Here is a 72,089-nt window from a genome sequence, read left to right as displayed (position 1 = left end):
GCATCGACAGACACACATGCAGATCGGTACCTCTACTTGAGTGCATTCTGCAATAATGTATAATTGAGTGAAATATATATGCTGTTTGTATTTCTAACTATCATTAGAAAGAACAGCAAACAACTCATTGCAAATATTCGTTTTCGATTATTTACTTAGCTATGCTTACGGCCAACGAAAGCAGAGAAAGAATTAACAAACGCGAAAAAAGATAACAAACGCGAAAAAAGATACAGTGGACACCGATCAACATGCAACAATGTAAATAGTAATAATTTTGACGATTTTAATAATTACAATTGATAAATTAAGTATAAATTACATGAATTGATGACAATAAATATGCGTTGACCTAACCCATCGACCACCACCCATTAAAAAGGTGGAGAAAAAAAAAATAGGAAAGTCCTTCAAATGAATTTGAAAGAACTTAATAGGAATACGTTGCCATGCCAATTGAACTGAGTAATCATTTGAACGATCACTGAACTGAACTAGATTGCCCAGGACTAGTTTTAATGAGTTGTTTTGGTCAACAATTCGCACCAAGCAAATCCTGAACCCACTCTAATATATAAATGTCTGTGTACTTATATACATATATTTACACGTGTATAAATTTGGATAATTTTATGTATACCTCCATGATCTGGCCTTGCATGATTGTTTGCTCACTCACAGATCCAATCATTCGCTTGAAGGCTTTCAACTTTGTTTTAGGTTGCTTGGTCAACAGGAATGACTTGGTGTGTGTGTGTCGGCAATCTGTCCTTCCTTTTTTGTTTATGAAAACCAAAAACAAAAGAAGAAAAAACGGAATCACGATAACAAACGAACACTATTGCGAACATCGAACCTTTTTGGCCAAGCCTTGATCTTGACCTTTTGCGTTATAATGAACACACCCACATGCTCAGTTGTCCGAGTTGAAATAATGCACGAATGTCAGAAACATAATTGGAGGGGATAATTTGGTATGGGCCTCTTTCGCTTTAGGATACCGGGGGCTAAGTGCGTTTTGTTATTCCACTTAATGATTGTAATGAATATCTTTGCGGTAATATATTACAGGAGAATGTAACAGAATGTATTACAGTATTTTTCGGTTAATTGAACCTGCGGTTAATTGGTTTCCACGTTTAATTGAACCACATGATGGGGCAACAAATATTTCATAGGAAAATACATGTAAATTTTCTCGGATAATTAAACCCTGTTAATTGATTTTCCCGCTTAATTGTTTCAAAATTCATGCAATCAAAAATAAATTTCCTTTCATTTTTCACCGGTTAATTGCATAATAATAATTGAAAAATAATCTGCCATTTTTTTACATACATATTTGAGATAATTTGTGAAAAAGACTAGGTGGCATCTCTACTAATTCAAAACATATGTTTATTGCTAAGGAAAAACTGCGAGAAAGCGTAATTTGTATTTGACATTGGATTTTTTTTAAATCATTAGTAGTTCCAATTATACGTGATTACTGTAATTGAACAAACTATTCAATTAAGCGGGTTCGGATAATTGGTTCCTCGGTTAATTGAACAAAAATTTGTGCAAATTTTGATGTGCAATTAACCGAAAAATACTGTATATAAATTATATATATTCTGAATACATACAAAATGTGTTTTTGAGTTGTATTTAATATAATTAAGAATTAATTATTTTTTTGCATAAATTGTTGGGGAGCCTGTAATTTGTAAGGCCTACATTCGTCCAATTCTGTCATACATAAAATATTTTTCGTCGGTTTTCCTGATGTTCATAAAAAGTAAGAAAGAAAAGTAATATTTTTTGTGAAACATGACAGAGAAGTATATCATTGCATAAGCCTATGGTTACAATGTTATTAGCTTGCCATAGATTTTCTGGAATATATACATGCATATGTATATATGCATTTACACATAATAAAATAGTAATATTCACATGCAATCTTTAAATGAATCTTTAAAAAGTCGTACGGTCCATCATATTGGAGGATTAGTCGACAGCTGTACAATGACCGTCAGCAACAGCTGAAAAAAACGGAATGTCCTGGCATATACTGACAACACTTTTCGCAATATCGTTGACGCCCCCGCAACAGGAATTGGAAGCAATGGACTTTTGGTGGATTGGGCCCTATATTCGGTGTCTTCCTAACTGCATCAATACACAAATTATTGAAAAAAATTACTGATGTTTAGATTAGAACAGTTAATTTTGGCAATCATGGATTCCGCCAGTGGGTTGAATGTATGATGCCAGAAGTACAATTCAAGGATCAGTTCTGTATTGTATACAGTCGAATACGGATAAGCGAACGCTGGTTTATCGAAAAAATCGGTTAATTGCAACTAAAAATTATAATTTTGAATGAATTTTCAAACACTTAACTTCGCTTAAAAGAAAATCCGGTTAATTGAAAATTCTTATAAGAGAAAGACTTTTTTTACAAAAAACGAAACGAGTACCGTTTAAGAGAAAAATATAATTTTTGTATGTGCATCTCTAAGATTATTGTGCACATTTTTCCAACAATTATAAGCAATATGTATACAGCAGCGTTGGAAAATAAACATTATGGTACCGTTCCATAGAGTTCTGTACCGACAGCGGTACGCTACAAAATCGTAGTGTACCGTACACTAAGAGATTACTTGCCGGAACACAAAAATCGGTACTGGTTTGAACAATACCAATCGTAGCGTTCCACTTGCTTGAACTGTACTGGTAATGTACCATACATGCATTTTTTTGTTTTTTTTGGGAAAAATTACATAAAAAAATAAAATATTGAATTGGTAATACAATTTTATTTGTAATTACAAATAACAAAAAGTCCATTAGAAACAGGTATTTTGACCAGTCTTTGTGACAACATTATACCGCTTTGGATAAAATGTTCATTAATTTACTAAACTAATGTGATTTTCCCATAATATTGGGAGATCTCCTTGTAAAATGTTAGTATGAAAAATGTTTTTCTTAAAGGGTAAAATGCAGGAATTATAAATAAAAAACTGTTATATAATAAACGTCAAAATTATACATGCATCCATCTATGATTCATACCTTGGTGACTGTTACACAACCAACATAATTATTACAATGAAGTGTACAAATTACGCGGATATTCGAAACAAATAGTTTTATGATTATGGGATAAATATTACAAAACCACATACAAGTACCAAATAAAATAATGATTTCATATATCCATTATTTGAATATTCTTCCTTTTTATGATTTTTGTACAAGTAGTCTTATGGAATACATTCTTTTCCGATCAGAGCAATCGATTATCAGCCAAAATGCAATCCAATGGAATTTTCAGTTATTTCAGTCAGATTGCAACATGCAAAAATAAACAAGATAGACATAGGTTTCCTTTTGAGAATATGCATGTACAGTTGATATTGGATATAAGAAACTTAAAAAAGTCGGAGATTTCTTTCTTTTATGCGTTTTTTTATATGGATGGATGTAAAAAGGCTCAGTGTTTTTGATAATCTTTCTTATGTCCGATTGTTTCTTATATGAGATGTGCTTATATCCGATATCTACTGTAAGTACTTTCTGAGTAGATTTTTGCATGTCCGCCCGTCTGTCTTCCCACGTTAAATTGTAAAATTTGACACAGCTCATTTATTTGGCCTTAGGACGATCACAATTTAAAATGGGGAAAATCGGTTCAGATTTAGATATATATAGTATATAGTTTCGTCCGATTTTTGGTAAATAGTCCACCAAAGACCCAGAGTTAAGCCGATTGGGACAAAATTGTCCACAACGTACTCCAGTTACTAACATAACTTGTGAAAAGTTTTGTTGAAATCTGTTCAGATTCGGATATATATTATCGTCTGATATTATGTTAATGATGCACCAAGGACCCAAAATATGACAGGTAGGAACAAAACATACTAACATTAGTATAACATATCAAGTTTAGTTGAAATCGATTCATATTTGGATATATTTTACATATATTTTAATCACCACCAAACTCCTCATGTTTGTCAAATTGACCTGCAACTTTGCACAACGTACAAAATTGAGCAGTGAATGACGTAGAAGTGCAGACATAGCTCAACGGATGTCCGACTGATTTTTGTTTGAAATTGATTGATCTAAGTTGGTTCACATTTAGATAAAGATAACATATTTTAGCTCATCCAATTTCATGTTAATTATCCTTCATAAATGCGATGTCTGTTAGGATGCATCTGTTTTATATACCCTTAGTGGTGAAGGGTATTATACAATCGGATAAATGGTATAAACTAACAACTTCGAGTACAGGATATCCCTCATACAGTGGTGGAATACGGATATATGGAGGCCACACCAAAACCCGGAACAAATCAGTTAACTATTTTATGGTGTTATATGGGGAGTACCCCTTAAAGGGGGTGAATAATAATATATTTTTTGTAGGGGAATTTGTTACCATATACGACTACAAAATACCAAATTTCAGTGAATTCGGTTGAAAAACGCGCTCAAGAACCACAAAATGCCGAAATTTGCGGGTACCCTTATATGGGGTCTACCAGAAAAAATGTACTTATATTTATAATTTTTAGTGGAGATATTTGATATCCAATAAAAACCCATGGGAGCTATGCCTAAACGTGGACCGACAAAGCCCATCTTCGAATTTGACCTGCCTGCACACAAAAGACTATGCAAAATTTTGGCGATCTATCTCAATTTCTTTTAGAGGCTAGAGTGATCACAACATACAGACAGACGGACATGGCTAGATCGTCATAGAATTTTACGCTGATCCAGAATATATATATATATATATATATATACTTTATAGGGTCGGAAATGATTATTCCGATGCGTTACAAACGGAAAAACAGAACTAATATACCTTTCATACTATGGTGGTAGGTATAAAAATGGGGTTATATGGGGACGACGCCAAAAAAAGGGCGAATATTAAACATTTAGTGGTAGAGAGATTTGTTACCATATACGACTACAAAATACCAAATTGCTGCGAATTCACTTGAAAAGCGCGCTAGAGAACCCCAAAATACCGAAAATTGGGGTGTACCCTTATATGGGCGATATCCGAAAAAATTAATTATATTTATAATTTTTTGCCGATAGATTTGGTACCTATTAAGAACTCAAAATACTAAATTACAGTCAATTCGGTGGAAAAATACGAAAAAACCCCCGAAATACTGTTATATGGGAGCTATGTCTAAACGTGGACCGATATCTTCGAACTTGACCTGCCTGCAGACAAAAGACAAACTTATGCAAAATTTCAGCACCCTATCTCAATTCCTTCAGAAGATAGCGTGATTACAACAGACGGACGAACGGACAGAGGGACGTATCGTCTAAGAATTTTGCCCTGATAATGGCGGGTACGTAGGTTCTTCTCCTGGCTTTCCTTTTCATTGGGTACGTAGGTTCTTCTCCTGGCTTTCCTTTTCATTGCAAAAACTTAGATCTTCAAGCTCGACTCGAAAGAGTATAAATAATCACTGATCAAGAATATATATACTATACTTTATAGGGTCGAAAATGAATATTTCGATGAGTTACAAACGGAATGACAACATTAATATACGCTCCATAACGAAATAACGTTTTGGTTGTCAAAACCAACAAAAATGCAATTTATAGAAAAGTCATGACTGTGTAATTTAATATAATATGAAGAGCATGACATGTCTCCTTCTACAAATGAACAGAAACTCGTCACAAAATATATCTGCCCGCTAGTTCTTCTAAGATAACATAAAAACACAACAACAATTTAGAATAACAAAATTTAATTGGGAACACACACAGAGAAGTTGGCAGAACTCGAAGAGTGTCAGATGCATTTTTTCTTCCTGCAATAATGATAATGCATTTATTATTTTTTATTTCTATTTACAGTTTAAGGTGAACAAATAACCATCATTCGTAACTGACACCGGAGCATAGTAGTGGGACATAGTCTGTGCAATTACATCAAACATGATATGTTGTTCCCGGATGAGACATACGAAGATTATTATCGACGCATAAGTTTGTCAAAAACTCATACAGATTTAACGTTTGAAGGAAACGTTAAGAAAGTAGATAATACCCGTAAAACCACATCAAGTGGTAGCAGTGGCCATGAGAGCAGCTGCACAAACAGCAATAGTGGCAGCTATAAAAGGACCAATGATTTCTTTGACAATATACCAGAGATCGAGGAGGAAACTGCTGAACTCTTTGATCGCAACCAAGAGAAAAATCATAAAGATGACACAGCCAAACAGTTCCAAAATAATATTAATGAAGATGATTCTCCGGATTTATCTACAAATCCACACTTTTTACGATACTGTGAAGCGATTATACAACAATATCGTATACGGCCAGATTTCTTTTGTCAGTATTATAAAGCAATTAGGTAAATAAGAAATAGACTTTGGATAATTTTGAGAGTAATATTTCAAAAACTTTTCAATTTTTAGTAACTCACAATCGGCGTCATCTTCGAGTGGAAATTCCCCATCACGAAATAAGCAAAAGAAACAAATTTCGAATTCATCTAGGGAACACTCGTTGTCTCGCTCCCCTGGGAATCCTATAACAGTAAAGACAACATCGTCATCAGAAGAAATGGTCCAAAGATTCACCAAACGTTCGGCAATATACACTTTACCCATGACCAAACGAAAATCCGAAGTTCTCAATAAGACATTAAACAATGGAACACCAGGTAATTTATCCAGTGGACATTTTGTATTGTTATTATTATTGCATATATATTTATATAAGTTAATTTTCCACTTCATACAAAAATAAAAAAAGTTTTGGCATTTACAACTAGCCGAATTAGTTTGAAGATAAACGGGTCTTCGAACGAACAAATACAGATATAAGGTTTTTAATGTTATTTTGAATTTAAGAATTTTTATATCTGTTTAATGATTAACCCTATGCAACAAGATTTTTTGGAACATTTTATTCTTCTAATTCGACTCCGTACGTGCCATTTTTGTCTTGATTTTCATAAACCATAAACTTTTTGAAAGTCAAAAATATTTCTACTCACATGGAGTAGACTGTCTACATAATAGGTACAGTAAGTCAGAGTCAGATGTATCCACTTAGTTTTTTATACCCTTCACCATACTGTGGTACAGGGTGGTATAATGCCTTTGTGCATATGTTAGTAACAGCCACATGGTTCCTTTTGAGAATATTCATAGAATCGCTTTTTGACTTGATTTATGCATGCCCATCTGTCCGTCTGTTCATGTATACTTGTAACAAACTACAGGTCGCATTTATGATCCGATTTGGATGAAATTTGGCACAAGTCACTTATTTGGCCTAAGGACGGAACTGGGAAAAAACGCTTCAGGTTTAGATATAGCTCCCGATTCTATGTAAATGGAGCACCATATTGCCAATATTGGTCCGATAGAGACAAAATTTTGCATAGCGTATTAAAGTTACTGCAGGTTGGCGTCCGCGAAGTATGATTGATGTATGCGAAGTTTTGTTGGAATCTGTTCATATTTAGATATAGCTCCCATATGTAGTTTCCTCCGATTTTATGTAAATGGAGCACCGAGGAGTCTAAGTGTTTTCACGAAATTTAGCAACGAGTGTGGCATTTTGTCTAGAATGCTTTTTGTTATGTTTGAAATCGGCTCAGGGTACCAAATCAAACCTAAAATGACATGTATTGGTATGTGTATGGGTTGTTTTAATTTAGTTCAAATATCTATGTGCTTCAAGCTGTTAATTTCGTCCGATTCCATTTCAATGGTCCTCCATAGATGCTATGTCTATTTTACCTAAAGGAAATTGTACATATGAGCATCTCTTGTATGTACCCAAAGTGGTGAGGGGTCCGACTTTTGAACTTTCCTTACTGGTTATATCTGAAAATCGTAACTTAAAATTAATGCAATAAAATAACAATATTTATGTGCATTCAATATAAAAAAATAATGATTGTTCATAGTCTTGTCGTGTTTTTCACGTGTGAGAGATTATTTGTTTCATTGTGTTTTTTGAGTAAACGACTGTAATATTGGAGGGTTACAAAATTTTTTCCCAAATATTTTAGTTAAATAGTGAGACATTACAATCATGATGGCTATGAATTCCTTGCAGGAGAGCAAACCATCCTGATCGAAAATGGCAAAAACGATATCAATTAAGTGACGTGAATACACTTTCACGACGGTGCAGATATTGACAGCACTAGAAAATTCATCTTTGGCAATGGCACCATCAGCCAGGTGTACATACGCATGGCAATGGAAAAATCATCCAAATTATTAAGGAAACGACGAAAACCACAGAACTCATCAAATGTTATGCCTTCTTCATTCTTGACATGATCCAAAAAACTATAATATTTTTCGGCATCCAAATATGTATAACGTAAACGAATTTTAGAAAAATCAACTTCAGTTATGGCTTTATTTCCTAAAACTTCAGTTTGCAGGTTGTCCATATATTTATAGAATCGTTCATAGTATAGATCCTTATCACATAGCCCCCATATGTGTGTATTAGACAAATTCTACGATCAGATTGGCTGTAATTTGTCACAGAGAGTTCTCTATGGGTACCAAATATCCATGCAGAAATGTATCGATACAGGTCCACGTTTTCTGGTACCGTAGGGTACTTTGGTGTGTATTAGACACATTTAACGATCAAATTGTCTGTAATTTGGCACAGAGAGTTCTCTTTGGGCACCAAATATCCATTCAAAAATTTATTGATGTTGGTCCACGTTTTTTGGCAGCCCTTATGCAAAGGTATCCCTATTTTAGTACTTACCCAAAAATTGAGTATAAACTCATTAACTGGCGAACCACTTGACATAGGCGGCCAAAATCTGCATCACATTGTTTTCATATCAATACAACTAATTGTATGAAAAATGGGGTCTTTGGGTCCAAGTTTTGATTTAATGTATTTCCACACCAATATTCGCTTTGACATTAAAAACACGTCAGCCGAATTTTGGCCGCCTATGTTAAGTGGTTCGCCAGTTAATGTGATTATATCAAATTTTAATGTAAATAATCGGGTATATACCCAAGTATTTAGCCACGTCTTTAAAGTATTGTAAAACTCTCCATTTTAAATCGATTTGATAACATGAACCCGAAAATAGGGTGTACGATATTGTATTACAGATACCAAAATAAATACCAAAATTTTACTGGATATTTACCCAATTCACCGGGTATTTACCCACTGCCCTTCTCTAATTATTAAGATTGCGTAAAATTATAATTTTGTATTCTTTCTTTAATGCGTTTTTCTGCAGATGACGGCGAATCATATAATGCGATGTTTATGACGACAAACCTCCGGGTTGATTTTGTAATGGAGTCATCAGCTAAAGGCTCAAGGGATAAACGCAATATACTATTTTTTAATACTATAACATTTTTAAATACAATCAATTTGGAACAGGTGTATATTTCAAGATCCAAATTATTCACATCCGTGCATATTCGAATAATACTAATGTTGTCCTTTGAATTATTATTAATCTTTGTAAAAAAGAACCTAAAGAATAATTTGAATTAATTTTCATGTCGATATAGTGCTTGCTTTTTTGATATTAGACTTTTAATTTTCAGAAAGAATGTAGGGGAGGCTTGGGCACATTCATATTTCTATGGTCCCGGAAAAATTTCGGGGCTTAATAAGGTTCGAGCACAAAAAGTAACATTTGCATATTTATTGTAAGGTATCCAATTTGATTGACATAGATCTCTTGCCCCAACTTTACCATTATGCATGTTACATTATCATAAACAATGATATGAATTGTTTTATTGTTGTCTACATTTTTAATAGGTCAAGAAACACCCCAGTTCGTATAATTTGCAAAATGTTCCATTTAATTTTGAAAATGTTCGTTTAATAGGGTTTTCATTTAATCTGGAAAAGCTATACAGTAGCGTGCAAATTAACAGCAGTTCAACACAACTTCTTTAAATAATAAAAAAAAAAAATAATTGCTGATTTCTTTCTACATTTTATATGGTATTGCCATTTAAAGTATTAAAATAATCTGAAAAAGATACAGTTGTTTCTGTAAGCCTTTCTTTTATTTTCGTTTGCAAATAATTGCAGTGGTGTAAGAAAAAGTATAAAAAATGCGTTATATTCAGATTTTTAATTTGCTTTTGTGATAAGCTTATTTTAGTTTTTAAATAATTTATAAAAAAAACCATGTGCGTTTTTTATACCCTTCACCACACTGTGGTACAGGGTATTATGTCTTTGTGCATATGTTTGTAACAGGCAAAAGGAAACGAGATAGACCCATGGTTCCTTTAGAGAATATGCATAGAATCACTTTTTAAGTCTATTTAAGTAAGTCCGTCCGTCGGTCTGTCTGTATTTTTGTGAGCAAAGTACAGGTCGCATTTATGATCCGAATTGGATGAAATTTAGCACAGCTCATTTGTTTGGCCCAAGGACGAACCCTATTAAAATTGGAAAAAATCGGTTCAGATTTAGATATAGCTCCCATATATATATTCGTCCGATTTAATGTAAATGGTGTACCAAAGTCCCTATATATCTTTCGATTTGCACGAAATTTGGTATAACGTACTGAATTGGGCCTAGAGTGATGTCTGCCAAATTTCGTGAAAATTGGTCCAAATTTATATATAGCTCTCATATATAGTTTCGTCCGATTTCATGTAAATGGTGCACCAAAATCCCTATATATCTTTTGATTTGCACGAAATTTGGCACAACGCACTGAATTGAACCTAGAGTGATGTCTGCCAAGTTTCATGAAAATCGGTCCATATTTAGATATAGCTCCCATATATAGTTTCGTCCGATTTCATGTAAATTGTGCACCAAAGCCCCAATATATCTTTCGATTTGCACGAAATTTGGCATAACGTACTGAATTGAGCCTAGAGTGATGTCTGCCAAGTTTCGTGAAAATCGGTCCAGATTTAGATATAGCTCCCATATATAGTTTCGTCCGATTTCATGTAAATGGTGCACCAAAGTCCCTATATATCTTTCGATTTGCACGAAATTTGGAATAACGTACTGAATTGAGCCTAGAATGATGTCTGGTATGTTTCGTGAAAATCGGTCCAGATTTAGATATAGCTCCCATATATAGTTTCGTCCGATTTCATGTAAATGGTGCACCAAAGTCCCTATATATCTTTCGATTTGCACGAAATTTGGAATAACGTACTGAATTGAGCCTAGAATGATGTCTGGTATGTTTGGTGAAAATCGGTCCAGATTTAGATATAGCTCCCATATATAGTTTCGTCCGATTTCATGTAAATGGTGCACCAAAGTCCCATATATCTTTCGATTTGCACGAAATCTGGCATAACGTACTGAATTGATGCTGGAATGATGTGTGCTAAGTTTCGTGAAAATCGATTCAGATTTAGATATATATATATTTTCGTCCGATTTAATCTAAATAATGTACCAAGTTCTTATGTTGCATAGCGTTTTGAATTTAATCCAGAATAATGTGTGTCATGTTTAGTGAAAATCGGTTGAGATTTAGATATAGCTCCCTTATATTATAGATTGATTTTAAGTAACTGACGCACCGAGGAACCAATATATGGCTGATAGTAACAAAACGTACTGAAATCAGTATAACCTAACCTGTGACAAGTTTCGTTGAAATCGGTTCATATTTGGATATAACATCCATATATAAGTAAATTGTGTATCAAACTCCTCATATTTGTTAGATTGACATCACAACGTACAAAAGTGAGCATAGAATAACGTAGTTGGGTTTTCTAGAAGTACAGACCTAGCCCAACGGATGACCTTTTGATATTTGTTTGAAGTCGATTTACATACTTTTGTTCCATTGTAACAAACGAATGACATGTTTATGGATAGATCTAGGTCGTTTGACCTTTAGATAAATATCACATATTTTATTTCATACAATTTCATGATAATAGTCCTGTTTAATAAACCCATAGTGGTGAAAGGCATCATATAGTCGGCCCCGTCCGACTTTACTACTTTCCTTACTGGTTTTTTATTGGGCCTTGGAAAACATTGTACAAAAGAAAAACGAGAACTCATAAAAAGTTTATTTCTGATGGAAAAACATACAAATATTTACAAGTGATCATTTTCGCAGATCAAAGTGGTTCTTTTTGGATCTCAAGGCCGTTGTCAATATGTTATCAGAGAAACAAAAAAAAAAAATATATATATTATATATATTTTAAATATATATATTATATATATATATATATATATAAATATTTTTATAATTCAAGGGCACCTAAATTGTAAGATCAATATAAGAACTGTTTTTTTAATGTGCAAACATTTCGACATGGTATAGACTCTTTTCTTTATAATTTAAAATGAGAGCATACTTTACGGCGCAATCTTATTAACGACAATTTATCTATTTAGTCGGCAATTCCACTGTGTTAAGATAAATCTCAATACTAAATTCCCAGACATAAAAGATAAATTCCAATTCATGCAGTTTCTTCGAAAGACTTAAGACAGGTGAGTCGTGTTTTGATTGAACGAACAACAACAGAGAGAACGGAAGGAACTTAAAGAGCCATGTGTGTGTGTATGTAATACAACATAAAAGCCGGTTATTATTGACTCTCCAGAAACTTAAAGTTGGGGTTTGCAGATTTCTCATATAAAAGAGCAAGAGAGAGTGAGAGATTGTGTCTACAAATGCAATGGTGAAGTGCTTGGTGTGTATAAATTTTAGCCACGGTCGTTAGTTCCAAAAGAACCCTAAGAGTGAATTGACTTAAAAACGGAAACCAAGAAATTTAAATAAAGAAAGAAGAAAAAAACAACAATAAATAATCAAAATATGTATAGTAATTAAGTGGTTTTGTCTACTGAATGTTTATTTGCTAACAAATAGAAATGGTCAATAAAATTACATGGAAAAATTAAATAAAGTTACACAAAGAAAATTAGAATTTCCAAAAAAAATCGCCATTTGAAAAATTTATCATCAAAGATTTTCAGCAAACCAAGTAAACCTCATTTTTGAAAAAAAAATCTCGTTTTGTGTGTGGATACCTTAAAGGTACAAATATCGCGAAGTGTGTGTTTTTTGGTGTCGTTGTTGTTGTTTGAATTTGTATGTATCTGACGGTTACTTTCAAAGTACCAGACCCAGGCAAGCGCGAGTCAGACCTATCAAGAAACAATTCAAACCGTTTACATGGACGCGGGGAGTCACTGTATGTGAGACTTGTCTTGATTTGATGGAGTAAGTTCGCGTGACCATGTGTTGGTTGGTGGTTAGACAGAAGAGGTACAGAGGCATACATACATACATATGTGTGCTTATGGAAAAAGTCTGACTTAAATGGTGTTGAAGTGTGAGTGCAAAAGAGGTACACAGTCAGTCAGTTAGCCAGGCAGGCAGACAACAAAACCATCAACAATAAAAGCAACAAACACCAACGATTCAACATAAGAGATCATTAAGACTGGATGTTGTTATTGTTGGGTCCAGTGCTGGTGGTATATGGTAATGATATTAATGACACCAACAACAGCAACAAAAACAACGACAAAGCAAATGAAATGGAATGGAATAAATATACAACGCGATCATGTGGACTTGGATAATGTTGGCGGTATTTTCTTATTGTTATTGGTGGCAACAAGTTTTTCGTACAGTAAAAAGAAAAATAATAACAATATACCGAAAATTGTAAACGAAAAGAAAATGAAAGACACAAAACAAATAGGAGGAGAAGAAGAAGATAAAGAAAATACGCAACAAAACAAAGTATCCGACAATTAACATTTCTAACGTGAATATCACAGTGGGAGTTATGAAAATATGCAGATTGCAAATTACCCACTTAGGAATTATAACATCTCTATAGTGAATGTCAATAAATAGAAAATAAGATAGAATGGACATTGATTTTCGAAGCATATGCATTTCTGTACGACTGATTGTATATGTCTTACTGACTTTACTTACTTACTTAGCTGGCTTGTGACAGAACTTTCGTTCCATAAGCCAAGCTTAGAAAAGATTTCCAGGCTCGTCGGTCTTTTGCACAGTTTTTCCAATGTTGTCTTTGACTTGATCTTCCCATAGTATTCTTGGCCTTCCCCTTCTGCGTGAACCATCAGCTGGTTCGCTTTGATCTTCATCCATTCTCACAACATGACCTAGCCAACGTAGTCACTGCAGTTCAATATGTCTAACAATGTCGATGTCCGAGAATAGCTGATACAACTCATGTTTCATTCGACTGCGATATTTACCGTCAACGCAGATCGGCCCATAGATCTTTCGGAGAATTTTTCTCTCAAACACTCCAAGAGGTGCCTCATCTGCTTGCGTAAGTACCCTTGCTTCAGATCCATATAACAGCACGGGTAGTATCAGCGTCTTGTAGAGTGTGAGTTTGGTCTGGCGGGATATGGCCTTGCTTTTGAGTTGTTTGCTCAGACCATAGTAGCACTGGTTGGCCATCACTATCCTTCTCCGAATTTCAAAACTGATGTCATTCGTTTTATTTATGGCGGTACCAAAGTATATAAAATCTTTGACTACCTCGAAGCTGTAGTTCTTAAGTTTCACAGTTGGCCCGAGTCCGATATGTCTTGCCGAGCAAGCATTTATTTGAATAAGCCATTTTACTCGAATTCGTCCTCAACTTTTCGATTGGAAAATGCGGCTATGCCCTCAAAATATACAAAATTGGTCAGTACCTTTATATGGGAGCTATACTAAAACTTTGACCACCATTACTCCATTAGCAATATCCTAAGAATAATAGCGATGTCAGTGCAAAATCTATTGGGGATATACTGTAGTAGTAGTGTTAGATCGACAGTAGAAATATTGTAAAATCGATAGAGAATATTACATCCACCAAGAATATTAAGTTAATGAGGTCTTCATTTCGGGACGACATATTTAATATGGATTGAAATCTAAAAAGTCCAGGCATTTTAGTATGTTACACATCGATAAAGCTACATTGTCTTCCACTGTGGATGTTGTTCACATTTAAGTCGCAGATGCTCACACACATACCTTCTCAAATCATCAGGCCCAAATCTGTGAATGCAGAAGAAGAACAAGAATCTGTGAAGTGACACAGAATAACCGAAACAAAAATAAGAAATTTTGCACACCAAAAATACAAATGTGTGGCATAGTAGAAGCGAACAGTAATTTTTAACAAAAGAAAGAAAATAAACAAAACCAACCAAACAACAAATGAAATGTTTAAGCTCAGACAGACAGAATGTTGAAAAAGAAAAAAAAACGCTGGATGGCAGTTGCAATGAAGCTCGCTGAATTTGAAAACTTGTTGCATGCCTTTAACTTCTTAGCCTTTCAACACGATGGCAACAAAACAAAAAACTATCGTACATGAGACTACAACAAATACATAATCTATATGTACGTATGTACATGTATATGTATGTTTATCGATGTGATTACTGGTATATGAAATGAGTTTCATTTGTCACCAACTTACTAACTGTTACTACAATGTTATTTAATTCCGATTTTCGGTTATAGGACGGGGGTTACAATTTTATTCAGATCAGACTGTATTCAAAATATTTTATTTTGGCCTGGAAAATCCAATTTTCTTTCAACTTATACTACAAATTAAGAAAATGCGAAAAAATCTTAAAAATACCGAATATAGTTCGGTACCGATGTATGGGCACTAACCCCAAAACGTAAACCGATATTTATATTTTTAAGGATGAAGATTTGACAACTCATTAAAAACTAAAATATCAAATTAGAGCCAATTCGGTTGAAAACGTGTCCAAATGTTTCCAAATACCGTTGTATGGGGGTTACCTAAAAGTGGAACAATATTAATAATCTTTATGGGATCTCAGTATAATATTTCGAGGTTTTACATACGGATTTGTAGGGAGACTATGTAAAAATATTGAAAAATTTCGTGGAAGAAGTTTTGTATTCTACAAGAAAATTCGAACCACTACGGTTGAAAATTGCCGAAAATTGGGCTGGGTCTTTGATATCAAACGTTTTTTGCAAAGATGTTCTTCATCTTCAAGGTATGCCAACTTACAACCACTTCGGTGTGGAAATGCGTCAAAAAATGTATCCCATCATAGGACTTTTATCTTAAATTTATGGAACCTCCAACGTATATTTCGAGGTGTTGCAAACAGAATTGCAAATTTAATATTCACTTAACGCGAAGGTGGAACAATATACAAATATCTCTTCATCGCAGACAGCCATCGAAATGGACTTATTTTTTTTACCAATACATTAAAAACTACAAAAGTGTAGATGTGCCTAATATACTTTTGGCTCCCTCTGTAGTGACCATGTGCAACTAGCTACTCCACTAATCAACCAGTCAGTTTTCATGTGCAAATAGCAAAATTAAAAAAAAACAACAACAACAGAAAAGAAAAACAAAACTTTGTAAAAAGTGTCTGGTATCTACACCACAACAACAAATACATACTAATATAAATTCGTGTATCCCAAAAACCAAATCTTGGAAACCAGTTTGACAAAACAACAAGAATAGCAACAAAAACAACGAAGACAATTTCAAATAACAACAAATAGAAGTGGCCCCAAACGCGTTTCTGTACCAAATCTTCGGAAAAAAGAGTATCTTCGGAACCATAACAAAAAACAAAACCCAAACCGATGAAGAAGTGCTATTTAAAAATTCCTAACGAAATATTAGCCAGTGAAGAAAGAATTCCTTAGCGAATTCTTAGAAAATGAACAAAACCGTTTGTTTTTTTATTTTGCCATATTGATGGGCAGATTATTACATTTTTTGTTCATTCATTATAAATAATTAAGTGTTGCTATTCGTTTTTATTTCTCGAAATTAAAGATATTAGAAAAAGTGAAATAATTTGTGAATCGCTGAGAAATATACTATTGTCACAAATGTCTTCAACAACAATTTTATTTAATGTTATTTCATTGAAATACAAATGTTGATCAACGATGGCCACATTAGGCCTTTCAAAAGTCTTCATACTGGATAAATACTTTACGGAATTGCAAAAATTTTGGGAGACGGAGAAGAAGTTGCAGGGTAAGTGTATTCAATTGCTTAGATTCAAATTAAATTAGAAGGTGTGTTGTTTTCTACTTTAAAAACTCCTTGTTAATATATTTTAATGTTTCAGAACTTTTTCTAATTATAGTTAAATTGACAATATATAATATTATGTTTTTAATAAAAACATAATCGTCGTTTTTGTTTTTGTACTACATAATATTTCATGCTACAACATTTTAAAAAAAAATTCTAGACATTAAATCTGTTTTGCGATTCAATTAGTTTTATGTTCCCAAATTTTTCGAATTATGTTATCTCTGGTTTCGAGGATATATCAAATGATTAAATGCTCTGAAAACTGTCAATAAATGTTTCAATTAACAGTCACATAGTAAGCATATACGCAAAAAGCACTAGGCGACATAAATTAGAATACAATAATATGTAATGTGATTTTAGAATCGGAAAAAAATAATTTTTGCAATATTTCATTCAAAAATCTATACCAGTAGGCCTATTCACTAATAACTTTTACAATTGTGGATATTGTTTAAGGGAACCCCACCCATTCTCGATTTTAATTTTTCAAGGTTTTCAATGGGCTGGTCAATCAATACCTATGCTTGTTAAGGTTTGTAACTTTGCACATATATAATTGAAGATTTAAAAGAGAAGAAAAATAATTTACAAAAAAATGTTGTTATTGTTTTGTTGTTCTTTTTTGTAATTAAAGAAAAGTCCTTTTTTTTGATGGCGGGCATGAAAACTCCTCGCTGGAACATCGGAATCCGAAAATTCCAACGGTGTTAGAAAGAGTACATGTCTGGCTCTCGTATGAACTAGGATTATTGACTTCCCTCTAAAATTAACAAAATGGTGGACCTTTGAAAAAATATTTTTGGAAAATCGCCGATTTTTGACCAAAAACTAAGTTAAAAAATAAGGAAGATCTTCACCGATTGGCTTTATCCTAGTTCATACGAGAGCTATACACTCCCAGAGAAACGTTGCAAAATTTGGAACCGATTGGATTATTAGTTTTTGAGTTATCGTGCCCGCCATTCGCAAAAAAATGTTTAGAGAAAAACGCGTTAAAAGTTTGAGAAGCCCTTCAGCCGTCACCTGATGCTGACACAATAAATCGGATATATCTTCAAGAGTTCTTGAGATTTTCACTTGAAATTTTGTAGAGACATTCTATAATCAGTGTAGATTCGAATTATATCAACAAAAATTTTGACCCCGAGAATGGGGGGGTCCCCTTAAATTTCTTTTGTTATTGTAAAAACAGTAAAAAAAGCAAATGAAATCGTTATATGCCCTCAGGAAATTACTAAAATGTATAACATAATTTAAGATAACTCAATCCAAAATACTGTTATGTTTATGAATTCATGTTTCCCGAGTAAAAATGGTAAGCAGGAATGTCTATTTCTGATTGACTGTTATGTTGATTTTGAAGAATCGCCATCTCATTTCTAAATTTTTCTTAAAATCTGTAAACACCAAAACGTGGGCTTATACTGATAACGCATTGTAGAGTATAAAATCCTCAAACGGCTAGTTAATGACCGATATATGTCAATTTCGAACCCAATATTTTAGTTTTGTATCTCAATTCTTTCCTTTAGAAGGTATTATATTGGGGAGATGCCAGATCTTACTCCGCAATTCTTTCGAACAGAAACGTTTATGGTTTTATCCTACTAAATCGAGTAAAACTCACTTATATTTTCTGAAAGTGTAATATTTTCTCGACCCTCCCGAAGGACCAATGGAAATAGTACCATAATACGTTTTTTATTTTTTTTTCCTTTCTGTAATACTATGTCAAATACTAATGGCAAATTATGTAGTACTTGTGTAACTTGATAGTTCGAATTTGCAATATTGTAATTTGCACAGTACATCAGTTAGTATACGGAGACCTGCTTTTATAGGAAGATTTCCATTAAAATTGCAAAAATTTAGAAAATAATTTACGTGTTACAAAATCCACATTGGAAAAAATTGTCGTGCTACATTTGGGTGAGCTTCCATCCGAGCAATTCTTTTGTAGTAATTTTAACCATTCAGCCTAAAGCTTCAGTTATTACTGTTAAACACGACTGAACAGCAACCTGAACTGAACAGCAATATATACATGTAACTATTCCATTCAAATATAATATTTAGTACTTTTTAGTACCTCTTAGTACTAAATTCCAAATTTTTTTCACACATACCAATTCGCTTATCGTAGGCAAAGCTGCATACCAAATTCCAGAGTTCCACATCTGGAATTTGGTATACGATCAAACCTGAACTAAAACTTAACATTATGAATATCAACTGTTGCTGTCGATAATACTGTCTGACACTTCAGCAACTAGAAATATTGTAAAGAAACAAAAAATTGAATAGAATAATTCAGAAAAACTAATTAAGTGATGTGCAAGGCGTATTAGAAGGCATTTAAGAGATAGACCCAATCCATTAGAACTACCATCCGTACTGTGAGTAAATGTTTATGTTTAGAGAAATGTTCAATCAACTGCTCATTTTAGCTTTAAGGCGTATTTTCGGCTACCAAAAGATGCCGTTGTGTACTTAGTTGAAGCATTAAGCCCGGGTTTCCGAAAAGCCCGACGGTCAACACCAATTCCTCCTCTCTTAAAAGTATATGCAGCTCTGAGGTTTTTTGCGGAGGCAATGACTTAAACCTTGCCATGGCTCAATCCACAATGTCGGTGGTTTTGACCGATGTTGTCCGTCTAATAAAGGGAAACTGTGTAAAATTTGGATTGTTTTGAAATTAACAGATTAATTTTTTTTATTGGAAAACAAAGTTCCCGGGTGTTGTCGGATGTATAGATGGCGTACACGTATCATAGTCCTAAAAGGAGATGTTCGCAATTTTGTAGTAATTTTAACCATTATTCCAAACAAATTTTAGTTCTTATTCTTATATTAAACACGACTAAACTGCAGAAGTAAATGGTTGCCTAAAAATGTTATTTGAAGCAACTGAAGTTGACAAAAGTTGCCACCTTAATTCAAATTTGGCAACTGGCAACGCCACTCTTCTATGGTTACCATCCGTAATCGACCTATAAGTGTGATGTATATATATATATATTTAAGGAGTTATTCACGCCTACGGGCTTAAACAAGTACAAAATGGCGCTGTGTTAAGCTTTGCCACGTAGGGTTCGTACTTAAAAATAATGTCTTTAGTTTTTTTATACCCTACACAACTATGTTGTCAGGGTATTATAGCTTTGTGCAGACCCTATTGTTTTTGGAAAAGATCGGTTAATATTTAGGGGATGAAATGGACCAAATACTAAATTTTTGTCGGTTTTTCTGGTCGCTCCAGAGGCCGCAATTATGGCCCAAACACCGCGAATTTTTGCATGGAGAAGGGGATCGGGCCAGAGAATAAGCATGCATGTTTTGATAAAGATCGGTCAATATTTAGCGGGTCAAATGGACCCTGACTTTTGTGTGAAAAATGACAAAATTTGTATTCTATGGCATATATATTTACTCCTGGAGGATGTAGACCCCAGGAGTTGATAGCACATCCAAGAGGAGTGGTTGGCCTTTAAATTGATACCAAATATAGTGATGTATCTACTCAGATGTGGGAGTTACAGTCAAATATTTACAGGTGCTTACGTATTCAGATATTATTCAGTAACCCATTACCACATTAGAGGGAGAAATATCGCGCTGATGGCTTTGAAATTTTTCATGAAGTTCCAGTTATGGTCAAGAACAACGCCTATAATTTTCGGTGATGATCAGATTACAATTTTGGGATGAAATGTACCGAAAACATAATTTTTTGTGTGTTTTCGAGTAGAGTATAATCCGAAAATCACAACACAACCCACCGTGAAGGTAATCAGGACAAGTAATTAGAAGGACTGTACTGAATATTCGAAAAAAGTAAGGAAGAGGTGTTGTTAACCTCTAATCGGACAAGAGGGGGCAAATATCACGAAATATTACTCAGACTCGGAATAAACATCCTCAGAAAGTTAGAGTTCGTGGTAGTTGTGTAGGGTATCGCATGGTCGGCCCCGTCCGACTATACTGCTCCGCTCACTGGTTTTAGTTATAACATGCGTACAAATTATCTATATTAAATAATAATTAAACAAATAAAACATTTTTTAAAACTTAGTCATCTGCTCATATAATATTTATGGGAAAAAATCCTTTTTCCATTTCACACCATCGGACCACACCGATGGCAAACGTTGTCTTGCCTAGCAATATAACGGTATCCCTTAATATTCTTTATTTGGGTGTAATTTTATATACGCCCAAGCTTCCAAATATCCCCCATCTTATAGTACCCCACATTTTTATGATGTGGGGGATTTGGACACGTTTTTAAATCTAATCGGCTGTAATTTGGCATTTGGCTCTTATTTGGAAGAATGAATCGCACTAAAATTATCTATATTGGCCCACTCTTTGAGGTAGCTCCCATATAACGGTACTCAAAATATTCGGCATTTTGGTGTTTCAACCATAGTGGTTGTAATGTTTTATTTTGGATGATCAAAACCTCTTTACCAAAAATTAGCAATATTGGTAAAATTTTCAGTGTAACCCCATAAAATGGTATCCCCCATTGTTTGGAATTTTATCATGTGGTGTTTTGGAAGGAAGATTTCCTTCCAAAAAAATAATATATACCCATTCCCATTGTAGTAGCTATAATATACCACAACGGGATATTGAAGGGTAACACACATTTATGAGGGAACATTTCTATTTTGGCCCAAGCTCCTACATACAGGTCCCACTCCATTTTCGGAATTGTGAAGACTTTGACCGAATTTTCTCATATAGTATGCCATACATATTTCCCCTTTAATTTTCGGTACGTTGAAGTTCTTTCCCCCTTTTCCAACCTGAGTGTCTATAATTTTGCACATTATTGTTAAAGATCATGGACAACCTACTACCTAATAGTGTTATAACATTGTACCAATATAAATGTCTCGATAGATTTAAGGAATATACATATGAGAAGATATCGATCGAACTGTTCGATCTTAACAACATGTTTACATGTTATTAGATCTCCTGACATATTGAGGTATTTGTAATTTTATAATCACAGGTTCAATACGAATAGGATGTTACCTTTTTTTTGATATGAGTTATGCCTGTCTTGCAGCAAATGAGTGGTATATTAGTTTTCTCTGAGATACATATTATTAGTATCGGAAAATGTGATATTGAGTTTATAAGTTCAAAGATACTAATCAACGATTAGGCAAATAACCACCATATAATGGTGCTGATTTCCCGTACCATCTGATTTCCCGTACCATCTGATTTCCCGTGGCATAGCAACATTTTAGGTATGTTAAGAAATAAATTGTCCTTATGGAACTAGTATTATTATTATTATTTTAATAAAATAATCTTGGGCATGGATCTTAGAATCAGAACTCTATTCGGCATGTCTTCTGATTTTCATCCTTGCATTTCTCCCAAATGTACGGGCATTCTATGGAAAACGTGTACATTCAATGATACTTCAATACAATGTCAATCCAATTGAAAAAAAATATTTTCAAAATTTTCAATAATTGACAAATAAAAGCTTAAAGGAATGATACGCTACAAATTTTCTACCAAAATATCTCAAAATAACAACTACGACGTGGTGCAATAAAAATAGCTCGATAATAAATTCGTGGAAATGCAAATTCGCTTCAAAACTTTTTTTTTTGGAAATTTTTCGCGAACATTTCAAGACTAAGAAAAATCCGTTCAGCCGTTCTCGAGTTTTAGTGAGACTAACGAACAGCAATTCATTTATATATATATGTATATATATATATATAGAGTTTGTAAAGCTGCGAAATATTGATCCTAGACCCACCTTTAAGTATACCGATCGTCATATCTCGACTAGCTGAGTCGATCTAGACATGTGTGTCCCTCCGTTTGTACATTATAATTTGTAAACACGATACAGACTACAGTTATGGACAAATTTTCGCTAAATTTTATATGTAGGATGGGTTCTGGTCAATGAAGACCCCTATTGGTTTAGGTAAATATCGGTTAATGAATTTTCAAAAACTTTATTTTTGTCAGATTTTCTGGTCACTCCAAAGGCCGCAATTATGATCCGAAAATCACGAAATTGTATACAGGGAAAGAGGTCCTACCATAGAAAAAGCATAACTGTTTTGATTAAGATCGGTCAATATTTATTGGGTCATGTAGACCCAGACCTGTCTGAAAAACGACAATATTTGTATTTTATGGCAAACTAGCGGGACCCGTGGCGCTTCGCTACCCCTGCTGAAGTTATTAAATTAAAATTTAGATATGATCAATTAGTAAGCAGCTGCTATATTTACTAAATTAAATTTTAAAATTAGGTAAACCATGGTATTTTTATATGCTCGCAATAACACTACAGAGAAGTGTGAAATGTCCATATTGTAGTAGCGGTATAGTAGTTATTAAATAATTCGCTGTTTTCTGTAATGGTGGTAATTTTTGTTTCCTTAAAACACATTTTTTCGCACAGTAACAACAATTCAAAAATTATAATATCAATACTTTTTATCAATTTTACACAATCGATCACCTCCATCTGTTACCTCTTCCACAAAATGGTATTTTTTAAAAAAATTAGTGGTGTATCTGAATTTATCTAATCCCAGTCTCTTATTTTTCCAGATGATAAAACGATTTATAATTATAATGCACACTACTCACTTCAATGTTTTTTTTTTAGATCCAAATAACATTTTGTTTGATTTTGTTCAAACTGACAAAAATGAAAAAATGTCAACCATTTTTTTTAAGTTTACAAAATTTTTGTTTCAATATACATACAAACATACATACATATGTATGTATTTCAATATACATATATCCTCATCGTTCGAAAATATATCCTCATCGGATGATGAGTATTTGTATCCATGATACTCAACCATATTTTCAAGCCACAACCTTAAGATATACACATTGAGTATTCTTTCAGATAGATGTTTTTGATGCTATTACTCTTCAGTTCTATCTAAACTATGTTACTTCCATGGGATCGCTTGACTTACTATGAATATTTAAGTAAAATCTGTTTAGTGGTTTTTGAGTCCCTAAACAATATGTTTTCTATTTTCTACGTATAGATTTAAATGTAATGAGGTGTGCATTTCCCCTTGTCCCCGGTCATGTTGTGCGTATGATGCGTATTTACACTCTCGTTACTCAGGAATAGTTTGAAGTCGGTATCTGTAACCGTACTTAAGATATACTCAATTTACATGTTCACAATTTTTGAGGTATGATTACGTTCGTGCATCTTCGCATCTTCGGGAAATCATTGAAGTTTATATAGCATATGTTATTCCCAGGGTGTGAAAATCTCAGTAAAATCTTTTCAGCATTTTTGGAGTATACAAACGAAATATTTTCAATTTTCAATATGCAGATTTTTAAAATGCAGTAAAAAGTGCATTTCCGTTGATCGTACCATGCTCATTTTTGTATGGATGGTGTGTATTCACACCTTCGTTATTCAGGCAAATTTTGAAAACGGTGTCTCTAGCCGTTCTTAAGATAAACGCATATTACATGATTAGAAATTTTGAGGTATGTTTACTATTGATGCTATAACTCCGCATCCAAGCGAAATTTTAAAAATTTATATAGCCTATGTTACTTTCAGGGCATGCCCCGACATACAGTGTAAATATCTTTAAGATCTGTTCAGCGGTTTGGGCGTCTATCGGTAACATACAAAGAAACAAACAAACAATATTTTTCTATTTTATATATATAGATATATTTACTCCCGAAGGATATAGACCCGAGAACTCGATAGTATATTCAAGAGGAGTGGTTAACCTTTAAATTGATACCAATTATCTTGTTGTATGTACTCGTATGTGGCAGTTATACGTAAATATTTACAGAGATCTACCGATTCTGATTACCATTACCACACAATAGGAAATATATTTCGCACCGATCGATTTGAAATTTTACACGAAATTCCGGTTATGGTCAAGGGGAAGACGCCTATAATTTTCGGATATGATCATGTTTTTTTTTTTTGTGTTTTTTAAGTCGTTCCAAAGCTCACAATAATAAGCGGTACATCACAACACATCACATGGAAAAGGAAATCTGGCCAACTATTTAGAAGGTCTGATAATGATCGGTGAATATTCAGCGAGAAAAATCTACCAAGACCAAGGAAAATCAACAAAGACCTTTCTGTATAAAATTAAAAAATTTCCACGTTATGTTGTTCACCACAGGAAAAACAATTTTTTGGAAAATATGCCAGGGTAAGGAGGAGCAGCTGTTAATCGGTCAATTGGGTGAAAATAACACGAACTATTGTCCGCAGAAATTTGGCGTTCCGTGGTAGTTGTGTAGGGTATCATATCGCTCATTTGCTGCAAGAGAGGCATAACTCAAAAACCCTTATTTTCGAGTTAATGATACATGCTTTTAATCAATATAACAAACAGCGTAATTTAAGATTTGTTATGTCCAAAATTAAAACCTCCAAAACGAAACGAACAAAAATTTGACCGCGACATGTGCCAAAAATCATTGATGTAGAACAAAAACCAAAAATTTAATTTTTTTGAATAAAGAATATTAAAAATATTGGCAATATTGCTTATACATATATTTGGTAACGTGGAATATTAAAAATATTGTCAATATTGCTAATACATATATTTGGTAACGTGCACACACATAATATTGGTCGAAACACAAATACCAGAAACAATTTTGACAAAGAATGTTCCTGGCTCATTATAATCGCCAGTACGAAATTTGAAAGGTTTAGCTATTTACTATGATTTATTGTCATAAAACCCTTTATTTTCGAAAACCCAAACATTTGATTTGAATAAAAAATTGTATGGACATCTCATAAATATACCAAAGAAAACAAAACATAGTAAAATTCTTAAAATAAAGAAATAAAAATAACCGAAAATGGTCATTAAATCGAATTAGTAAAAATGACTGGCCCATAGCTAAAACCTGTTCCCGTGGTAGTCATTTATTCTTTCAACAAAAAAGAAACATTTTACTTCATACATATATTTTCCAATGACACACACACCAACACACACACAAATACTTACTAATAGCAGCATTCATGACCAGACGTCGAATCTGGTCTGTAATCTTTATATTCATTGGTATATCATCAACAAGTTAGGCACAGTGGAAGAAAATGAAATATTAAATTTAATATTGCAGTGACACGGCTTTCAACGACATATTGGTTATAAAGACGGTGTCCACAAATGTTCTACCCTTTATTTGATATCGCTTTTAAACAGTGTTGCCAAAACTTCATTTAGACAAAATTTTACATTTTCTTTAAAAAATGCTAAATAGTACTAACAATTTTAGAAATCTATCAAAAAATCCAAAAATATTTATTATACAAAATTTCGGTACATAATGAGATCTATATTTTTATACCATGTTTTCAGGATATTGCAGCTTTGTGCAGCCCCAAGTTTATGTATCGCCGTGAAATATTGGTCCTAGACCCACCTTTAAGTATACCGGTCATATCTCGACTAGATGACTAGCATGTGTGTCCGTCCGTTCGTCTGTATATTTTAATTTTTAAACAGGATACAAGCCACAGTTATGACAAAAAAAAAAATGAAAAATGTCGGCGGATGACGAAATGTGGGTGGGAATGTCGCATTGATCGTTTTGAAATTGTACATTAAGTTCCGGTTAGGGTCAAGGACGACGCCTAAAATTTTCAGTGATATTGAGATAATGAACCGAAAACTTTAATTTTGTCAGATTTTCTAGTCGCCCATATTGTATGCAGAAGGTCACATATTTTACACGGTGAAGGGAGTTATGACCAAATTCTTAGAACGGCTGTTTAGATAATGATCGGTCAATATTCCGAGGGTCAAATCAACCAAAACCTAGTGTCCACTTTTTTATTTTATAGCTAACAATTCAACCCGAGAAAACCACATTTGGACATTGTGGCAGGTTAAAAAATTGTGTTTTTTCACCTATAATCCGTCAAGAGGGCGCAAATATCGAGAAAAATGTTTGGTATCAGCATTATCACATATATGTCGTGTTGATAGATATAAAATTATGGATAAAGTTTCGGTTATGGACAAGTGTGATATCTATATCTTTCAGTGGATAGCCAACGTTATTTTTGCCGTTTTTTTTTACTTGATATAGAGACCATATTTATAACCAGAACACCAATAAATTGTATACGGGGAAGGGAAATTTGGCCAACGAAAAAGCATTGATATTATTTTCTGATAATCTTCGGTCTATATATAGCGCGTCAAATGATTCGAGATTAATCCCACAATGTAATCCATGAGTACTCTGAACTTTTATTTGAATATTCATGCAGTAATGTTATGCCGATCGCTGGGAGTTGGTCTGTCTGCAAAAGATTTGAAATTTCAGTCCATTTCGGATTGCAAGTGAACGTCTTGAGCATAGTCATGTGGATTTCCAATATAAGTAGTTGGATGGATGGGTAAACAACCGACGTTGGACGCATTTCCTCCTGTAGCGATAGTGGGAGCATTATACTGTCTTGCATGGCCCCCAGCGGGTCTTTTTTCTGGCCCAATAATGAGTTTGTGGTCGCTCATGCAGACATTTTTGCAATTGTTAGATTATTTCCCGTTTAGTGGCAGTGAGCCAATGGAGGCAATTTTAACTTGAAACCAGCACAGCATAAGCCGGGGGTTTCGCATTGGATTTTCAATACATTACAATGCTGGCATATCACATATAATGTATCGGTATCAACGCAGTGAACGTCTTTTTAGATGATTGTTGACTGGTATTAAAATGCTGCGCGACTCAAGTCCATATTTACTACTGGTCTTCTTCTATACATATTCGGTTGGATTTGATCTGGTGATTGTGCAGCATGAACCCTTGCAATATTGGCACGTCTCCAATGATTTCTTTCTGCACGAAGTGAATAATTTTTATTTGTTTGAATTTTTTACTCATATAGATAGACCAAAATCAAGTTCTTTTCTAAATATTCCGCAATTTTCCGTTATAAGTTTCAATGTGTCCATTCGAAAAGCCGTTGCGGAACAACTGAACTTAAACTTACATATAAAAGAACAACATTCGATTTTTTACAGTTCCGCGACTTTTCCGCGGATTGTTCTTAAAATTTTCTATCATAAAAACCAATTACTGATAACCTAAAGAAAGTTTGAGTCAAATCGGTCCAGCCGTTCTCAATTGATGCGTTACTATAGATTTTCAAACTAAATAAATCTTGATTTTATGGAAAACGTGAGCAAATAATGATAGCGATTAATCATACTCTCTCTTTTCGGTTTCTTATTATTAAATTTAACTCTAATGAAAATATATGCAAATTTATTTTCATATACAATAGTTTGTTTTCAAGGCAATGAGAATCCAATTGCTTGTATAAAATTAGCATACATATATATTTTGAGAATTTTCTATAATTGACAATTATTTAAAGGTATTATACCCTGCCAATTTTCGCCCAAAATATGTCCAAAAAGAACTACGAAGAGATTAAATCATAAATGTTCGATATACAACGTGTGAAAATGCTAATATCTTTCAAAATATATTTTGCAACATTTTTCGCGGATTTTACTCAAAAATTTCTTTCATTAAAACCTTTCCACTTCAATTACAGGCTACTAACTGAAACTTTAAGTAAAATCGGTCCAGCCATTTCTTTAAAATAATTTTTGCTAGATTTTCGGGGATTTTTCTCAAAATTTTCTTTCACAAAAACCTTCCCACCGCAATTACCGACAACTGAAAGAAATTTTGAGTCAAATCGGCAGTTCTCAATTGATGAGTTAGTATACATTTTTTTGGCACCATTTTTATATATATAGATTTACATTGGAAAATCAAACCCAACGTGTGAAGCATACTGAAATTTGGAAAATCCTATTTTTTGGAGTAATGATTGAAGATTTTGCTACACACTAGCCAATCTCACACACTATACATACATTTATATGAGTGTAGTCGACTAAGTTAACATTTTATAGCACACAATTTTAAGATCTGCTATAATACAAACCTAACAGTTTATGATCTTAGTAATAGTATTATTAAAAAAAACTTTGCCGAATTAAATTGAATGTTATTAACATTGTGTACATTTCATTGAGGGTATAATATAATTATTTTTGGACTCGGATCATAATGTTTCATATGCAATCGATTGAAGAATAACTAAGTTAGATTTAAGGATATATAAAACACTCGTCAATCGCCATTGTTAAATGAAATATATGTTAGCTTAAAACATAACTTATTCGATAGTATGATAATGCATGTATTATAAATTGAATTTTTCTGATTTTATTTATCTTACAGACGCCTCATCTTCAAATGAGGCGGTGCATCTACAGCAACGACTTAAAAGTCTCAGTACGGAATTAGTCACACTGCGTAATCGTTTGCATGTGGGCCAAGGCCCGGGTACAATTGCCAATGGCAATAATGTACAAAATAGCAACAATGCTAACAGTCTGTCATTGCAACAACAGCAGCAACAACTGGGTCCTTTAACATCGGTCTTGGAATTGAGCGCTTCAAGTCCAAATTTGAATAGTACGAACATCGGTAGCACCAACAACAACAGCAATAGCCATAATAACAACAGCAACGCTAGTTTTAATAATTTCGCCAACGCAAATGGCAACAACGTAGTACAAGCACAACAACAACAGCAACCGCCATCATTGCATCAATCGCAACATGGTTCACTATTTACAACAATAAACAATAACATCACTAATAATAATAATAATCACAGCAACAACAACAACATTACCACCACCACCACAACCAGTAATTGTAGTAATAATAATGCTAATCTAACAACAACACAAACTAATACCGCCCATCATCATCAGCAACAACAACAACCACAATCATCACAACTACAGCATCATAACAACAATCATCACTCAGCAACAACAACACCACCATCATCATCAACAACAACGCCATCAACAACCATTATTAACTGTAACAACAACAACACCAACAGCAGCAATAATAAAGTAAGTAGAGTTGCCACATCACAATAAATCATTGCTTTAGCTTATATGAAATTCATTCACTACTAATAAGTATTTCGTTTGATTTTTGTTTTGTATTTTCGTAGAATTTGCACACATTCAGTCATACATTGCCACATAATTCAACATCTGGTGGATCGGGTATTGTTTCATCACGAAATACGTCCATTCCACATCCATTGCCACATCAGATCAATGACAAAGGTAAACAATTGTTGTACTGGTATTTCGTTTAAAAAAAATTATCTAAATTTTTAAGAAAATTATATGTCAACATAATTGAGACTTATCAAAATATAAGGCTTGATTATGGTGGTTGTCTTCGATTTGTTATTAAGGTCCAATGTTATAAACTATTATTCAGAATTTAACAAGTACAAATTTCATTCTGTTTATCTGGGCCGAACATTTTTATATCGTCTACCATTATATAAAATATAATTGTATTCAATGGGAATATTCAAATTAGTCCCAATTCGGATCAATAAACACGTTATATTGGCGCTATTCTAAAATTGGGTGAATATTGACCATTTTAGATAGGAATTTTCTGTCTACTGAGATTTTAAAATACTAAATTATAGCCAATGTGGTTGCCCCAACTCGCATGGAAGATATTTGGAATTTACCGTTATATGAAGGCTACCGTAAAATGTGGACTAATATTGATACATTTTTGTATGAAGATTTGCTAATTAGAATTAAAACCAGTGAGCGGAGCAGTATAGTCGGACGGGGCCGACCATACGATACCCTACACAACTTCCATGAAAATCTAATTTTCTGTGGTACTATATTCTGAGAATGGGAATGAATTAACTTTTCGTTCCACTTCATCCGAAAAATTATTATCTGATCATCACCTAACATTTTAGGCGTTTTCCTTGACTAACTGGAACCTCATGGAACATCTCAAAGCGATCAGCGCTCCAATGCCCGCCCTCCAATGTGGTAATAGGTTACTAAATAATATATGAATACGTAAGCACCTGTAAATATTTAAGTGTAACTCCCGCATCCGAGTACCTACGACAATGTAATTGGTATAAGTTTAAAGGTCAGCCACTCCTCTTGGAGATACTATCCACTTCTCGCGTCTATGTCCTTCAGTGGTAAATAAATACGCTATAGAATATAAATTTTGTCATTTTTCACACAAAAGTTAGGGTCCATTTGAACCGCTAAATATTGACCGATCTTTATCAAAACATGTATGCTTGTTCTTCGGCCCGATCCCCTTCAACATGCAAAAATTCGCGGTGTTTGGGCCATAATTTCGGTCTCTGGAGCGACCAGAAAAACCGACAAAAATAAAGTTTTTGGTCCATTTCATCGCCTAAATATTAACCGATCTTTTCCAAAAACAATAGGGGTCTTCATTGGCCAGAACCCAACCTACATGCAAAATTTCGTGAAGATTGGTCCATAACTGTGGCCTGTATCGTGTTTACAAATTATAATGGACAGACGGACGGACGGACGGACACACATGTCTAGATCGACTCAGCTAGTCGAGATATGACGATCGGTATACTTAAAGATAGGTCTAGGACCAATATTTCGCGGCGTTACAAACTTTTGGGGCTGCACAAAGCTATTATACCCTGACAACATAGTTGTGTAGGGTATAAATATTAAATTATAGTAAACTAGAATATACCCGCTACTTCGTTAGCGAATGTGGGATGTATTTAAAACCCTATACCGACCATTATTAAAATATTAGAACCATTTAGTACATATGTTCTCATTAGTACGTTTTTCAAATCTACCTCTATATCTCAACCCTACACACCCATTTCGACTGCAACAGAAATCTACCTCTATATCAAATTTTGTGTCATTTTTTACCCTTTGTACTCAAATCAAATATAGCTTCAAATTGAGTGTCAATTAGTGTACAATAATATAAATTTCCATAACTATCTACGTTAACAATCATAAGTACGAATTCTACGTTAACAATCAGAAGTACGAATTGGATTTAACAACATACCTCAATCTTAATTTCAAATTAGTACAAATTTCTAAAACTTTCCCAACCCTACACCCCCGCAGTGATCCCAAATCCAAGTTTCAGGATTCCAACCATATCGGTTTACTCACAATTCAAATTGTACCAAATTTAGTACACATTAGTACAGATTTCTAAAACTTCCTACATAAATCAATCTTTCATGATGCAAGCTCGATTGATTCACCTAAAATTCAAATTGTACCAAATTTAGTACCATTTAGTACCCATAAGTATAATTTCTTAAACTGAATCCTGACCCCAATCCTACACCCCTACAGTGATCCTGACTTCAAATTTTATTGTTCCGGCTCTATCGGTTCACCCAAATCCAAATTGTACCAATTATAGTACGATTTAGTACTTTTCGTACACATAAATAACAAATTGCCAAAACTACGTACATATCCCAATCCTATATTCCGACGGTAATGTTAATATCAATATTCAGGATTCCAGCTCGATTTGTACCTCTAAATTAAATTTGTACCAAATATAGTACTTTTCGAACACATGAGTATACGGTTTCAAACCATCTCCTTATATCGACCCTACGTCCCAACCCTAATTTGCATTCCAAATTTCAAGTTTTTGGTTCTATCCGTTCACATGCTACAGAATTTTACCAAATTTAGTACATTTTCGTACTTTTCGGATAGTTACACTTTGGTACATCTATCCTACACTCCATCAACGACCACCAAACCAAATTTCAGAGTTCTAGCTCCACCGGTTCGCCAAATACAAATGGTATCACATTTAGTACTTTTCGTACCGTTCTAGTACGAATTCCCCAAACCCCAGCCTAATCTGTCACATTTGGACCAAGAGTGACCCTCACACAAAATTTCAAGATTCTATCATCAGCCGTTTCGTCTGGGCGTGGTTGAATCGTTAAATCAGTCAGTCGACCACTTTACTCCTTTATTAGTATAGATGGTAGAAACAAGTGCACAAAATGCCGAATACATGGGTTATCGTCATATGGGGACAATTCACAAATGTGGAGCGATACATGCCATTTCAATACCAAACATCCTAGAAGTTATAGCAATATCAGTGCAAAATTTCAAAACTATTATAAATATTGCGATCCCTATTGTGATTTTAATAGGCTAAATGGCAAGAAATGTATTCTGATCAAGAATATATACCTTATGGTGACCCCGTTGAATGAGAAATTAAAGTTGACCTATGCCGATTCTGTTATAATGGATTCTTAATAGCCGCTCTATTTTTTCACAATGTAATATATAACGAATATTTACAATTATTTTCCTTTTGCTACGATATTGAAAATAAAATTGATTTAAAATGGCGAAGAAAAACAAGAAAAATCGGGAAATTTGTGAGTACTGTTATATGGTAGGAAGATTTGGACATATTCTGGAATATATCAAGGAGTCGAGTGATGATATAACCATTAAAATATACTTTGGCACTTCTTTGGACTAAATTTTAAACATAAAGTTGCACTTGCCCGACTTTCGGAATCAAAATAAAATTACAAAACCTCACCAGAATTCAAATATTGGATTCCTGGCCCATAGTGCGTATGGTTAATAAAAATAGTTGGGGAGACTGGGGCTCATTTGGTAATCGCGTTTTCGATATGAATCTCTCACCGTACATCACTAGCTTCGATACATAGGTATCGAATAACAAAATAAATAACTTTCGCAAAGTTTGAAATGTCTAGCTAATAAAATTATTTAGATGCACCGTTTTTGTATTTTTACAGATGTTTTTGTAAAATTTCCATTCCATTTCGTAAGCATTCCGCGTATAAAACTGTTCAAAATTTGAGGCAGTGTTATTTTTATAATTATAATTATAAAACTAATGAGAAATATAATGGAAAGAAATTAATAAAAACTATAGAGAGTATCTTAAGTATTACACTCGGCATTTTAAAGTGGGGTTGTCTTTTTTTGGGTTTGTCTTTAAAAATAATTCTTTAATATGGATCGAATTTGCATGTATAAGACACAACGTTCTTGTATTGACGATAATGCGATAAAAAAACTATTTCTGATGGTGACCTTGAGATGTCAATGTCCGCCGCTAGAAAATAGAGCCTTAAAAGTCAAACTTTGAGTCGCATATTAAAAAAATAGAACCTTTAGAGAATCTGAATTTCAACCAGACTGATAGCGGTGTTCCCCATCAAATGCTGAAGCTACCCCGGGTAGGGGCAAGTTCGGCGAATTTGATTTTTTTATATGTTTTTGGTACTAGTTTTTATAATTACGTATCAGAGGACAATAATAAGCCATAAAGTTTTTGTATCTGTTTATTAAGTATAAATACCGAAAGGTCCCCGGTCTCCCCTACATATAAATACAATCATTTTCAACAGACTGACAAATGAACACTCATCATTTTGAAAACTTCAAAAAGAAGAAAATAATTTGATATATATTTGTTGTTTTTTGGGTTTTTTTATTATACCCCACACAAGTATGTTGCCATTATATCCTACACATCTATGTTGTCATTATATCCTATCCAAGTATACCAATCGTCATATCTCGACTGGAGAACGAGATCGGGCTAAATAATAAGCATGCCTATTTTGATAAGGACCGGTCAATATTTAGCGGGTTAAATGGACCCTAACTTTTGTGTGAAAAATTACAAAATTTTTATTCTATGGCGTATATATTTGTCCCTGAAGATAGTATATCCAAGAGGAGTGGTTGACCATTAAATTGATACCAATTATATGGTCTTATATGTGGGAGTTACACTTAAATATTTACAGGTGCTTACATACTGAGATAATATTTAGTAACCCATTACCACACTAGAGGGCAGAAATATAGCGCTGATCGCTTTGAAATTTTCCATGAGAAATAAAGAAAAATTCTTCTTTTCGAATGCGGCCATGGTTACAGCTCACTGTAAAAAAACTACGGACCTATGAAAACATTTTTTCGGAAAATCGACTATTTTCAACTGATATCTTAGTTTAAAAAAAAATTTCACCAATTGGGATTATTGCAGTTTCAGCTTTCGCTCTCACATAGCACTTTCAGAATAAATCGGCTATATCTTCAAAAGCTTTTTTTCAATTATTACTAAAAATTTTTAAGTATGTAGTTAAAGTTTCAATCATTTAAAAAGGGGTCCCTTAAATATTATCATAAAAAATAATATGTAGGGGAGAGGGGGGCACCTTCGAACAGCGCTCATAAAATCTTGGTTTAAATTTTTTCCGACCCGTTACCACATTTTTGTATATGGCAATCTTGTTCTTTATCTGCGTAAACCACTTTGGCTAGCTTTTTCAGTTGCCGACAAATTGTACATGGGTGACCATGTTTTCGCAGTGTAATTGTAAACTTTTATTCTTTTGGTTGTAAGGGCGCAGGAAGAAAAGTTATTATACATTTCCGTAAAATGCCACGGGTGGGGTACCTTTGAACATGCCCATTCAATTCGAGTAAAAAGCGGAGTTTTTAACTTTTGGCTTCGATTTCTCAAAATTTCAAATGGGATAATAAGACTACGAAATTAACTGTATTTTTCACCATATTCATATTCATTTTTGTTTTTATGTTATTTTATGTTTTAATGAATTTTGATCTGAATTTTTTAATTTTCGAAAATTTTTGTATATTGTCAGCTAAAATGCAAAAAGGCGTAACTAACAAAAAATTAAATATTGGCTTTTTGAATGAATATTGTGAATGTCAATAAACTACATGTGCTGACAAAGTTTTACACGTCTGCGGTCAAAAAAGGAGCTTCTATTAACAAAAAAAAAAAAAAAACAAAAAGTCGTAACTACAAGTGGGTTTATTTGATAAATGCAAAAAGGCGTAACTAACAAAAAATTCACGTTTTACTTAATTGTTATGACTGCCATTAAACTAAATAACTAAATTTGTTAATGATTATAGTCTATTATTCGTCATATGCAATATCACCCTGCCGGGCATACTTTTTCATTTCACATGACATGTTTATAGTTTTCATTCAAAACAGTTTGTTGCTTCTCCTACACAATTACGCTTTTGTTAGTTACGCATTTTTGCATTTTAGATAAAGATATATTTTTAATAAATAAATGCATTTCTGATATGTTTGAATAAAATACATTTATATTTTAACATAAACACCGTAAAAAACCAAGCCGTTCAAAAATGTCAAGCCTTGTTCAAAGGTGCCCCCCTGGGGTGGCAGTTTTGAACACTTTGACTTCCTCCCTTAAAACAGCAATAAAATATTTATATCATATGTATATTCATTGTAAAGGTTATATATGTACCTATTAATTAAAATTTATAAGAAACCAAAAATTATAATATACAAAATTTTATGAGGCTTGAAAGAAAAAAGTGTTCAAAGGTGCCCCTCTCTCCCCTACTTTTTTATTTTTTTTTTTCGAATAACTTAAGTTTTATCATATAAACTATTGAATTGCAGATTATGATTAATTAATTTTTTGTTGTTGTTTTTCTTTAGCGCCTTCCTCTTCATCGGCCCAAAATTTTATGGATTCCATTGTAATGCCAGTTTTATCCACCTCGCTCAACACAACATCACTAAATTACAACTCAAACACTCTACCAATGCGATCATCCAGCTCGCATGCATCACAACTGCAGCATCAGAGCCAACATAATTTACAACATTCGCACCTGCATCATCACCAGCCATCATCACACCATTCCAACGGCACCAATCAACATCAACAACAGTTTCAGCAACAGACAGCACAGCACTCGTCACATCATCAACAGTTGCAGAATCATCATCAGCAGCAGCAACAACTGCCCTTCATACCCATACAAAAACATTTGAATCCTTGCAGTGGTATCAACACTCTACCCATCTCATTCGCAAATTGCCATGCTCGACCTAACGGTAACGCCCATCAAAATATTAATTATCGATCGAACCAATATGCCAATCAACTACACCCTACTATAAATACCAATGGTAGCTTTGGTGGAAACATTCCTGGCGTGATTGAGAGCTTTCCATCTGGAGGTCAGACAAAACAGCCGCATGAGTTGGATGATCTAATTCATCTCTCGGGGCCATTAACTGAGGATGCTGTAATGCGAACATTGCAGGCTCGTTTTCATGACAATTGCTATTTTGTAAGTATTTATAATATTTATGTATATTTTACTAAAATGATAAATTTACATAGCCAGACAAATGTACAGATTTGTAATAGGGAGTGAGATACAAAGGGAAAATGTCTTCGTACCAAGATACACATACATATGTGGCCCCTACATTTTGAAGAACCATAAATCACAATCACATACCATATCAATGGATATATTCTCCAATTTTTAGTTTGTTTAATTTAAGTTTTAGAAGAACTCACGGAGAGGAAGATTTTGGATATCGTACTCCACTTATAAATATATCCTCGAATAATTCGGATTAGTGCCAACCATAATTTCTAATATAGCATAATAAAATTTATTTTCGTTATGATAATTAAAACCTATATTATGAATAGGTGGTTTATTGTATCCAAATATCAAAATAATTTTATGTAGAAAAACAAAAAATGTTCTCGCTCAGTTATCATAGACTCAACATCCAAAGTTCAGGCGTAAATTACCCAAGATAGACGACATCATTACGAGAAATGATAACTTTATTTCAGGTGGCAGGGAACAGAAGATTTTTCATGAACTCACACACTGTGAAGTGGGAATCGAACCCACTAACTTCTGATTGTAAAGTCGGCATGCTACCATCCGACCTACTCGCCACATTTTAGCAGCCTCACAACAGCTTTTATGAATTTGTGGCTATAAATAGAACAAAACATGGTGAATACGAACAAATTTATTTTATACGAAACATTTTCACGGTGATCATCTTATATACCGATATCAACATTGTAGAGTTTGATATGGAGAGTTTTTTTATTCTACTTGAGTTAATTTCACCAATGTCCCACAACGATTGCACTATGTATTATGTCTCGACTAAATACAATAACAGGGTGTGATTCGTGCGCATTTTGAACTGTGTAAATTCAGAAACCTCAATTAATGTTGGGTAACGTATGTTTTTCTTACAAGAATATAAAGTTGAACATTTTCAACAATGACAGAAAGCTTGTATAGTATTATAATATTGAACCGAGACCCCATAAAGATTAAAAATTCTTGATCGGAATAAAATTCCATGCCGATTTAGTCATGTCAGTCTGCTCGTATTTTTAAATCAGTATAGAGCTCACAATATTTAAGTAGAGCATTGAAATTTTGTACATTGCCACTACTCCTGATGTTTGGTATTGAGAATGGATTTTTAGGATAGCTCCCATATAACGATACCTTCATATTTGGTATTTTCAAGGTTTTAGGCAAATGTGTTCAATAGTGAACCCAGTTTACTTTCATCGGCAAAAATAACAGATTTTCAAAATGAAAAATCCCTTTTGCGTGCTCCTGAATAAACTTCAATCGGATTTTCCTGTTTTTGGGGTTTATGAATGGATAATATTGAGTATTTCCCCTATTTTCCGATGAATTTTGCTAGCTCAGCATGATAAAGGACTAATTTTCTCACGGCAATCGTTGTGTGACGTTCCATTCTAACAATAGCTATCCAATAATTATTTTTATACCCTCCACGATAGTATGGAAGGTACCATATAACGGTACCTCCCAATTTTCGGTATTTTAGCGTTCTTGAGCGGGTTTTCAACCCAATACGTTGAAATCTGGTACATTGGGTTTTTATTGGGTCTCCACAAAAGATTATAAATATAGGTCCAATTTTTCTGGTAGCCCCCATATAACGGTACCTCCTAATTTTCAGTATTTTGGGAGTTTTGATCGTATTTTTCCACCGAATTGGCTGTATTTTAGTATTTTGACTTCTTAATAGGTACCAAATCTCTTCACAAAAGGGTACCCCCAATTTTCGGTATTTTAGGATTCTTTAGCGCATTTTACAACCGAATTTGGTATTTCGTTGTCGTATATGGTAACACATATCCCTATCAAAAATTTTTAATATTCGCCCCCTTTTTGAGGTCGTCCCCATATAACCCCCTTTTATATTAAAATTGTTATATGACTTCTTCCGTGTTTGGGTTTGGTTCTAAGACTCTGTTGTAATCATTTCATCTGCGGAAGATACGAAAAAAACTAGAACATAAGGTTCGATAATTATCCTTATATATATATATATATATTCATATACATGAAAAGTAACCCGCATTTAGGCCTAGCCCCTTTATATATATATATATATATATATATATATATATTCATATACATGAAAAGTAACCCGCATTTAGGCCTAGCCCCTTTGTGGGAGGTACCAGAAGAAGTGGACCGATTCCCCATGTTCGAACTTGAACTAATTTTGGAAGAAATAAAGTTTGGAAGAAATCAAAATTATTTGAAACAAATGTGCTCCAAAGAAATATGGGGTCTATGACCAATATTTAGAACCATAATCGGTTTTGTAGAAATGCCGGTATAGGTACATTTTGGTATGTTCCCTATATTTTTATTTCAATTACCTGTCAGTATATCTATGGTGGAGGGTATCCAAAGTTCGGCCCGGCCGAACTTAACGCTTTTTCACTTGTTTATATTGAATTTATATAAAAGTTGCCAATTTTATTTCATTAATTTAAAGTTAGGGTATTCATGTTTACATATTGCTCCTTCGCTGCAAGACAGGCGTAACTCATAAAACGTGGTTTTCGAGTTAATGATGTACGATTGTTCGCTATAATAGACCTCATATTGTGTAAAAAATTCATATAAATATCTCTTACACACTCTAAATGAGAAACTGTATAAGTTCCTCTGTCCCATATCTTTTTTTTTTTTTTTTTTTTTGAGTTATGCCTATCTTGCAGCAAATGAGCGATATGAAAAAGAATATTCATTAATTAACACGAACTTATGCCAAAACCAAGTGAATATTTTTGATTGTGAGTCACTGTACATATACAGAAAATAATCCATATAGGTCCATGTTTTCACATAGCCCCCTATAAGCGTAGCGTTCCTTTGTCAGTATTTTGAAGAATTTAGCTACATTTTCCGATTGTTGTGGCTGTAGTTTTCCTGGATATTGAAGGGTAAAAGAAATTTTGTTTCGGAAAATAGTGTATTTAAGTTTTGACATAGTCCCCACATAAAAGTTGTGCTCCATTTTCGGTATTAATAAGTTTTCGACCGAATTTCAAATCGAGTTAGCATTAATTTGACATATCGGATTCCTAATAAATAATGAACATCATCCCAAAAACTAATTAAAAATAGGCAATATTAAAGATGTTCCTATGAAATTTTTCATATACTTTGTTACTTCTCCTAACCGTATTGATTATTCGAAAATTTTTTTTTTAATATAAGTCCATATTCTTACATAGCCCATATACAGGTATCTCCCTATTTTACATATGCCGATGGTCCAAGCTACATTTTAATACCGAAGCGGCTGTATCCATATTAAAGGAATGTTATGGTCCGTTCGAACTTTACAAAACTCAAAAATTTCGTAATATGGATAAGGAAATCAAATTCGAAAAAGTATCCCGAATTTAGAATTTTCGATGAACAAGAACCTTAAAAACACCAAAATTGGGTTTATGGTGATGACTCGGAATTCTGTGGCTATTGTATCATATTTACGGTTTCCGTTTATTAAAAAGTAATGTTAGAATATTCAGAACTTTGTAAATAGTCCAAATTCAAGAAACCACAAGACATAAGTACAATAAACATTTTTAAATTACTTTTATTTTTGACTTTTTGAAAAAAAAAATAAATCCAAACAGACATTTTTTCTTCATGAGCTCGTCTATACTATAATTGCAATAACAAAATATTAAAAAACATTAACTATTTAATTTAATATTGTGTGTTTTAGACAAATGTCGGCCCAATATTGCTGTCCATAAATCCATATCTTCATGTCGGCAATCCCTTGACACTTACATCCACCCGAGCATTCCCGTTGGCACCCCAACTGCGTAAAATTGTCCAGGAAGCCGTACGTCAACAGGCCGAAACAGGTTATCCACAAGCCATTATTTTATCCGGAACATCGGGTGCTGGTAAAACACATTGTTCTATGCTATTACTTCGTCAACTATTTGCCGTCGCCGGTGGTGGACCAGAAACGGATGCCTTTAAACATTTGGCAGCCGCATTTACAGTATTACGTTCCTTAGGCTCAGCCAAGACCACAACAAATTCCGAATCCAGTCGCATTGGTCAATTTATTGAAGTACAAGTAACCGATGGTGCTCTGTATCGGACTAAAATTCATTGTTACTTTTTAGACCAGACACGAGTGATACGACCACTGCCAAAAGAGAAAAACTATCATATTTTTTATCAAATGCTTGCCGGCCTCAGTCGGGAAGAACGTGTGAAATTAAATTTGGAGGGATATTCACCGTTAAATTTGCGTTACTTACAAAACGGTGATGTGGTACAAAACGAACAAGAAGATTCGATACGCTTTCAAGCATGGAAGACTTGTTTGGGTATATTGGGTATACCATTTTTGGATGTGGTTCGTGTGTTGGCCGCTGTTCTACTATTGGGAAATGTACAATTTATCGATGGTCAGGTAAGTGTTAAAACTATTTCATAAATTTAATTTGTGTATTGGAATTCCATACGGCATTTGAAAAATGAAATCTGTAAAATTACAATACTAATAAATTGGTGATTCTGTATTTGTGGTGCAAATATGTACTAAAAATGCTATTATTTTTTTATTCACAGAGTCTAGAGGTTGATGTCAAGGGTGAAACTGAATTAAATGCCGTGGCCAGTTTACTGGGTGTTCCACCAGCGGCCCTGTTTCGTGGTCTAACAGTGAGGTGAGTTCAATTATAACACTTTACCATTGTGTGGTTCTTGTCATGGATTTCGTTTCATAATTGAATTATAACACATTAGTATTTGGTGAATCTGTTGTGGTGGGATATTAAAAGACATCACGGTTGTCCATTTGACGTGAATGTTGTGTAGTGTGAAATTTTTGGTGAATTTGAGGTGAATGTTGTGTGGCGAGAAATTTTATGACACCTTATTTCACTTATAGATGCAATTATTTGTTTAAATAAAATAAATTTATAATTTTAGTTCCTTTGGCTAGATTTTTATTTGGTAATTTTTTTATTGGTTAAGTTTTTGAGAAACTAATAATGGCAACTCATTTTGATTTGTCAAATAAAATAAAAAATAATTTCCATACAATTTTTATACCCTACACAATTATGTTGTCAGGGTATTATAGCTTTGTGCAGCCCCAAGAGTTTGTAACGCCGCGAAATATTGGTCCTAGACCCACCTTTAAGTATGCCGATCGTCATATCTCGACTAGCTGAGTTGATCTAGACATGTGTGTCCTCCGTCTGTCCATTATAATTTGTAAACACGATACAGGCCACAGTTATAGACCAATCTTCAAGAAAATTTGCATGTAGGATGGGTTCAGGCCAATTTAGGTTAATATTTAGGGGATGAAATGGACCAAAACCGTTATTTTTGTCTGATTTTCTGGTCGCTTCAGAGGTCGCATTTATGGCCCAAACATCGCAAAATTTTTCATGGAGGAGCTGATCGGGCCAAAGAATAAGCATGCCTCTTTTCATAAAGATCGGTCAATATTTAGGCGGTCAAATGGACCCTGACTTTTGTGTGAAAAATTACAAAATTTGTATTCTATGGCGTATATAGTTACTCCCGAAGGACATAGACCCGAGAAGTTGATAGTATGTCCAAGAGGAGTGGTTGACCTTCAAATTGATACCAATTATATCGTCGTATGTACTCTGATATAGGAGTTACACTGAAATATTTACAGGTGCTAACGTATTCAGATATTATTTAGTAACCCATTACCACACATTACCAATATGGCGCTGATCGCTTTGCAATTTTCCATGAGGATTCAGATATGGTCAAGGGAAACGCCTATCATTTTCGATGATGATCATATAATAATATTGGTATGAAGTGGACCGAAAACTTATTGCCCTAGTTCAGAATATAGGACCACGCAAAATTAGTTTTTCGTGGAAGTTGTGTAAGTTATAATATGGTCGGTCCCGTCCGCCTATACTGCTCCGCTCACTGGTTAAATTTGTTTTTGTCATGTCATTGACATATCTTTTGGCATACATCAGATTCGACACCGCTACAAGCTATCTTATAAACTACATTGCGCTAAACTACTACTGAACATTTTCACTACAAAATTTTGTACAGAATCTCTCCGGAGATCAAGGGATATATGTTAAAAATTTATACGATTTTTTATTTTCCCCTCTAATTCTAAGATTTTTATTCCGTTTTGTATGTTTTAATAGGTCGTCGATTGTTTTTTGTGGGAAATCATTGTTTTTAATAATTGTTTTTGTGGAATTGTTGGTCACTTGTATTGAAATCTCTATGTATAAAATTTATTGCCTTATTTATCTTCACTCTTTGGGGATGATTAGAATAAAAGTTTATTAGTCGTCCAGATGCTGTTGGTATTTGGTACCAATCTAGTTTAAGTGTCTTTTCTGATTATTGCAGCTAGTCATTATTCTCAAATTTATGTTTAAACTGTATGTTTTCGATTTAAATTAATACCCTTATTTTCGACTCCCGTTTTCTTCACTATACTAAATATATCGTACAAATACTCTGTTAGCATCCTTGGTTTTATAGTCATATTTTCTATAGAATCGTCCAATAATTGCACCGATATTACGTCAGTTATGGTTGGTGAACCCTTTCCGTTGTTCATACACCTTGTCTTAAAATATAAAATATTTGGAGTCTATATACAAAGATTCAGTATGTATATAAATAAAAATGTTTTGGTATTCTGGTATAATCTTTCAATATATTAAATTTAATGTTAGATTTTTTTAAGGTTATTATTTCCATTTTCTGGTTAAGTAATTCACCTTTATGAATTTTTTAGGACTCACAATGCACGCGGACAACTGATAAAATCAGTTTGTGACGCCAACATGTCTAACATGACGCGTGATTCCTTGGCAAAGGCTCTCTATTGCCGTACTGTTGCCACAATTGTCAGGAGAGCAAATAGCCTGAAGCGTTTGGGTTCAACATTGGGCACACTAAGTTCAGATTCCAATGAATCGGTACACAATCAAGGCGATATTGCATCACAACATGCTTCCACTATTGGCGGAAATTCCGGCTCCAAATCAATGGCTGCCCTTAACAATGCAGTACGCCATGCCACGGATGGATTCATTGGCATCCTAGATATGTTCGGATTTGAGGAACCCTCACCACATGCTCAACTGGAACATCTGTGTATCAATTTGTGTGCCGAAACAATGCAACATTTTTATAATACTCACATCTTTAAGAGCTCCGTTGAATCATGTCGGGATGAGGGAATCGTTTGCGATACCGAAGTGGATTATGTGGATAATGTTCCATGCATCGATTTGATATCTTCGTTGCGCACTGGACTGCTGAGTATGTTGGATGCGGAATGTGCCGCCCGCGGTACTGCTGAGAGTTATGTGTGTAAAATAAAGGTGCAACATCGTAATTCACCTAGATTGGAAATCAAGCACACCACTGAACCTCATGATCCACGAATGTTCATGATACGTCATTTTGCCGGTCGAGTGGAATACGATGCAACAGATTTTCTGGATACAAATCGTGATGTAGTACCCGACGATTTGGTTGCGGTATTTTATAAGCATACGTGTAACTTTGGTTTTGCCACACATCTTTTTGGATCCGAACTGAAGGCGCTGTATGCCTTGCAAAGTGTCCCCCGTGGTTTAAGTTTCCGCATAGCTCCAACATCACACACAGATCTACTGAATGGTGACGAACCGGTATCAACCTTAACTCAAGACTTCCACACACGTTTGGACAACCTTTTACGTACTCTGGTACATGCCCGCCCACATTTTGTACGATGCATCCGCAGCAATTCGATGGAAGCAGTTGGTTGTTTTGAACGCATGACAGTTGTCAAACAAATACGCTCTCTACAAGTCCTTGAAACGGTCAACCTTATGGCTTCGGGATTTCCCCATCGTATGCGCTTTAAACAGTTCAATGCACGCTACCGTATGTTGGCGCCATTCCATTTGATACGTCGAAACGAGGATAAAATGGAAGAATGTTGCAATATAATATTGCAACATGCTATGGAAAATCCTCCCGTTGTTGAGGGTTCCGTTACATTGGGCTGGGCACCGGGAAAACGTCATGTCTTCTTAAGCGAAGGAATTCGCCAACATTTGGAACATTTACGTACGGAAATACGTAACAAGAGTGCAACACTGATTCAGGCCACATGGCGTGGTTGGCAGTGGCGGAAGAAAATGGGTGGTGTTAATCATCGAGTAATCAATAATGGAACTGGTGGGCTTATGACATCTCCATCGGCTAAGCTTAATAAATTGCATGGACACAATGGTATAAATAGTGGAGGTAAGAAATATTATGGTAACTTACTTTAATGGTGGTATATTACATTTGTTATTTGAGTTCAATCAATTGAGGACCCAATATAATTTTTAAGGATTTAGGATGTCCAGGTCAAAGCATGGCCTATAATCAAGGCCTACCGGGGGCCAAGTAATGTCTAAGTCTTCTTTTGCTGTCATTTTAGTCTTTAAATTAGTATTTATGCTAAGAACAAGAAGAAAAAATGACAAACGTAGTCTTTCAAATTCTATGACTTTGGTTTACTCTTTTCCGGAAATGCCCATATGTATCTGTGGTATATAATAGAAAATAAAATCAATCAGTTTTTTGATGCAGCGAGTTTTGTCGCGTCTTGTTGATTACGTTGTCTAGAGTCACAATTGCAGAAAACATATCGTCATCCGTTTCTTTGCCTGCAATAGTGACATTGTCGTCAAAGGGAACGTATTCGTCGAAGCTGATATGATTTTCTCCATCTTGAGGTACGCGTTTCCATTCGGCTACTTTGGGTTCAATACATGGTTCTTCACTTACTAATATGGTCCTTTGTCGAAAACAGGTCTGAATCGTGGATTGGCTAACATTTTTCCAGGCTTTGTTCATCGCGTGCAAGATTGTAATTTTGTGTTCATTTTTATCTTCAATGCAGTCTAAGAGTTGCATTAAGACTTCATTGTGATAGAAAGATTTAATTGTTTATGAGTGGCTGAAGCAGAGATTTAGGCTGACTATTTTGTTATTTACCATATTACCAAACAAAATGCCTGTCATCCACGAATATTTGTTCGGACGATAGTCCATAGGAAATTAATTAATATTTTTAAAGAATCTTGGGTTCGCTGACTTTCCGATCATTAAAGGTTTCCACTTTTCAGTGCCATCCATATTAGCAGCAAACAAAAATGTGATTCTGTCCTTACTTGTTTTACCATTATGGCACGTATCATACTTGAAACACATTGTTCTGTCACGAAGGCATTTAAAAAACAGCCCCGTAAAATATTTTAGGGTTCATAGTTTTTAATCAAGTCCCTAGCGCTTTTACGAATTATCGAAGGGGACCGAAATATATGGGATTTTTAAGAATTATCACGATATTTCCTAGGGACCGGTATTTTGTTACGCATAAGCACTGTACATGCTAAACAAACGATATTGAAATGACACAGAGATTCTAATATAACTCTATATCCTGAATTTATAATAACTCCATTTTTTGTTTTCAAATATTTTTACATAAAGCGTTTCCAAATAATATATGTTTTCTTATTAGAATATGTTTTCACTTCATTAAGACGTCATCACTTGATGCGTACATGGCATCTGCAAATGTATGGAATTTTTCTCCCATAAATAACTTCAATTTGTCATTATTTATAGTGATTTTTAATGTTATTTTCTGTTCTTCCTCTATTATCTGCAAGTTTTAGCCACAATGCCAACACGAGGAACAACATCGACAACAATTACAGCGAATGCTTCGATTGGCGTCAATGCATTATCAGCATCGTTGCCGCGCTTATCGGCCAAAACCACAAATCCTGCAGGAACAGGAGGAAGCAATGTCACGAGACCAAGACCACAGCCAATTGCTGGTACTCCGCCACCAGATCCAAATGAAAAATGTGACACAAAGATAATACAACAAACATGTAGCCTTTTCGGATTAGATTTGGTAAGTAACGAGGACGTGTATATTGTTACTGGTCATGACATAAAATGACCTCTTTCCCTTAAGAATGAATACATTGGTAAATATTGACTGGTGTGGACAATGCATCGCACAACAATAGATTGAAGTCGCATTGAGGTTGTATTTTAAATTATTTTATTTATAGATTAAGTTTATGGAACTTACAAAAAAATGTCTCAAGAATATTTACTATATGTTTTAAATCTATATTAAAGTGGCATTTAATGTCACATAGATTCTGTATTCCCTTTTACATAAAATATCTAAAAAAAAACTATTCGACATTAAAATGTGCTAAATGAAGCCGAAGTTATCCCGTTAAATAATTTTGGAATAAATTGCAATGTACCAACAAATCTATCAATTTGTGACTGAACATGTTACGCATTCTGATAAAAGTTAATACTCTGTTGGATATCGTTTTTGTTTTTATTAGCCTCTACTACATCGTTTTAAATCGTGTGGTCGAAAAAGTAGTATCTTTGAGATTATCCAATTATTTGAATACCAATTCCGGATAAAAGTTCTGTATTGCGTGCTACAAACGAATGCAAAAACATTACCACATATATTTCCTAATACGAGACTTAAAGTCATGGGTGGTCACTTAGAACTTAATTTTGCTCCAAAAAATGCTCACGCCAATCTTGGTTGGTCAGCAGGTAATATGTACATTGTATCATATTTTTGAGGATGATCGAACAGCATACGTAATGCACCCTTTGGTACACGTATTCCCTTCTGGAAAAATTCTAAACTTTTTTATATGACACAATTTGTTTGGACATAATTTCATCCATTCTGTCCAATATAGTCATCAGGGGTTTCTGTGTCCTTTACTGTTGGTTGATTATATGGATTAATTTAAATACATATATTGTAAAATGACAGATTGACATAAAATGCCAGAGCATTTTCTTGACTATCAATATGAGACTTGTTCCTGTTTTGCTTTACTCTTTCGATTATTCTTGCCCCTGTTGGCATCTTTTATCACGAGGCAATCTACTTTGTAACTGGTGCATCGGGCAGATAATCCAATACTTTTCTTGACAGGACCTGTTATTGGGCCAGTGCTGATATATTCTTCATTATCAATATCTTTTTACATATAATGATTATATAGGTTTTTCCTCTTTTGGAGTATAAGTATAGAAGGTATATTTTAATTCTTTCAATACTTTCTTATTTTTAATTATGTTATTGTATTGTGTTGTATCCAGGGTTTGCTCTCCAGTCGTATCTTTGATGCCTTCTGTGATAAAACATGAGGCGGTTATCGTCATACAAAAGACCCTCATCGCGTAGCTTTAATAAAGCTGCAGGAGGCAAGTACCTCCTGGGGAGAAGGTCTAATAGGTCCCCGTTTAATTGAAGGATATCATTAACTAGCATATTATCGATGAATTCACACGATTGCAGGAACTTAAGAGCTCCTTGCATCATATATGGATCGATGCGTTTGAATTTAACGTCTCCTTTCCATCTGGGTTACTATCGGCCTAACTACCTGCTGATAAATTAGTAATTTTACCTCGTTTGAGAGAGCTCCTCTCAAGGCGAACGTTTTCGTGTACCCATGGAACACTTTTTTGGCCTTGGACAGGATGAAGTCCACATGGCGACAAAACTCAATTTTTTTGTCAAACATTACACCCAGGTATTTCATCCCGTTCGAGACCGGAATAGTGTTAGTCCCTATTTGTATACTGGGTATATGTCTACTCAGGTTGGTGAGAGAGGCTTTGGGTTTGCCATTAAAGCAAACACAAACACACCTTTCAGGGTTGAGCTTAAAACCTTATTTATCGAAATAAACAAAGTGGCCATATAGTCATTCGATGGTGTTAGCTCTTTTCCCCCTAAGAGCCAACAATATGTCATCAGCATATACAAGTGCCAGTCCTCATTCAGGTGGTCCAGGAATATCGCTGATGAAAAGGTTGAATAACACAGGCCCCTGAAGAGAACCTTGCCCCTGCTATGATCTGTCTTTGTTTAGAGACCCTTCACCGACTTTCATCTTGAATACTCTGCCTTCCAAAAAACTAGCTACCATCCTACGCATCTGAGCGTCGAAACCGAATGACTGCATTTTATATAAAATGCCGTTGTGCTAAACAGAATCGAAGACTTTGGAGAAGTCAAGGCTGACAGCAATTGAGCCTTGAAATAGCTTAAGACCCTCAGATTATTCTTGCCCTTGTTGGCATCTTTTATCACGAGGCAATCTACTTTGTAACTGGTGCATCGGGCAGATAATCCAATACTTTTCTCGACAGGACCTGTTATTGGGCCAGTGCTGATATATTCTTCGTTATCTATATCTTTTTACATATAATGATATAGGTTTTTCCTCTTTTGGAGTATAAGTATAGAAGGTATATTATAATTCTTTCTTATTTTTAATGGGGTTATTGTATTGTGTTGTATCCAGGGTTTGCTCTCCAGTCGTATCTTTGGTGCCTTCTGTGATAAAACATGAAGCGGTTATCGTCATACAAAAGGCCATCATCGCGTAGCTTTAATAAAGCTGCAGGAGGCAAGTACCTCCTGGCGAGAAGGTCTAATAGGTCCCCGTTTAATTGGAGGATATCATTAACTAGCCTATTGTCGATGAATTCACACGATTGCAGAAACTTAAGAGCTCCTTGCATCATATATGCATCGATGCGTTTGAATTTAACGTCTCCTTTCCATCTGGGAAGAGGATAAATTGAACTAAGCAGCGAACGAATAGGTTACTATCGGCCTAACTACCTGCTGATAAATTAGTAATTTTACCTCGTTTGAGAGAGCTCCTCTCAATGCGAACTTTTTCGTGTACCCATGGAACACTTTTTTGGCCTTGGACAGGATGAAGTCCACATGGCGACAAAACTCAATTTTTTGTCAAACATTACACCCAGGTATTTCATCCCGTCCGAGACCGGAATAGTGTTAATCCCTATTTGTATACTGGGTATATGTCTCCTCAGGTTGGTGAGAGAGGCTTTGGGTTTGCCATTGAAGCAAACACAAACACACTTTTCAGGGTTGAGCTTATACCCCTATTTATCGAAATAAACAGACAAAGTGGTCATATAGTCATTCGATGGTGTTAGCTCTTTTCCCCCTAAGAGCCAACAATATGTCATCAGCATATACAAGTAGCAGTCCTCATTCAGGTGGTCCAGGAATATCGCTGATGAAAAGGTTGAATAACACAGGCCCCTGAAGAGAACCTTGCGGGACTCCTGCTATGATCTGTATTTGTTTAGAGACCCTTCACCGACTTTCATCTTGAATACTCTGCCTTCCAAAAAACTAGCTACCATCCTACGCATCTGAGCGTTGAAACCGAATGACTGCATTTTATATAAAATGCCGTTGTGCTAAACAGAATCGAAGACTTTGGAGAAGTCAAGGCTGACAGCAATTGAGCCTTGAAATAGCTTAAAACCATCAGACACATATGTGGAGAATACGGACAAGGCATGTGTTGTTGAGTGGTGAAGTTTGAAATCAAATTGACATTCGCGCAAAATGTGGTTTTTGTCAATGAAGGCATTAATTTTCTTATGTATTAGGTTCTCTAATATTTTCCCAAACGGGGAGAGAAAAGAAATTGGCCGATAGTTTGCCGCATATTTTTGGGTCAGAATTGGGTTTTAGAATTGGTACGATCAGAGTCTCTTTCCACGCTGATGGAAAATATCCAATATTAAAGTAATAATTTTATAAAATTATTAAAAAATGTGGAAATTGTCTTACCAGCCTTTTTTACAGCTACATCCGGAATCCCATCAATACCATTAGACTTACGGAGGGTCTATTAGCGATCGCTGTTGACACCATATTTTCACTAACAAGTCCATTTTGCACCCACATGGATTCATTGTTAATTACTGAGCCGTCCGCTGAAAAGATTTCGGAAAACTCAACTAAGGGTTTCCGATCAGCAATTCCATCCACAACCTCTGAAACAAGGCTGTGAAAGGAATTTCCCCCCAACCTTCCTCAATATGATGAGATACCCGCATTTGATCAGCGAAAAGCTCAGCTTTTAGTAGGTCATCTGTAATAGATGTTCCGTTATTATCACAAATGTCATTAATTGGACTTCGGTGTGATAGCCCTGCAGCTCTTTTGAAGCTTCCGTAAGTCTTGGGGCTTACTTCAATGCCCTCCAGATATGATTTGTATCTTTCTCTTTCAAAATTGGAGACTAATTGGTTGATGATTGCTGTAAGATTCCGGATGTCAGCTTTTAGTACTGCATATCTGTCCGGATATAATGTACTTCGCAACGTAAGTTTCATCCTTTTGCGTTCTTGCATAAAACGAATAATATTTCGTGACAATTCTTCTAGTAATGGGTTACGGCATTAAATTTTTGGTACTGACAATTTAATTGCGTTTTGAAAAGTGGAGGTAAGTCCTTCAATACAAGAATCTATTTCTGCTACATTTACATTTCTATTTATTGGCAGAAAATTATTACCAATATTATTTTCAATTTCCCTCCTAAATCTACGAATATTGATCCTATCGAAATTGAAATAGGATTGCGCCTCAGCGGATTCAGTGCTGCCAACAAACATTTTCATCTCGACAGCCATATGATCGGACTTAAAGTAATGTGTTGGCAACAAACGAGAGTAATACATGGTGATATTAAAAAATAGTCAATAAAATATCCGTCTGTTCTGTTAGGCCTAGTTGTTGGCTTTGACGTTGGGCATAAGCATAGTGTTGGCCAGTTTAATAGATAATTATATAATCTATTCCTCTACGGTTTGTGACAAAACCCCCCAATCCGGATGCTTCGCATTCAGGTCGCAACCAATGATAATTTCATTGTTTGAACCTAAATGTACGATTTCATCCAGATGGGTGGGGTAAAGTTGCTCCTGTGGTTGAAGGTACATGGACACAAAAATTATGTTTGAACCATTAGGTCTAAAAATCCTGGCGCAGCAGGATTCAATGTTGCCGGTTTTTATACTAAAAAGGATAACAGTACCCCCTCTACACTGCATATAAATTGTGTATCCATCAATGCAAAATCTATGTCAGTTATTAAGTTTGTGCTTAGCTATGACAAAACATCGTTGAATTCGTCCAAATCTATAAGTAGTTCAGCTAAACTTTGTCCAAAGTAGGATTTATAATGTAATCCTTATATCAGCCGTATTTGGCGTTTTATTTAGGTTTATTGAGGTTAGTGTTGGCCCCGAATTAATAAGCAAGGATGAACGAATAATAAATGAGAACGGAATTCCATTACGAACTTCAGGCAACCTTCGCTTTCTTGAGTGCCTATTTTTTCAGCCCTATTTTGGAGTGTAGCCTGAATCCTAGGGCATTCTTTGGAATTAGCTGGGTGACCTTCAGCACCACAGTTTGCACATTTCAAAATAAATTTCTTGGCTTCATCTTCTGGCAATTTTTCTAAAATTTTCTTGCTAGGGATTAAACATTTGCCAGGTCCATGGTCCTACGAGCATTTCACACATTTGTATGTCATACCGCAGTTATGTGACACGTGGCCTGGCCTTTGACAATTGTGGCATAGGGTATTGTTCCGCCCTTTGTCTTTTACAAATGTGACGTCATTGTGTATAATTTTCTTTAATTTATAAAATCTCATATCTGTGGATCTTCCTAATTTAAAGATCCATTTGTCATCAGCAATACAGTAGCAATTAAGTAGATTGGGCATGAGAAGGACATGAAATCTTCAATGCTATGTTTAGAGTATAGATGCGATAGTCCACTGGCTACCATAGAAATTGGCACCGAAGGTTTAGGAGTGTGAATATGGAATTTGTAACTCCTTTCCTTTAATAAATGGAAGTTCTCCAATCCGTTTATCCTCAGGGACATAAGGTTGGTTGTTAACATTTTATAGAAAAGTTTTCCCTACTAATGTATCTATCCAATATAGTAGTAATTTCTACAAAGCCTACACCTTGTAATTTTCATAGAAAATCCACAGTTTACATGACTTCTCTATCAGAATTGCTCGTAATGAAATCATTGTGCAAGTCGCATTCGAGAGTTTCAAAGAAGGATGAGTAGCAAATTTTATCGTCTGTCGTCATGTATTTTTTTGGTCAGTGAAGTTATACAATTGCTACAGGTGATTATAAGCTCTAGGCCCAACAGCATGCAGACCAATAGCGGTGGATATATCGTTCCATAGCCATAAAATTAAATCTTCAAATTATTTATTTTGACTGGAATATCAGACTTTTGATTCTCACTGTATTTATTGCAATTTAATTAACAACTTTAAAATTCAATCATAACATACATACATATATTCTTATTTTCAAAAATTCGCTTATACATACTTAATTCACATTCATATGTAAGTATGTGTACAAACCAGCTAATAATTTGTTATTTTGCACTTCTATCCATTTGCAGGAACGTCCGCCACCTGTACCACCATCTCGTAATTACACTATAACTGGTAACACAAAATTAAGCTTTCCACAAACGCGTGTTATGAAAATGAACTTTCCCGAGGACACCATAACAAATCCGCCTACCGAACAATTGAAAAAGGGCGAAAGTGTAAATGTTGTTGGTGCGTCATCATGCCGTGGCCATTTGATTGTCGAACACAAAGGACAAAACTTTCATGTTCCATTCCAATATATGGAACTGCTCAAAGGTATGGGCAACGGTACAACCAACGGAACCAACGTAATCCAAAATGCCAGCAACAACAACAATGGCGGTGGAGCTAACAACAACACTGGTGGCAATAACAACACTACTAATGCAGCCGCAACAAGTGCAGCTGTCAAAATATAACCAAGTGATAATTAACAATGGAGCGTCCGCCCGTTCGTCATCCTATTATGAAACCTCGTGTGAACAAATAAGAGATATGCAATGACTGAGCAAAATGCTTAGAAGCAACACTGCATAGTGAACATAATTGTAATTGAGTAATTTCCGAAAACTTTGTCGCGATGTGTTTGTAACTGCACAAAATTAAATTGCAATGATGGTAAAATTTCGTTGTATTAAAACTCGAAGAAGTATGAAGAAATCGCTCATATTCAAATATCCGATACAAGAGTTCATCGAAACCACCATATGAACACAGATGATAAATGATGAGCACATGAATAAATTAAGACTGTAAATATTAAAAGCTACAATATCCTGCATCATATTTTTTTACTCGTATATCTAATTTCTATTGCCAGTAAAAACAGCAACACAAAGTATACTAGTTAATAAGAAAATATACATATTAATCTTAAAAATGTAAACTGGGACATTACAATTGCAAAAACAATTCAAATGTAGAGCTCACTGGAATCGATAGATGGTACTGACATTGTACTGTAATTCGTTCTTTATCGTTCAATTGTTCTTTGAGGCCCACAACGTTACCATAACTGTTGTAACCAATGTGCCTTACTACCACTTTACTACTGTCCTCATCTGATTTCAAATATTTATATATCCTCTTAAATATGGATTTATAATAAGTATTATCGTTTTAGGTAAAGTATTTGAGCATAGATTTTAGTTTCCCCCCATTAAGTGCCAATCTACATAAATAATTGTTTAATAAGTTCAAAAGTTCTTCCATGTATTTTAAGAAATCAGCGAAAAAACTATGGTTTTTATATCGTAGATTTATTACATTTTTAATTTTTTCTTTAATAAACCTTGATTTTCAATGATATCCATTTGAATTTTAAAATACACAGGATAACTATAAGAAACACATTTCGGTAAGTACGAACTAGACATCTGCATGCATGGACAAAAACACCACCCATGAGTCACAAAGTAATGGCTTCTATTTTACATTTTTTTTTAAATGAAGTGCAATGAGTTAGTGTACGATAAACATGAATTGCTTCAAGTATGAGAGTCTCGAATTCGTTGTATTCGTTTGATTCATACAATCCACGATTCGGACTCGACGAACACGGTATTCTGTGATGGTGGTAATGTAAACAAAGGGGTGAAAAGTAAAAGCGATGAGTAGAGTCAAGTTAGCAATTGCTCGTTAGTTGAGTTCGATCGGACAGCAACAGCTTTTGCTCAATTTCGTATGTATAAAAATGAGTTCAAACCAATTGGAATTACTTGGGCAAATTCTGATCAAACTTATAATTGTTATTGAAGTGCAAATATGACGTCAAGTGGAAGTGAATTGGAAATAGTAGTAAATACTAATAATAAAGAAACTGATAGATATATCTACATTTTTATTATAAAAAATTAAGGAAAATAAACAATTACTTCAAAAAAGTCAGTTATCATGCATTAAAAATAAAAAAAAAAAAAACAATAGAAACATGTGTCAAAGAAATGAAGCAATCATTTGGAATAGAAATAACGGATTATATTATTACTAGCTTTCGTTAATTTAAAACTAATGCCAAATATGTAGTACGCTTTAGTACTTATAGTACGAATTTATAAAATAATGTTTTGCACAATACGACATTTTTAATTAAATTGGTAATTGGTTTTAACAGAGTTCTGCCTTTATATTTAAGATTTACATTCCAATGCCGAAATTTATTTCTTCTGAGCGTTGCGTGTTACAAAATCCTCATTGGAAAGAATTGAGTTTAATGTTAAAGACGGGAAATGTCGGTCCACTCCTTCTGGTACCTCCTACACAAACTTGTGCGAATGACTATCCAATTTTAATCAAACGTTGTGCATTATCTTTACAAAACCTGTAGCATGTTCGAAGATGGAACCAATTGGTTCACTCCTTCAGGTAACTCCACCATAGATTTTCAATATTTATAAATCCAATATCAGGCGAATGGAGCGCCCGATTTGAATCAAAACTTTGCTCAAATTATTATCTTTGCCAAGTCTTCCTTTTGCTTTGGGTCCTCCCACAAAAAGCTGAATATTTCTTACCCGTACCAGTATACAATGTGTTTTAGTTTTAGTACTGTTTAGAACATATTTGTGGAAAATATTTATATAGAAATGTTTACTGTAATAAGTATTTAATAACTGGTTCCTACTCTTATCCGTTCTACCGTACATGATATTTAGTATTTATTAGTAACTTTAAGAACAATTTAATACGAATTTCCAACACTAACCTACATGCAAAATATCAAGATTCGTCTGGGCGTTGATGATCAGACTATAGACTATTTTACATTGAGATTAGGCAATGCCAATTTCTCTCTTATTAACTCGTTATTGGCGCTAGGAAAATTATATTTTTATTTTAGAAGCTACATACACGAATTCCAAACTCTGTCACTTCTAATCGCTCAATACCCATGTACAATATTTAGTAGTTTCCATGCCTTTTAAATTCCATTTAATATAAAACTTTATCAATGCACTATTTTTGCATACAAAAGTTCCCCACACTTATATTTAGTATGTTTATATTTTTTACCATTCATTGTTTACCATTTAGTACTAACATCAAAAATATATTAATATATAGCATAGTGTTTGTAATAGTGAAACTGCCACGTTTTCCATTGTAATTTTTATTACCACCTTAGTACTAATTTCCAAAAACAAAAAAAAAAAAAAAAAAACACAATATGCAGAACATTCTATTAGTAATAGAATTTCGCATTTTAATCTCTATAGGTTCTTTGTAATAAATGTTTATAACTTGTTAAAACTAATTTTCAAAAAAAAAAAAAAAAAAAATGTTTCCCCATCTTTCTAACAGCTTAAGTACAACTTCCACATATATATTCCTACTTCTTCCATTGTAATAAAATTTCATAGTTGTACTTACAACCGTTCCGGAGTAATACCGATTCCATTCAAATGTAATGTTTAGTACTTTTTAGTACCTCTTAGTACTAAATTTCAAAATTTTTTCACACACACCACTTGACTTATCGCAGGCAAAGCTGCATACCAAATTTCAAAAATCTACTTCCAACCGTTCCGGCGTAATATAGTTTTAGTACTTTTTAGTGCCTTTTAGTACTAATTCCTAAAAAATATTTTAGCACATCATTTCTAATAGCTTAAGCTACATACCATGTTTCAGATATCTGTCTCCACCGGTTCTATTAAAATATAATATTTAGTACTTTTTTGTAACTTCTAGTACTAAAATCCAAAATTTAGTACTAATTTACAAAAATATTTTTGCACATCATTCCATTTGTAATAGCTTAAGCTACATACCATGTTTCAGATATCTATTTCCACCGGTTCTATTTATTTAGTACTTTTTGGTACCTTTTAGTACTAAATTCCAAAATTTTTTCACACATACCACTTCGCTTGTCGTAAGCAAAGCTGCATACTAAATTTCAAAGTTCTAAACCTAATAGTTCCCCGGAATACAGTTTTTAGTACCTTTTAGTACGAATTTCCAAAAACCCCGCCTTATCACACGCCTACTCACCAAACCCCACCTACATGCCAAATTTCAAGTTCCTAGCTTTAGCCGTTTCTTCTTGGCGTTGATGATCAGTCAGTCACTTATAACGCAACTCTATTATATATATATATATAGATTATGGATTATATTATTATAATCCGCACCATAAGGCGGAGTGCATATTCGCCACACATCGAAATATTTTTCGAAAACCCTCTGTTTATGTTTTTATGTTATGTTTGTTTGTTAGTGATTTGATTTTGCTATATGATGCTCCAAAGATTTTTCTAGAGAACAATTTCATCCAACTTCAAATTCTAAGTTCAAGCTGAGCAAGAAGAGTTCAAACGTAAAAAGTGAGTAAAAGCAAATACATCAAAATTTATTATGCATATGACAAGCACCTTTTACTCAAATAATGAAGTCCGAGTTCAAGCTCACGTTTTATGCATGAGAGCCATTGGGCCAATTTAGTTTTCCATAGAATATTTGCTATTTGGAAAAAAATTTAAGTGAATAAATTACCTTTTTATTTTTTTTTTTTATCAAAAATCGTCAAAACAATTTTATAAAATCGTCAAAAATTTAAATACGCACATTTACATATATTTAAATATATATTTTTTATTAAAAGGAACATAAAAGAGGAAGGGGAGAGGAGACTGGGGCATCTTCGGCATGGGGTCAGCTTCGGCAAACGCGTTTTCGATATGAAGCTCTCGCCGTACGTAACTAGTTTCTATACATAGGTCGAAATAAATAACTGTCACAATGTTTGAAATTTCTAGGTAATAAACTTTTTTAGATGCACGGGTTTTTGTATTTTTACAGATGTTTTTGTAATATTTCCATTTCCCAAGTATTTCGTGTATAAAATTTTTAAAATTTTAAGACAATATTATTAAAAAATAGTTAATTACGATGTGTATTATTGTAGAAATATTTAAAAATATAATGTTTTTACAAGAATAAAAATAAAAAAACTATAAAAAGTAAATTCGGGGTAGATTCGACATTTTAAAGTGGGGCACATTCGGCCATATACAGTTAGTGCAATGTTATTTCCTTAATATGTTTTTGAGTTTGTCTTTAAAAATAATCATTTAATATGGATTGAAATTACATATATAAGACTAAACATGCTTGTATTGACGAAAATGAGATAGAAAAAACCTATTTCTGATGGTGTGTGCGACCTTGAGATTCAACGTCCGCCGCTAGAAAATGTAGCCCTAAAATTAAAACATTGTGTCGCGTATTAAAACCAAATAGTGCCTTTAGAGGATCAGAATTTCAACCAGACTGATAGCGATGATAATGATGATGATAATTACCAGGCTGTGACTATGGTGCCGAATGTGCCCCATCAAATGCCGAAGCTACCCCGGGTAGGGGCACATTCGGCGAATTTGACTTTTTTTACAAAACTTTAAAAATGTTTAACTAATACTAATTTTTTTATATCCTTTTTGTACTAGTTTTTATAATTAAGTGCATAAATATTGAGATATAGAGCTCTAAACAAAAAGTGCCGAAGGTGACCCAGTCTCCCCTATTTGAATAGTCATTTCGACTTTAATAAAGTCATTCAGTTTGTAAATAAATATTTGAGTTAATCATTTCCAACATGTCGGTTTTAATAAAGGTATCATAACAACTTGTTTTGTTAACTTTCAAATAATCTTTGGTATAAAGTATAGCCTCCATTGAATATTTATTGAGGGATATTTGACTTTTCGTTTTATAAAGATTAACTTGGCTGAAAATTATTTTCCGTACAAATAGGTTTTTATAGGAAAAACATATGAACCATCACCACGTTTCAAATCAAATATTGCATTCCAAAAACGAAATATATCCGTTTCATCATTTTCATAAATGTTATCAAAGTCAAACAACCTTAGTTCGCGAAATTCTGAATCCAATTTTTATACCCTTCACTACACTGTGGTACAGGGTATTATGTCTTTGTGCATATGGAAACGAGATAGACACATGGTTCCTTTTGAGGATATGCATAGAATCACTTTCTGAGTCGATTATTGCATGTCCGTCCGTCCGTCCGTCTTATTTGGCTCAAGGACGAACCCTATTGAAATTGGTGAAAATCGGTTCAGATTTAGATATAGCTCCCATATATATTTTCGTATGATATAGACACCATATATCTATATATCTCTCGATCCCTATATATCTCTCGATTCGCACAAAATTTGGTATAGAGTACAGAATTAAGCCCATAATGATGGGTGTTAAGTTTCGAGAATATCGGGTCAGATTTAGATATAGCTTCCCATATATACTTTAGTCCGATTTTATGTAAATATTGTACCAAATTTGGCATGGCGTACTACATTAATTCTAGAATGATGTGTGTTAAGTTCCGAGAAAATCGGTTCGGATTTAGTATAGCTCCCATATATTTTCGTCCGATTTAAGGTAAATGGTGCATCAAAGTGCCTATATATCTTTTGATTTGCACGAAATTTGGTATAGCACAATGAATTGAGTCTCGAATTACATATGTTAAGTTTCGTGAAAATCGGTTCGGATTTAGATATAGCCCCCATATATATTTCCGCCCGATTTAATGTAAATGGAGTACCAAAGCCCCTATATATCTTTCGGTTTCACGAAATTTGCCGTGGGGTACTAAATTAAGTCTAGAATGATGACTGATGATGAACCTGAAAATCGGTTCCCCTTTTTATACCCTTCACCACACTGTGGTACAGGGTATTATGTCTTTGTGCATATGTTTGTAAAAGGAAACGAGATAGACACATGGTTCCTTTTGAGAATATGCATAGAATCACTTGTCTGAGTCGATTTATGCATATTCTTCTGTTTTGGACAGCGTACTGAATTAGGTCTAGAATGATGTGAGTTAATTTTGTGAAAATCGGTCCAGATTTGGATATAGCTCCCATATATACTTTAGTCCGATTTTAGGTAAATGGCGCACTAAAGTCCCTATATATCCTTCGATTTGCACGAAATTTGGATTTATAAGTAAATGAAGAACCCAAAATGTGACCGAATGAATAAATTATACTGAAACAAGTGTAACCTAACATGTGGCAAGTTTCGATCAAATCGGTTTAGGTTTCGATATTTTGCTTTAAATTTATTTACATAATTTTGCCCCATTGTAAGAAGCAACTCTATATCTGAACAAAAATTAGTATAGGTTGCAGATGTTGCTTAATTTCATGCTAATGATCCTTCAAATGCGACGTCTGTTAGGTTTTCATTTGTTGAATATCCCAAAGTGGTGAAGGGTATCATATAGTCGGCCCCGTCCGACTTTATTACTATCCTTACTGGTTTATATTAAAATAGTTATCTGATTTGTTCTGCGTTTTGGGTTTGGTTCTAAGACTCTTTTGTAATCATTTCACCTGCGGAGGATAGAACGTAAGGTTCGATAATGTACGTTATATGAACTATAGTCTGGATTTAGGTCTAGCACCTGTGTGGGACGTACCAGAAGGAGTGGACCGATATTTCCCACAAAAACGTGGGGTCTAGAACCAACATTTCGACGAAGCACATTTTCACTGTATCAAATTGTATACACCCTCATTAGCCATAAGGCTGAGGGTATAAATATCCATTAAAAATTTCTGAAGTTTTTATTAAAGTTTACATAATCTCTTTTTAGAAATGTCAACTTTTTGGTATGTTCCCTATATTTTAATTTCTAGTACCTGTCAGTATATATGTCGAACTTAACGCTTTTTACTTGTTTCAGCTATCTGGGTAAACGTAAACGGTTGTTCGCGTTGTAACAATACCAACTATACCTCACACACAAACACACATATACCAAATATTACACTTCTTTTTAGTTTTTCTTTCGCTTTATACATTTTTGATGTTGTAATAACAAAAAGAACCCAAATATTGCCATATTAGTAAAATGGGCAAAAATCGTAATTTTTAAATTTTTGACCAAAATCGTCAAATCTGCCAGCCCTGAATGCGATCTTCGCCGGAAAAAAGCACAACGAAGAACAACACAATTTCGGTGGTTGAATTCATTTACACTCATTCAATGTTGTTGTGTACTCTAAATACGACATAACTTTCATGAATGCTGATGGACATTCAATGTATGAGTACATTCATGCAGATATCTAGTCTAATATAAAAGATAATCGGAAGAAATATTGTATTTAACTACTTTTATTTTAGTATATCATTCGAAATGCCAGATTCTAAAACAAATTTAAAATTGTATTTTTGATTTAAAGAAAAGGGTTGTCTTTACAAAAAATGTGTGGCACCCTTTATAAAAAGCGTTTTCATTTATTGATAAATAAAAACGTATTTACTTACAATAGAAAAAGAGATTTATTTTCAAAATACCATGCTAAGCAATTCTGTTTGCCATAAAGTACTAAAAACAACAACTGTTCTCATTAAATGAGTAGACAGTTGATAAATTCCACTTAACTTTTTACAGTGTTAACCTACTTTATGAGGATTTATTTGACATTTATGCAAAGGAATAGACAATTGGAACCCACTGGGTTAACGAAATCCGGTTAAATGTAAACGTACCATTACATTTAAGTGTCAAAGTCCTTGGTATAGACATACATTTTTATATTTATAATAACTTTTCTGAATAATTAAGATTGTCGTCGTTATGCATTCTACATTATACTAACTTCTGATTCAGAAGTTGGTATTCCTGTTTACCATTGTTACTCGTTCAAATTTCCCGAGTAAAGAGAACGCCATTTTGTTTTCTCTTAAATTTGGTTCAAAGTTTTATTAGTTTTGTGGATTGAGGAACGGTTTTCGAGTAAAAAGTTTGCAAAACTTGTAAATTTAGTAGATTCATGCAGGTTCAGTGACGGAACTATTATGTACATATTTCAGCATTATAAAAATATATATGTCGGCAACAATTGCAGTTTTCGTTTATATTTTTTTAAATTCCTTGTCTCTATTTTGTCGAGATGTTACAGATTTATTTGCTTCTCGAAATATTCTACATAAAGTAGCAGGCATTTTTGAAATTTCTAAAGAATGAGCAAATGTCCAAAATTGTAGAAAATATACTTCGAATTCCTCGAATCTTCGAAGCAGCATTTAAGCTTAATTTTAAAATGTGAAAAGAACAATGAATGTATACCGCAGAAGGAAATTTTGATTTAATAGGGGCCTGCACTCCATTGTAATTGCCTGACATGTTAGACGCGCCGTCATATCCTTAACCTCTCAAAAATGTTGGATCCAAACCCATACTGATTATTGTGATTATTTTGACGGTCGGTTATTCTTTTCCTGTTAATCTTTCTAATTCCATGTAACAAAGGAAACATTCTTTGACTTTTTAGGTATCTTGTCAAAAATCTTATACATATCTTATACTAAAATCAAAAAGAATACTGCACTTTTCACTTCTTCCACAATAGACTTCTGTATGTATTTTCCAATTATTTCTGAATTTTTGGGGGTAATCTCCAAACTTTTTTAAGATTGTCATCCCCACCCGCTCTATAACGCAACAGCGCTCTCAAATGTCCTTCATTCGGATAACTTACGTTTAACGACTTCCCCTAATATGTATATAGTCTTTGTCTATAACATGTTTCAAATATAGAATACATTATGCGATATCTCTTTGTAAAATGTTTATATTTTTTATCCTATTGCAAAATTCATAGGTTTGTTAATTAAAGGTATAGATATGTGAATATTAAATATTTTATGTGAGCTTAAATGTATTATGTACAACAAACGAGATGTGATTTTTATGAAATAAACAGTTCTTTACTAGTGTATTTCATGTAACAATTACTTTAACATACCCTTAGGATTAATATTTTATTCCAATCCATATTATTGAAAGGTGTATAAACATAGTTAAGCGTGTGTGTTCACATGTGGTATACCAAAGACATTAATGTAAGAAGGGATATATGCACATAAAGGTAAAGTGCTATAATTTGTACCATTGCGGAATAAATAAGAATATAATAAAAAAATAAAAAAAAACCATTCTGATCATCTACTTTATTTGCCGAACACACTTTTTTCATATTAAAGAATTTTTTTTGCGTAGGTTAATCGCTCAACTATCCCGTAAGTCGGAATATATTTTAGTTTAAAAGAAAATTTTGTTCTGGTAGCCGTAAAGATATAGTGGGCACTGGAAACGATTTCATGGGCACAAACATAATCGAGGCTCAAGAGATTAAATTTAAATTAATCACAATATACAAAATCCGTTAGTATTTTTAAAATGATAAGATATATTGTTTTGAAATGTCGGTCATAGATATGGGCAACATTTTGAGATTTATGACTCAAAAATGGAAGCATAATGGGTTTTTGGTTGTTGTTGTAGCAGCCCTATTATGAACTTTTATGGTACAATTCAACGAGAAGTCCCGTACAATATTTTGCCCCATCATATCGATGAACAAAATATTATAACAGATAGTTCTTAAAGACTATAACTAACTCAGATAAAGTCGAAAAATTAACATAAAATCTGTTCATTCGATTGACTATATATAAAGATGGTATTTACCGGGTAAATACCCATTTGCGGGAATTTACTATATTGAATCTGTAATACAACGTCTTACACCCTATTTCCGGGTATCTGCTATAAAATCGATTTAGAATGGATAGTTTTACGATACTTTAAAGACGTGGGTAAATACCCGAGTATATATTGGGTATAATTGGGTATAAACTTGAGCGGCCAAAATTTTGCTTACATGTTTTTAATGTCAATGCAATTATTGAACCGCAAAATGGGGTCCCTGGGCCCAAGTTTTGATGTAACCTCCATATAACCGTATCTCTCGATTTAAGGTTTTTTTTTTTGTCTATTAGACACATTTTATGACGAAATTGGTCGTAATTCTCTTTGGGTACCAAATGTCCATTTTGAGTATTTACCCAAAAATTGGGTATAAATTCATTAACTGCCGAACCACTTGACGTAGGCGGCCAACATTTTGCTTACATGTTTTTGATGTCAAAGCTAATATTGAAATGCAAAAGGTTTTGATATAGCCCCCATATAACCGTATCTTCCGATTTAAGGTATTTTTGGTCTATTAGACACATTTTACGACCAAATTGGTTATAATTTGGTAAGATTTTTTTCATCCTAAATGTGGTTTTTGTCACAAATGGTTTAAATATCAACATTATTTTTGTATGGGAAATGGGGTCTTCAAAACACACGTTAAGTGGTTCGGCTGTTAAAGAGTTTATAAATATATATATATATATATATATAAATACCCAAAATCAGGACCGTTATATAGGACAGAAAACGTGGACCAGTATAGACAATTGGTACTCGTAGAGAACTATCTGTGCCAAATTCCAGCCAATCAAATTGGCTAATAGATAAAATTTACCAAAAATCGGGAGGTACGGTTATATGGGGGCTATATCAAAACTTGGACCCAGAGACCCCATTTCCCATACCAGTACTATAAAATCCATCTGAGCCAAATTTTGGCCGTCTATATTAATTTTTCGCCAGTTAATGGGTTTATACCCCATTACTGGGTAAATACTCGAAATAGGGATACCTTTGTATGAGGGCTACCATTAAACGTGGAACTATATACACGAATTTTTGCATAGAAATTTGGTACAGCCAAATTACAGCCAATTTGGACGTAAAATGTGTCTAATAGACAAAAAATACCTTAAATCTGGAGATACGGTTACCGCCAATTTGGTCGTAAAATGTGTCTAATAGACAAAAAATACCCTTAATAGGGAGATACGGTTATATGGGGGCTATATCAAAACTTGGCCCCAGGGGCCCAAATTTGCATTTCAATATTGGGTATTTACCCAATTAACGGGTATTTACCCTTTGGGTTTTTATCCACTGTCCATCTCTAACTATATATCTTCAAATTTCCATATTTTCCAACCGTTACTTATTATTATTACTTATTCACAGACATTATTCAATTTACATGTAAACCTCCTACAAAGAGGGGAATATGTTCTTGAACAACTCTAATTCCATACAAAAATCAGAGATCAGAGTTACAAAGTATAAAATGCTCAATGAAATATTGGAACTTGTGTGGCAGAAATAAAAGGAAAGTTCTAAAGTCGGACGGGACCGACTATACGATACCATTCACCATTTTGGCACATACAAGAGATGCTCATATACACAAGTAGATAGAACAGACATCACATCTTTGAAGACCATTAAAATGGAATGAGACTAAACTGAATATCGTCAGCTAAAATGCAAAAAGGCGTAACTAACAAAGCCATACTTGTGTAGGAGAAGCAAAAAACTGTTTTGAATGAAAACTATAAACATGCCATGTGAAATGAAAAAAGTATGCCCGGCAGGGAGATATTGCATATGACGAATAATAGACTATAATTTTTTTAACAAATTTAATTATTTAGTTTAATGACAGTCATAACAATTAAGTAAAAACGCGAATTTTTTGTTAGTTACACCTTTTTGCATTTATCAAATAAACCCACTTGTAGTTACGTCTTTTTGTTTTTTGTTAATAGAAGCTCCTTTTTTGACCGCAGACGTGAAAAAATTTGTCAACACATGTAGTTTATTGACATTCACAATATTCATTCAAAAAGTCAATTTTCAATTTTTTGTTAGTTACGCCTTTTTGCATTTTAGCTAACGATATGTAATCTACATAAATATTTAAACCAATTTAAATCAACCCATTCAAATTCCATTCCTAGCACTTTTTTAGCATTTTTTATTTTTTTTAGGATTTTTTGACAATTTTGGTTTCAATCTCAACAATTTTGCCGCATTAAATTTCCTCTATGTATAATGCGGCATATGCCGTGCATTCAAAATTTCTTAAAAAAGGTCGGGTACTTGATGTGGAGACTACGACGTTGCCTGCTAGTAGTTATAACCACTTCAGAATACCGAACCAAATTTGGACATTATTAGTATTAATATTTTAGTAGGAAGATTTGAAGCTCCATTAAAACAAATATTAGTCAATTCGGTTGCGTGCCCGACGTCCCCAAAATATCAAATAATGGGGGGCTACTTTTAAAGGGCTACTCTTAAAAGTAGGCCAATATTGCTAATTTTTAGTAAGAAGATTATATATCCAGGGAGAAACCGAAATACAAAATTAAACATTGTGCCTAAAAGCTTAAAAAAGCAAATATTGGGGTATCATTATATGATGCACCCAAAAAGTGCCGATATATTCCATTTCCAATACCAAATCTCCTAGGAGTAGTAGCAATGTATGTGCAAAATTCCAAAGCTCGGTTTTCAATATTGCGACTACAATCGGACGGACGTGGCTAAATTGACAACGAACGGCCGTTATGAATAAATGGGGTCTCTGATGAATATTTCATTATTAAATATCAACAATTTTGTTCTTTTTTTAAAAGAAATTTTTTTTTTAAAGAAATCTGGCATTTTTCCTCAACAAAGCTTTGGCAACACTGATCCTAACCGATGTCGCGTTTTTGTTATATATTTATATCTGAACCGATTTCAGGGAAACTTGCCAAAGACTAATTAATATTACTTCAGTACGTTGTGTCAATCAGCCTAGCTATGGATCTTTTCACGAAGCTTAGCAACATCATTCTAGACTTAATTCAGTACCCTATTCCAAAATTCGTGCAAATCGAAAGATATATAGGGACTTTGGGGCGCCAATTACATAAAATCGGACGAAAATGTACATGGGAGCTATATCTAAATCTGAACCGATTTTCACGAAACTTAGCACACGTCACTCTATACTTAATTCAGTTCGCTATGACAAATTTCGTGCAAATCCAATGATTTTCAGAGACCTAAAATGGGATGAAAATATATATGGGAGCTATATCTAAATCTGAACCGATTTTCACGAAACTTAACACACATCATTCTAGAACTTATTCATTACGCTGTGCCATTTCGTGCAAATCGAAAAATATGTAGGGACTTTGGTACACCTTTTCCCTTAAATCGGACGAAAATATATATGGGAGCTATATCTAAATTTTAACCGATTTTCCTAATTTAAATAGGGTTCGTCCTTGGGCCAAACAAATGAGCTGAGCCAAATTTCATCCACTTCGCATCATAAATGCGACCTGTACATGGACAGACGGACGGACATGCATAAATCGACTCAGAAAGTGATTCTATTCATATTCTCAAAAGGAACCATCGATCGATCTAGAATATTTTTGCCTGTTACAAAGATATGCACAAAGAAATCATACCCTGTACCACAGTGTGGTGAAGGGTATAAATATTTTTAGTGTTTTATGCCTAATTATTAAAGGGCAATCGTTTTTTTATGTTTTCCAATCACAACAAAAGCGATTGCTCCATTTTTTCCTTTCTGTGGTCTAGGGCGAGCAGTTAAAGTATATTCTCAATAATAACAGTGGGTCTATCACAAACATTTAAACAGAGAAATGTGCCACTGTAGGGTATTAATATAACATAATATGATTTATTCTTTATTTAATAAATTTCTTAAAAAAAAAAATATTTTGACATTCAATCAAGATTGGACAATTGGATTGTTAGTAGAACAACATTCATACCAAAATTGTTTAATATCGGCCCAACATTGGTATATCTTTTTTTGCTATTTTGAAAGTTTTAGACTTATTATTGTTCCGTTATAATTGCGGGCGGGTAGAAGGTTCTGATTTCATATGTTCATCTTAAATTTCTTAACAGTTATAATATCCGCAAACTCTGTTCATTTTTTGAGGCACCTAATCAGATCCCGTTGGTCACACCCTAAAGAGATTATTTCATGGTCATTAACGTTTAATTTTCTTATTCGATACAAAATGATTGTACTCATGATTGGATGCTCTTCCAATCTCATCTTGTGATGTTTATGTATGCCATACAAAGCTACATACAAATAGATTTAGTTGGTTGACCTTCTAAGTTTTATTCAGTCTCCAATTTGCGTTACACCCGTTATATATTCTGCAACAATATCTTGTTGAGGATGCTTCGTTACCAACTGGATTTCCATTTGTTTAGTTAAAAATATAAATAAAACTATTTATAATATTCATAGTATTCACAAAATAACAATTATAAAATAGTGTTCATAATTTTTTTTTTAATTTCTGATTTTTATAACACAATTATTCCCATTTTTTGTCCTTTACCGCTGGATGGAATGGACAAAGTAACGTTATGGTCCATTTTGTACAATCCATAATGAAATAAAACACAGAGTCATTTTGTGCTGGTATTTTTGTTATTTAGAAGATGTTGTCACATTTAAACATGCCATACTTTATTTCATACTTTACAATTTCACTTTATATATTTTTATTACCGTACATAGTCTAATGTAAAATTTAGTTTTCTTGCTTTAACAAAATCAAATTATAGGAACTTAAAATATTTTGGTTTTTGAAAGATAAACATATCCGGTGAAAACAGTAAAAGTTTCATTGTTAAATATATAATATATTAGCTTTCGGGGACCTTGTTGCCATTAGGTAGCTCTGCAAATGGGGAATACTTCTGATGTCGTATTTATTACATAGTTAGTTAAATGCATTTTCATGCTAGTGGTTTTTAATTTATTTCTTATTTTTTGTGATCGGTAAACACTTAAATACTAAAAAATAGTACATACATATATTAGACGTAGTATTACATTTTGTCGATTTTGATTTTAATTTAGTTTTGATTTTTTTATTTGTTTCTTTTGTTTTTAACAATATAGTATATTAAGTGATTTTTTAAAACGTTTGTATTATTTTCATTTTTTTCCGAAGAGAAGCATTGGTGGTTAAAGCATTAGAAATGTTAACGGTTAAATTCTCTAAACAAAGATATTCGGTTAGTTGGTAATAGTTTTGGAGCAACAGTTTAACATTTTCATGCTTAATTGTATCGTGTAGTAGTTTGTGTGAATAAAACACTAATTAAAATGTTTGGCGATACGATTTTGGTTTTGGGATTTTCATATATACACAATTTATTCTAACTTAGTAACCAAATCAAAAAACAACATACATATAAAAATAAGAAGTTTTTTTTTTCAAAATAAAATATAATTTTGGACAGCATTCCAATTGTATTTGAATGATGCGTTGTGCTGATTTTTTTAATCCTTGTTCCGAACAAACATGATTTCGGTTTCGTTTATGTCTTATTCTTGGGCTGGGGTATAACGTTTTCAGGCTTGGTGTTGGACACGGTTGTTGGGACATGGTTTTGAAGTTATTTAAACGTCTGTTTCCGAGCGACGCCTTCTACCTGGACCACCGGGGAAATTAGCAGCAGCTAAACCCATACGATGTTTTGCTTCTTGTGTTCCAGAATATCCACGAGCTAAACCGAAGTCGACGGTACGTTTTGAACTGTAAAAACATAATGTGAAATTGATTTGAATTTGTTATTTAAATGTGTATTTAATAATAAAATTAATATTATAATATAAGCCCTCTATATAATATTGTATTATTAAATTATGTAATAATATCTTCGTTTCGAACTGAACATGAAAAATAGAAAATAAATATCAGTACAGTCAGGGATGGTCCGTGCGACGAATTTTAAGGTTTTCGACTGTCAAAAAGGTGTAAACGTCGAAAACGTCATATACCTGTATAAAATGTAATAAATGTAGTAAACGTCATTTATTTCCATACTATCACTATATACAGTTATTTTCAAGAATCTATTATAATTTTACACATTTCTGACTATTTCTTACTAGTCCTGCGAAAAAAATTCTAAACATTTTTAAGAAAAAAATAATTTTTTTTATGAATTTCAGTAGAGAATATTAAATTTCCATATTGGCTAATGGAAATAACCGTTTTGTCAAAAACCTAGTGGTTTTGGATGGGTTTCCGACGTTTCTGACGTATGTATTATAATTCGGAAATGTATGTCATTTACGTCACTGATTCTGACGGACCATCTCTGAGTACAGTGGAACAAATTCCTATTTTCTGCAGAGACCGTAACTGTTATAAGTAATACAAAATCAATTGTAAAATAACAGTTATTTTATGGCCTAAATAAAAAAATCTATTTTAATTATTTACTTTTTAACGAAAAAAATAAACGTTGATTAAAAAAAGTGATTGTTATTTTTTTTTCTTTAAAAACAAAACTAATTTGAGAAATTTTATTTTTACGCAAAAAATAAAATTCTTTTACAGATTTTTATTTTTTTCGTCAAAAATAAAATTATCAAGTGACTGCTCTTTTTTCCGTCAAAAATAAAAATCATTTCAAAAATCATTTCTTACGTAAATAAACGTGTAGAGTTTGGTACCGGGGATTATTCTTTATCTAGTATTATTGATTTCATACACAAAATTATTATCAGATATTTATAATATTATAAGGGACGCACAAAAATGGCCAAAACCAAAAACTTCGGAGGACAAATTTATCTATAACTAGCATATGCCCGCAACTTCGTTAGCGAATGTAGGAAATATTTAAACATGTATTAACATATTATTTTATTTTCACAGCAAGCTGCATATGTCAGAAAAAATAAATTAAATTTGAGTACCATTTAGTACCAAATTTCATGATTTGATCTCTAAAGGTTCAACCAAATCCAAATTTTCCATTTAGCCCACATTATTTCCATTAGTACCCTCTTCAACCATCCAACAAAACTTCATGCATATCCCGATGCTACCCCCCACAATGATTCCAAATTCAAATTTCAGGATTCCAATTCTATTGGTTCACCCACAATTCAAATTGTACCGAATTTAGTGCACAGTAGTAATTATTTCCAAAACCTCCTTCCTACCCCAAACCTACACTCCCACAGTCATCCTAAATCCTAGTTTCAGGATTCCAACTCTATTAGTGCACCCGCAACTCAATTGTACCAAATTTAGAACATAATTGTACCAATTTCCAAAACTTCCTACATACCCCAATCCTGCATGATTTCAACTCTATCGCTTCACCCACAATTTAAAGTGTACCAAATTTAGTACACATTAGTACGAATTTCTAAAACTTCCTACATATTTCAATCTTACACCGCCACAGTGATCCTGGCTCCAATTTTCATGATTCTAGCTCTATTGGTTCACCTAAAATTCAAATTGTCCCATTTAGTACCCATAAGTATTACTTTCTTAAACTGAATCCTGACCTTAATCCTACATTCCTACAATGATCCTAACTCCAAATTTCATTGTTCCAGCTCTATCAGTTCCCCCAAATCCAAATTGTACCAATTATAGTACTTTTCGTACACATAAGTAAAAAGTTTCCAAAACTACGTACATATCCTAATCCTACACTCCGACGGTAATGTTACTTTCAATTTTCAGGATTCCAGCTCGATTTGTACTTTCAAATCAAATATGTACCAAATATAGTACTATATAGTACT

The 72,089-nt window shown here is 33.8% G+C and overlaps 2 protein-coding genes across 2 annotated transcripts in view; one reads left to right on the top strand and one right to left on the bottom strand.

Annotated features, from left to right (window-relative positions):
* Window positions 1–16,888: 16,888 nt before the first annotated feature.
* On the top strand, window positions 16,889–54,149 carry LOC133327318 (myosin-G heavy chain). The gene is made up of 11 exons (XM_061535884.1): window positions 16,889–17,096; window positions 29,478–29,856; window positions 29,956–30,169; window positions 30,274–30,391; window positions 36,672–37,073; window positions 37,200–37,312; window positions 41,082–41,789; window positions 41,948–42,045; window positions 44,145–45,652; window positions 47,080–47,324; window positions 53,757–54,149. Exons 1-11 carry the CDS (start codon window positions 17,006–17,008, stop codon window positions 54,147–54,149), a joined length of 4,269 nt encoding a protein of 1,422 aa, XP_061391868.1. The 5' UTR covers window positions 16,889–17,005.
* A 15,609-nt stretch (window positions 54,150–69,758) lies between these two features.
* LOC133327339 (diuretic hormone class 2) overlaps window positions 69,759–72,089 on the bottom strand; it is a 12,546-nt gene continuing 10,215 nt past the window's right edge. The window contains exon 3 of the mRNA XM_061535905.1: window positions 69,759–70,071. Coding sequence (XP_061391889.1) covers window positions 69,936–70,071 — 136 coding nt within the window. The 3' untranslated portion in view covers window positions 69,759–69,935. The remainder of the gene's footprint in view (window positions 70,072–72,089) is intronic.

The sequence above is a fragment of the Musca vetustissima genome, unplaced genomic scaffold, assembly GCF_032173495.1.
Source record: "Musca vetustissima isolate MV318-11 ecotype Yass unplaced genomic scaffold, APGP_CSIRO_Mvet_v1 utg103416, whole genome shotgun sequence".
In the NCBI taxonomy this organism is placed as follows: Eukaryota; Metazoa; Arthropoda; class Insecta; order Diptera; family Muscidae; genus Musca; species Musca vetustissima.
The sequence above is the reverse complement of the archived record's forward strand: the minus strand, read 5'-3'. Positions and strand labels throughout refer to the sequence as shown.

Bases quoted from the DNA above. Each gene is read 5' to 3' on its own strand.
- LOC133327318 (XM_061535884.1), top strand. From the start codon at position 17,006: ATGGCCACATTAGGCCTTTCAAAAGTCTTCATACTGGATAAATACTTT. The intron at 29,857-29,955 runs GCAACATGGTTC...CACCACAACCAG, and splicing joins CCGCCATCATTGCATCAATC to TAATTGTAGTAATAATAATG. The intron at 37,313-41,081 runs GTAAGTATTTAT...TGTGTGTTTTAG, and splicing joins TTCATGACAATTGCTATTTT to ACAAATGTCGGCCCAATATT.